Consider the following 71,721-nt stretch of genomic DNA (forward strand, 5'->3'; position numbering starts at 1 on the left):
CCAGGACTGCCCTCAACAAATCTCTTAGAAATATAGCATATATTTCAAAGAATGAAAAATCCAAAACTTCTATTTAGAAATGACCACTAACAAAGGACCAGGCACACCACTGGTTAAATGTTCCAGTGTCTAATTATGTTCCATTAAAATTGTTTGCTTAAAGCCCAACATTTATCTGGATTCAATTTCGAGACATTTCATCCTATTATAGCTTTGTTAGATCAAAGAATTCTCTATTATCAAACTACTTTTCTTCATGAAGGCAATTATAGGTAGATACTCATTTTGTAACCATGTCTGCCTTTAAAGTAAGGGCTGTGAGTATTACAAGGCATGTGCTTGATTTTTGGCACAAGAACTGGATACTGCATTTGGCACCAGTGTAAGCACTACTGGAACAAAAGTAGTATTGCCTCCCCCATACCATTTGATATTCCCTTTTTAATGCATCCAAGAATTGCATTTGGCCAAGTAGGGGCTTATGTTCAGCTGACTATCCATCATGTCTCCGAACTTTCTCTCGAAACACTGATCCTTGGGATGGGCTCCCATTCCATTTCCAGATGTATGACTTTACACTTGGTGATAGTGAAACAGGCTGTATGAGCTGGACACCAGCAAAGAAAGGCACATCAATTAACTGAAAAGCGTATAAACCTTAGCATGCCTGAAAATTTTGTGAGTTGTTAGCATTTCAGTCTCCTGTTGCTCCTCCAATAGCTATTAGGTAAAGCTTCTGGCTTCAGTTCTGAGGAACTAACAGGAAGATGTTGGTCATTCTGAAAGGGGAGAGGAGTTCACAGAAATTTTATTTCAGAACGTGTCAGCAGCTGGCAGTTATGGACAGTGAACGAGTAACAACATGTTTCCAAGAACCTGAACTTTATCATAAAACATTGACAAAGGATCTGAATTATTTTTTGTTTAGGGGTTGTCATTGTCTGCTACATTTTAAACTTAAATTGCCTCATAAATGCTCCAAAATGCATGCATTAAGTAGACTGTGCCACATTTCTAGTGCAAATTCTGACCTCAGCTATCAGATTATGAGCTGTTTCTGTAAACACCTACTATGGGACATGCTGAAAAGCAACACCAAAAATCCTGAAAGCTATCCTATTAAAGGCGACCAATTACACCAAATTACTGCCTCAAACACAGCTACACTTAAGTATTAGTTTCCACACTATGTACTAACATTTTGCAGCTGTTACCTGAAAGAGGATTTCAGAGACAGGCAAGAAAAATGAGCTGCTTAAGTACCATGAAAACCAAATTAACTTTCTCCTCACTAATGCTTTACAATGTACTCCTTTAAACAAAATCTGGGACCTATAGGGCACTCTTATCAGACAAGCAAGGTTCTACAGAACCGATTAACTTAATGAGCTAATATTTTATGCTCTCTACCTATCACACAATGTCTGTGATCCATTTGTATGGCTTTTTTATGTTCACAAAATGCTTGTCTGTTAAGATACTATAACATGTGTGAGTCAGAGGAAAATAAGTGAAAATGGTGTGGGGAAGTAGTGAACACACTTCCAACTGTAACAAATGAACAGGGATACCAAGGTCAACGACTTTCTTTGGGTACAGCCCCCCCAACATGCAAAATTCATTGCTCGTTGGTGCAATTCTAAACTGAAGTAACCCTGTACTCTTACAAAATCAATTCTATTAATCATGCAAAGTGACTATTCTAATTTTCACTGTAACATTTTTCCCCTTCATCCAGCAACTTTACAAAAATGCTTTTCTTCCTTGTAAAATAGCTTATCACTCACTTTATGAAGATGCCTAATGAAATACTTTTATGCTTTCAAACTCATTCACACATTAAACCTCTTTCAAGCATGTAGTCCTATTACTTGCACTGAATAGCTGTGAGGAAATGTTCATTTTTTCTGATTTAGTGCACTTAGCTTAAATGGACCAAGGTGTTGGTACTTTTGTATTTAGGCACAAGCAGCTGTGTTACTACATTCTGGAGCTTGGCTCAGTATAGGGGAATTTTTAGTTCTGGTTTTAGAACAATGTTGTTCAAGTAGCTGGAAACACCCAGTGACTGACACTCAGCTCTTTTGCCAATGTCCAAACACATTCACAAATAAAAGCAATCAACTATTTTTAGTTAAGCTGCCATCATAAATTTCTATGTTATTTAAAAACTAGCTTCTGAGAAACTTTAATAAACTAGAACTGTTGTTAAGTTTTATTTAAATTGAAGTGCAGAACTAGGCTCTTGCAGAAATTGTTATTAAAATCAATGACAGTGAATTTTATAAGAAGAGCCTTCACTGGCACTTTTAATACAGCTTGCCTGTACCTGATCTGAAAAAAACCCAAATATTTCAGTCAGAGTAGACACAACTTGTTGATCTGTTGCACCAAATGCCTCAGCAAGCTAAGACTCCTCCAGTAAAGTGCTTGCAAGATGAGGAATCAGTCTGAATGCCGAGTTACATGTTTTACCAGTCTCTGGCTTTCTAATCTGTTCTCTGCTACACCTACACATTTATCAGCAACTGTTCATATCCTCATGAATACTGTGCTCTTCTACTTTATAGTACCTGCAGTCTAACACTGCAAACAAATTATGTCATTAAACTGAGTGATTACATTTAATGTGGAAAAAAGTACTATTTTGTTAAGTACTTTATACTTCCTTGGCAAAAATTACCTGAAGATGTTCGAAGTTTGAATTATCCAGCTCAGAGGTTCCCAGCACTGGAAGGACATCAACTGACTGCAGAAAGTCCAGAGGAGGGTCATGAGGAAGATTAGGGGGGATGGAGCACCTCACCCATTAGGAAAGGCTAAAAGAACCAGAATTATTCAGCCTGGACAAGAGGAGATTTCAAGGTGACCTGACTGTTGCCTTCTAGTACCCGAAGGGAGCCTACAATAAGCCTTATTTACCTGGGTATGCAGGGACAGGACAAGGGGCAATGGCTTCAAATTGAGAGTAGATTTTATTAGATTTTAGGAAGAAATTATTTACTGTGAGGATGATGAGGCACTGGAATAGGTTGCTCAGAGAAGCTGTGGATGCCCCATTCCTGGAAGTGCTCAAGGCCAGGTTGGATGGAGCTCTGAACAACCTGGTTTAGTGAATGGTGTTCATGGCAGGGGCATGGAAACTAGATCTTATAGAAAATAGAACTTGAAAATCCCTTCCAACACAGGCCACTCTATGATTCTTTGATGTTAAGAACAGATTTACATTTGCTTTCTTTACATAAAAAGATTTTCACATAGCTTTCTGGTGCACTACAACTAAGCAGGAACCCTGCCCACTCAACAACAGCACACAGCTCAGTTTGTGATTTATTGTTGCAACAAAAAACCTCATCTACTACCTGCAAAATGCTTCCAAGTTTTCTTCCTCCAAATGAATGTTAAGCAGTATCTACATACTGCTAATTCAAACTATGGTTCTTTGAAACACATGACTCCAAACTGAATCTCACAAACGCTGCCACTTCAGAAGAAGATCACAAAAAGACACCAATCGAGACAACAGACTGTTTTGTGCAAGATTGTTTTATTAACAGACCAGACTTCGAAATATTGCAGCTGGGCATCTTTACCTGTAAGGCAAAGAAGAAAAAGGTATAATTAGGCACATGTAGATCTCAAACATGAAAGTGTAATACATTTTTACAGTTTGTAATTTTGGCTAAAAACACTCCTTTTGCTTCACTGGATTTAAGACTGCAGTAGTCTCACACACGGTAACTAATTTCTACATTAACATCTCTTCACTGCAAACTGAGATTTTGAGTACCAAACCTAACAGGATGAACATTTCCACCTTGAACCACTGATACCTATACTTGATATTTAAAGACATGCCAAGATATTGTGCAATTCTAACTTTTGCTGCACTCTCATTTTTGGCACATTTCAGAGACTGTTTACATGCAAAAATGAAAGCAGAAAAGCTGATTTGAGTCCAGTTCCTGTAAAGTTTGCTTGAAAAATTGATGAAATTCAGTATGTTGCCAATACTTATGTTGCTTTCAAGCAACATACAGCAAATATGCTGCTTTCAAGTACTATGCTCTTTCCTCCCAGTCTATACAAAGGAATCAGTACTGGAAGTCTATTTTTTCATTCACTTGAGAATATCACTTAAGAAGTAAGTGACAAATAGAATAAGAAATAAAGACAAACAGCAGGAAACAATCTACTTATAGGAAAGAGGAATACTCTTCTTCAGATACACAGCCCTTCATAATGACATTACCTGGAGAAAGTACTGCCTGTATGTCACCTGAACCTACTACTCTAGTTTGCCCACAGCCTCAGTAGGAACCACAACATTCTTCTTTCTACATGTAGGCTACCTGAATTTTAAACATGCACTCTATTCACAACAGCAGGAAAGGAAAGTTGAGGAGACAAGAACAAGCAGTTATCTTAGATTTAGTCTGCAGGAAAGGCATAACAACTGCTTATAAGCATAAAATAAGAAACTGCAAGGTCACTTCCTAAATTAAAGATGAAGTAAAGCTCTAATGTATGCGACTTATATGGCATTGCTGAGCAAGTCCAGTGAAAAACATGAATGAATATCCCCTGTTTCTCTGCCAAAACACCAACCCTCACAGGCACTTAGAACAACTGCAATAGTGAGCTAGAAGCTTCCCATCTCTAGGAATGCTCCTGAAAACAACACTACTAGTGTAGATCTGCCTTTCCTTTAGCAGGGAAGATAGAGCAGAAAGGATCTACACTGAAGAAAAGCTGCAGTGTTTCCATGAAAAACAGCATCATGCTCAGAAACCAGACAGGAGCACACAGTCCTCCTCAGCCTTGCTTATGCACTAACTTCAAGGACACATTTGCCAGTACTGAAGTTTCTGCCACCAGCAGCAAAATTTCTACAAGAATGGTAGTGGGAGTACCTTAACATCATCCCAGGCACCAAACATTACAGCAATTCTGCTCCTCAGAGCTACCAACATCCTCCTATAGTTGAGCTAAAAAGCTTTGCAAGAACACTGTCCCCAGTAAGGAACTATTTCCTGAAGCTGGAATTTCCACATGCCATGTAAACAGCGCTTTAAAACTCTGACTTCACAGATGGGAGATAACAGCACAACATGCAAGGAGCTTGAACTGAGGAAATCAGCAGCCTACAAAAACGCTTCAAGAATTAACGCTGTCAATCAAATGGAAAGTATTTCCTAGATCTCCTTTAGCTCTTTAGACAGAAAGCAGAGCCCAATGAGCTCAATTTGTTGGGCCTTGGTTATAAGAGTATTTTTAAAAGACTGGAGGGAAAAAAAAACCCAAAGTAGCAAAACAAAACATAAAACTTCTTTCCCCTCAGAAACTTTAATTTCCAAATTTCAAAAAATTCAATTTCTGAATCATCCAAATGGAACTGTACCTATTTTAAATTGTAAAGTCACAACACTACTCATTTTTATGTAACAATCCTCTGAAGCTATAAATTCATCTGAAAATTGTGTATCTTATCTAAAAGAAAAAACAGAATCTCACAAAAACCAGTCAAACAAAAGCCCTACACCAAACAAATCCCAACAAGCCAAACAAAAAAAAAACCATTTTGACTCTAGAGGAATTAGTTTGGGGAAAATTAGGTTTTTGTTTGACATCCTTTCCAAACACCCTAAGACAATGCCAGCATACCTGTCAAACCAAAAAGATATTTGACTGAAACCAAGATATGGGCAACACTTAAGGTCTAAAAAGCAAAGCGAAGTACAAGAACTCTGCAAAATGTGTTGGCTTTGAATGGTACAGACTTCTCACCAAAGCAGGAACAGCAGAGTGACAACAATAGATAAATAAGACATTGTTTAGAGTAGGTCCTATATTTAGGACTCAGCAGTCACTGTTAAATCACTTCAAGTGCTAGTAGACCTTCTCATTTCTAAAGGACAGACTACTCAAATGGGCAAAACAGTCTTTCAAAATTACCAACTTGGCCACTATACATGAAAGCTTTAAATGAATCATTCAGAAGCTTGAACAAGCTGAAAATTTAGACCAGTCTTAATCAGGCTTTTCTAGAAAACCTGAAAAAAAAATGGTACTTGCAATCACAAGATTTCAATCATATTAACAAGTTATTAATGAAGCTTAAAAGTTTCAGCCAAGATCTCAAGGCTTCCCAACATAAAATAAGGCTTTAAAACAAGTTATTGGTAATGTTTGTATCTCCTAAACATATCAGTGACACTGACAATTTAACTTCCCAAATGTTTAAGCTTTAGTAAGGCTTCCAAAATAAATCCAGAACACCATATTGTTCAAGTAGCTTTGTACTGTAGGTACCACCCAAGAATGAGTGAGCATCTATTAAACCTGAATGTCTGACAAATGACAGCAGCCTGCAGAGCTGAACACCAGACAGCCTTGGGCAGTATCTCACCATTAGTTCATTCTCCTTATGAGTCTGTTGATCTGGTCTTCTCTGTTACCAGCATCCCCACCTTCCACAAAGTGGATTGTTTTCTTCTTCATTCCACCCCGAGGTGAGGATAACTTGAAGGGCCAAAGGAAGTTGTTCACAACTTTGAAGTTCTTGCCAACAGTGTAAATTTCATGGATCACATCTTCCATGCAGATGATGCCAAGCTTTCCTAAAATTCAGACACAGTTTTCAGAAAGACTTCAGAGGCACTGGTCAGTAACAAACTAAAAATTATCATGTTGTTACTGTCATGCTTACTTAATTTGATAAACTTCAGGAAGTCAGAAAACCACTCACTTTGTCATGAAACTGAATGACTGACTTTTCCAATTAAAATGGATTATCTCCAGCCAAGTAAACATTTAGATGGCATACTTGGCAAGAGGCATCAGTTTCAACTGTTAAATATTTGCTGGCAGCAGTGAGGAACAACAAAAAACAACCCGCACCTACTGAATCTTAGCAAAACACTGTTCTTTGGAGAAAAGCTAGATTAAATCCACCTAAATCACTGCAATGTTTAACTCAGGGAAATTCACTAGCTATTAGGTTGCTGAATAAATGCTAAAGCATGTTTCCTTAATGCTTTTCCAGAGTCTTCAGCAATATGTTACAAGGTAACTCTTGTAAAACACAGTGCTAAAAAGAGATTACAACAGAATACATGTATCTTTTGGATGCTTATCCCCTGCACAGGAAAAGAAAGAGGCATGACACAGCCTAATCTGAAGGAAAATGCAAATTAACTGCCCAAAAAAGGGAGATACTTGAGTGGTCACTTTCACTCATTCTGGCATGACTGCAAGAGAAGGGAGCTTTCCAGAGCAGCCTGTATCCTAACTGTTCACCATGCTTTGCTTTTACAGAATACACTGATCACTATACTACCTAGTTCTTTCAACAAGTTTTAAAAAGTCTGTTTACCAGATCACAAAAGTCAAAGACAAAATGTCTAATATTAAAGTTCAAAGCTATGATGACTCCTTCATGGTACAGTGGTTTTTCTTTACTCAAAGACTTGCTGACCCCATAAAGGTCAAGGAGGCTACATTTACCATCACAAATTTAAAAGGCTAAAATTTGATTCTTTACGCCTGTTTTCAATACTTTATGATGGAAGTTACTTCCAGCTTGTTTTGCATTAAACAATTAGGACAGAAGTAGAGATCACAACTGAACAGCAGTGCACTGCAGTGACACTTGGGGACAGCTGCCCAGCCAAGCACTGATCTCCCCGTTTGCCCAGCAGAAGTTACCAAGGCGTTTCTGGATCAGGCGGTTGTCGGTCAGAGCAATGCGCTGCTTGTTGATCTTGCCGTAACCTCGCTTGTAGATCAGCTCATGCACGGACTTCAGGTTGGGGTAACTGAAACAAAACAGTCACATTCAAAAAAGGAATTTTAAGTCTTTGCAAGCCTCATTTCATGGCAGCTTTAACATCCCTGACTTGGACTTCCATACCAAATAACTAAAGATCATTTCAGCATGTCCACATGTAAACACAGAAGCAAATCTCACACCAAGTTCCCAAGAACATCAGTATGAGAGTGCAATCATACCTAGCAGTCGTTACCTTTAAAGCACTGCCTTAACCACATTTTCAATTCAAAGATGGGAAAGCACACAGAAGATTAAAAACCCCTGCAAGTCCAGCATAGCAAAATGCAAAACCCACTCAACACTTGCACCCTGATTAGGTACGACTGGGCCTCGTGCCTTTCACTGACCCCCAGGCAATGTAGGGTTCCACAATCCGCAGCATGTTGATAGAGGCTTTGTTGAGCTTCACGAAGGTGCCGTTGAAGATCTGCCGCAGGCGAAGAAGCTGCAGAACCTTGCGAACCTTCGGGCTGACACCGTTGGTACTGGAGAGCAAAGTGAAACAGCCCGAGTTATCAACATCCCAGAAACACAAGGTATCAGGTTAAAAACAACCCCAAACACAACAGCACTGCTCCCATACAAAAACACAGTTCATGAATTACACAAAGCAAGCTCAGTAAATTAATTTACTATTGCAATGTATTTCAGTAGGAAGTTAAAACATCCATTTCCACGAAAAGAACTAAGTATTATACTGAAACAATTTAGAACTAGCCTTGCACTGTCATGAATGTAATTCTTCCAATCACACTTTTGTTTTAGTTTTCTCTTGCACTTTACCAGAGTAGAACAAAACAAACACTTGAGGAACAGCTCAGCAGAATGTTTGGGAACAGAAGCATGTAATTTTATCAAGTTAAAGGTGAGAAAGAATAATTGTCTGCACGTATTTTCAGCCTTGTCTTCTTAAAAATCAGGGATTTTCAAGAACAGTAGGCAGCAAAATTACATAGCCCTTAATTAAACACACCTCAAGGGCATGTACAATATCTACCAACAACTTCTCAAGCCTCTTGTAGAAGGCTTTATCTTATGAATGTATTTAAGCCCTCAAAACAGAGAGGTAACAAGAGAGCCACCTTCAATACTCTTGAACATAAAATTGCTTATTTCTGTACCCAAGCTTACCCTCTTATCCTGATCACAAAAGCCAGTTTGGGCTCAGCTGGCACGTAGTAGTTGCCAGCTTTGCGGGCCATCCTGGCCATGCGGATCTCCTGCCTGTACATGTGCCTGTACTCCTTGTGGTAAGCCTGGGCTCTCGCATAGATCAGCTTCCTTTGTGCCTTGCGGTACTGCAACAAATGGGAAATTGCTTAAAGTCAGAAAATGCCTTTGGACACATGAAAATCACCTTCAAGTAACATGCCATACTGCAGAACTGCCCCCAGGTAACACAGCTCAGAACACCCTCAGTGATGCTGCAGAGAAGCTGGCAGGCTGCTACACAGCAAGCCATGCTATCATTCCTGACTCTCCATCAGCACAGTGGTAATGAAGAGTAATGGGTACAAATTGAAAGCTGGACAATTTAGGTTAGATATAAGGAAGAAATGCTGAATTGCAAAGACAGTGAGACACTGAAATGGGTTGCCCGGGGCAGCTGTGGATAGGCCAACCCTAACAGTGTTCAAAGCCAGGCTGGATTGGATCTTTGAGCAACCAGGTCGAGTGGAAGGTGTCCCAGTCCATGGCACAGGGGTTGGAACTAGATGATCTTAAAGGCCCCTTGTAAGCCCCTACAGCTCTAGGATTCTCTGATCACACACCAAGCTCCCCTTACAAAGGCTATAACCCCTGCCCCGTACCTTACAGACAGCCGTGCACTTCACCCTTAACTCTGCCCAGAACTTTGTCATCAGCCTCTAAAAGCCTCTTTCAGTCCAAAACTTCCAGAAATATCAACACACTGTGAATTTCTGTACTGCATCACACCAGTAGCAGCAGCAGCTGCTACTGCAGCAGATAAGCAATCTCAGTGAAAGGATCAGAGAATATTCACCTTTTTTATAGCCAAAATCTTCTTCTGACGTTTGGCCTTCATGACCGCATAGGCCTGCCGCTTCTTCAGCAGGCTCTCGGGCACCGAGGGCACCTTCTTTACTCTACATGAGAGCACAAACAAAAGCTTTTAGCTGCTGGAAAGAAACACGGTGACAGTACACGTGACAAACACCAAAACTTTTAAACAGAACATGTGTGCAGGCCTTGCTACCTTGAGCCACTTCACTGCATCTTCCTCATCCTCACTGTTCCCAGGCCTGGAACAGCATCCCAGGACAGCTCCCTGGCACTGAGCAGGGTGATGATCTGGTTCAGAACCTGCACCACCCACATTTTGTGCCAGACAAGAAACCCTGACAAACCCACCAGAGCTGCACACAACCATGAACACACAGACCTGTTCTACTTTGCTACAACTGGTAAGAAAACAAAGACCTTTCAAGGTAACTTCTCTCTGGACAATGAACGTTTTAACAGGTACTTGAGCAGCAAAAGCTTATTTGAAAGTACTGTGAAATTTATTTGACAGGACTCTCAACTTGCTCAGACTATCACAGAGTGGGTGATGCTGGAAGGGACCACAGTGGGTCACCTGGTCCAACCTCCCTGCTCAAGCAGGATCGTCCCACAGCACATGGCACAGGATTGCACCCGGATGGTTTTGAACACCCCCGGGAGGGAGACTCCACAACCTCTCTGGGCAACCTGTTCCAGTCCATGGTGACTCGTACGGAAGAGAAGCTTCTCCTTAACTTCAGGCAGAGCTTCCTGACATCACTGTGCCCCGTTCCCTCCCGTCCCGGAAATTTAAAAGTCTCAGACACGACAAAACTTGCCAGAACAGCGTTTACAGAGCCACAGCCACCCTGAGGAGCGCCGATACCAGCCCGGCGCACAATCACTCCCTGCTCCCGCCCCAGCACAGCCCTGCTCGCCCGCCCAGCCCGGAGGAACTCGCCGCCCCGGCCCCCCATTCCCGGCCGCCACGGCGCTCGGGGCCCGCTCTCCCTCCCCACCCCGCCAAGGGCCTGCGGCCGCAGCCGCCGCCCGCGGAAGGCCCGGGCCGGTGGCGGCTCCATCTCCGCCGCGCCGGTCCTTCCCTGCCACTGCTCCCAGCCCCGGCGGAGGCGCGGTGGCCCCGGGGGCGGTGTGGGCAGGGCTCGGGCGGCGCGGCGGCCGCGGATGGCGGCGGATGGCGGCGGGAGGGACGGGACTCACTCCTTGTCCGCCATGGTCAGCGCCGGAAGAGAGGGGCGTGCGCGTGCGCGGCGCGCTCTTAGCTCATTCGCCCGCGTAGACGAGGCCCTGCCCGCCGGCAGGACCCCGAGTTTGGACGTCCACTGTTGTGCCTGACCGCTGTGCGAGCGCTGGGGTGTCCCGGAAGTGCCTGAGGTAAAAGCGGCCGGGAACTGCTTCGGCCCAGCAGGGCTGGAGCCGGCGGTGTCCCGGGATCCGCAGTGTCCCGGGATCGGGCTGTGTCCGGGGATCAACTGTTTTCCGAGCACTGGCAGTGTCCCGGGCACCCGCTACTTCCAGAGTATTGGCTGTGTCCCGGGGTCGGCTGTGTCCTAAACATTGACTGTGTCCCGAGATCCGCTGTGTCCCGAGCACTGTGTCCGAGCACGGGCTGTGTCCCGGGCACCAGCTATGTCCCGAGCACGGGCTGCATCCCGGGATCGGCTGTGTCCCGAGCACGGGCTGTGTCTCAGAACTGTCTGTATCCCGGGATCGGCTATGTCCCGAGCACGGGCTGTATCCCGGGATCGGCTGTGTCCCGGGCCGGGCGGGTCCCGCTCCGCCACCAGAGCCGTCCTTCCCTGAGGAGGCTGAGAGCAGCTCTGTGTGGCGGGGCTGCCAGCGGGCTGCATGCGGCAGGATTTCCCTTATTCCAGCCCTAACCCCTGTCCTTTACGCCACCTCCCGCCCGCGCTCAGTACCGCGGCGGGAATGGAGCTGGGGGGGAATGCTGCCCGCATTCCCTGCACCGGGACGCACGAGGGAAAGGGAACCCCGGGCTGCCTTCCTGCCGGGGTGTGCTTTCATCAGGCCGGGCATCTTTTCGGTTCGCCGTACAGAATCAGTAACTGCACCGTGGAGCACGGAGGGCGGCTCGGGAAGCAGCGCTGCCCGGCACAGCAGCTTGGAAGGCTGCTCAGGGTTGTGGCTCCTAAGTCTCATCCTGTGCGCGCCTAAAATCACCCAGGGAGACACCGGCACATCCTTACACACACACGGGAAGAACAGAAATTAGTGGAACTCTGAGCAGCAAATGACTGTCCGGTGTAAAAAACCGTGTAGACATAAGGAATGCCGAGCTCTGCGTTTAGTGACTTTATTTGTTGCAAATTAAAAGCACGCAGAGGTGTCGCACAGCATTAGCGCCCGAGAACATTATTGAGAGTGCTTTGGATCGTAGTTACAGGTGTATCAGTGTTCACTTTTTTACAATAGTGTTATTTTGTGCTAATACAGACGTTTGTATCACTCGATCTCATTAGCAATATTATAAAGAGGGTGGATTAAAATCAGCAAGCCAAACCACCTGCAACATATACTTAAGAGGTTGTCTGCACTTTCTTCTGCAACTTTTTAATCGGAATTTGTGCTCAATCCGAGAGGCAGCGTTGACAAAGTTCCCACAACTTTTCTGAAAACTGGCGGCTACACAGGGGAGAAAGCGCAGCGTCGTGCACTTAAGACACAGGGCTGCAGGCGAGCAGAGGCAGTGGCATGAGTCCTGCACACTCATGTTTGGGAAATCCAAGGGCACGCTCTGGTCCTCATCCTCTGGATCTGGCGAACGGAGGAGCGGGATGCTCCGGCGCCGAGTGGCCGCAGGGTGCCCAGCTACAGGGAGCGGCCGCTGTTATCGCACCGAAGAAAATACTTTCCGTGTGCTGGCACCTGTGAGCTCCTATTTCAGTCGGTGGCGGGTGCGATATCAGTGACCTCTGTACTTGGCAGACAGACCAAGAAGCCATGAGGGTTTTCCTGAGCGGTTTCTCACAGCTCAGCAGAGGATCTCCAGGCACGCGGGCATCGTGCATCCTGCGGTGCCCCGGTGGTTCCTGTGGGCTTCCAGCTTCCCTGTGTCTCTAGCCCCGAGCACGAACCTTCGGCGCCCGTGCGCGTTCTTCTCACCCGCGCTGCGGCACCGCACCCGAGATGGCGCTCCGGCGGGGCGCGGCGCACCCCGGGACTTGTAGTCCGAGGGCGGGCTGGGGCGGGCTGGAGCCGCCGGGAACCGCCGGGACTCCCGCCCCGAGCGGCGCAAAGCACCGGCCGTCCCGTCCCCGTTCCCGTCGGGGACCTCCCCCGGCGGCGGGGCGGAGCGGGGCGGGGGCGGGGGGTCCCGGGAATGCGGGGCGGGATGGGCCGGCCCGGGGGAGGGGCTCGGCAGCCCAGTCCGCCCTATATAGAGGGGCCGAGCGAGCAAGATGTTCACTGCCAGTAGCGGGGCCGCGGGCGGGACGGGGCAGGACGGGGAGGTGGAGGGCAGGCAGGCGGGCAGCACCGTGTCCGGGCTCCGTCCTCGGCGTGTGTGACTGAGGCGGGGCTGCGGGGGTGAGCGGCACGGAGCGGGGGAGCTCGGCGGCGGGACCCCCGTGAGCGGAGCCTCCCTCGGTGCCCGTGGCGGGCGGTCCCGGGCAGCGGCGGCTCCAGGTCGGGGAGCCGGGCGGCGAGCAGGCTCCGTGCCGCCGGCCCTGCGGTCCGGCAGCATGAACATCCTGCTGGAGTTCTTCGTGGTGACTTTCCGAGTGCTGTGGGCGTTCGTGCTGGCCGCGGCCAAGTGGCTGGTGCGGCCCAAAGAGAAAAGTGTGGCGGGGCAGGTGTGCCTGATCACCGGGGCGGGCAGCGGCCTGGGCCGCCTCTTCGCCCTGGAGTTCGCCCGGCGCCGGGCGCTTCTGGTGCTGTGGGACATCAACACGCAGAGCAACGAGGAGACGGCGGGCATGGTGCGGCACATCTACCGGGAGATGGCCGAGCAGGCGGCCGCTGCCGCCCCCGGAGGTAAGCGGCGGGGCTCCCCGCGCTGTCCCCGCCGCTCACCTGCCCGGCCCGGGGCAGAGCGAGCCGGGGCTGCGCGCCCTGCGGCTCCAGCCCGGAGCAGCGCTCACCTGCGGCCGGCCCTGAGAGCGGCTCCGCGCTGCAGACCGCCGGGCGCGGGGGTATCAGACGCCCCGACGGCGCTTGTGCCAGCCAGAGCCGGCCCTGTGAGCGCAGACCTGCTTCGCGGAGCCCCGGACTCCGGCGGCTGCTTTAAAACCTGCGGCTTTTCCTAAAACACGTAGCAGCGATAGTAAATAGCTGACTCCTGGTGTACTGCAATGACACCAAAGTAAATAGAAGTTTTGGTGGTTTGAAATTGTATTTGCTGTTTCTGCTTGAGCTACTTGTTTGAATGTCAAAATATGAGCAAGAACTTTATTGCCCCCCCACCCCTTCTGTTCTCTTATCTGTGTTTTTTAGTGGCTGGAGATGGAGAGAAAGATGTGCTGCCCCATTGCAACTTGCAGGTTTACACGTACACCTGTGATGTGGGCAAAAGAGAGAATGTCTACTTGACAGCTGAGAGGGTCCGCAAGGAGGTTGGCGAGGTGTCTGTCCTGGTTAACAATGCTGGTGTGGTCTCTGGGCACCATCTTCTGGAGTGTCCAGATGAGCTTATTGAGAGGACCATGATGGTTAACTGTCACGCACACTTCTGGGTAACTATGAGCTCCTTTCTACTGTCCTTTTTGGTAATTAATTTTGGGAAATGAACTGCTGTTGCAGAACTCCTGTCTCCTTGAGGTTTGCACTTGTTCTTTTTCATTTGTAGGATCACTGCTTTGGGTATTTCTTGTTTTGAACTGACTGTTCTGTATAACAGGAATGCTGGTATTAAGATTGTTAACAAATCATTTTAAATCAGCTGCATCCTCCTAGAATCCAGAGTTCTAAGTCTTGTGGTCATTTTCTGTAGCTTTGGATATTAAATCCTTTACAAGCAATAATCTCAGAATCTCCTTAAAGGTTGTTACTGCTAATGAATGACTTCTTTCCTCACATACTCTTCTGCCAGCACATTAGCAGCTTTAATATACTGTTTTAATGATCATTACAATAGCAAACTTGCACATTTCAGGGAAAAAAATCTTTAAAACCCCTTGAAAATGTTGTTTGAATTGCCTTAGAGGCAAATTGTTCCTTTTGAAGGCTGGGAGGAAAGGCAAAAAAGATTTCTCAAGAAATCAAGCCAGGAACACTTTTTCAGGAATTCTGTGTATTTATCCTCATAGCTTTCTCTGGAGGCTGCTTGTAGAAGTAAGAAAATCTTAGCTGTGGTTTCTGGGATGGTATTGTCTCCACAACTAGCAGGTGCTAATTAAGGAGAACAAGTATGTGGTCTTACTCTTTTTGTCCATCTAAACCTTGTTTTCCCATGTGGTTTATTTTTAGACCCATAGTGGTGTGGAGTTACATAAATTGGAGTGTTGAAGGAGGGCATGATGCACACTTGGGTTAGCATTAGCTGTCAGACTGAGACCATTGTTAGTATTAAAACTGTTCTTTGATTCCTCAAATAAGGTTATGAAATACACTTGCATAACAATGAAAGGATTAGGCAATCTGAAATATACTTTGACTTAAGGTAAGATCAGTCAAACAAGGTTTTTCATAATACAATTTTATAAAGGGCCTCATCTTCAAAACTTAGAAGGCCTTCACAAGCTAACTTTTTAACATGGAAATGAAATGCTGTTTCATAACCCTAAAGGAGCCCCTTCAAATCTGCACTGTGCAACACTTAATGGCAGAGCAGTCTCTTTCCAATGTATTGTAAAGCTTGCAGAGAGTGCACAGGAGATAGTATGTTTAGAAGCTCTTTTAAAGTCTCAAAGTGTATATTTTAAAGCAGTCTGAGAGGTTCTGAGAATGCTTATGTGACTTCTTATAATTAAGAGTTCTGCGTGTTCCCCTTAATGAAAGTTAAATTGGTGCTTAAGCCAATAGAGATGTGTAGTAGATTTAATGACTGTTATTGATGTGGCTTAAATGTTGAATTGACAGTTTCCAAGAACTCTAAATTATGACATCACCATGAGTTAAAATATGGGAGGATCCTAAATTCTCCAGCTGTTCTTCCTTCAGGCCTAAGTCATACACTTATAAATAACAGTTTCAGAGGTTTCAGAGACCTTTTTAAAGCACTCTGTGTGTTCTAAGTCTCTTACAGTAATAGAAAACTAAACTTAGATTCTAGTATTGCTATGATTGGGTTTCCATAACAGTTCCATTCATCTAGCTCTAAATGTTAGTGTAAAGGGGCTTTAAAAAAAAAATATTCCAAGAAGGTATAGCTATGTCTGGACTGCGGAACTTGAGATTTTGGCTTAAGTTTTAAAGGAGTAGTCAACACCCTTTAGATTTAATTGAGGATCTGTTCATATGTAAACTTCCTGTAGATTCTGTGTCCTGCTTTGCTTTTCTTTTTTTTTTTTTTTTTTTTCTCTGTTGGCAAAACTCTTTTCCTTGTATTCCCCTTCATGGTCCCAGAAAAGATTGGCTGGACCAATAGTGGGTGGACTTCTGTTGAAAGTAATACTACTTAATTCATAAGATATCATCTGAATCAGCTGATTTGAAGCCAACTTTTTTGATGCAAGTCAATGCTGACTTAAATAGAACAATGTGTCTAGATGTGTGAAGTCTTATACAGCTAGTCTTTTCCGTGTCAGCTGAACTGGTGGTCCAAAAGCAAAGCTAATACTCTGGAGCATTATGTAGGCTTTTAAGTATTCTTGCAGGGTGTTTAGTCCAAAAAACTGTAAATGGATTTTGTAAAGACATGGATCTTGCATGTAATACTGCTTCAGTAGTTAAGTGTCTGTACTTTCTGGGGTTTTGGTGTTTGTCTTTTTTTTTTAATGTGGTTTGGGGGAAATTCTTTTTCATCCCTTGATCATTAATCAAGCCTTGATGTGTTTCTACATAAAAACTGAAAATAAGGCTCTAGTACTGTCCCTTGAAACATTTGACATCAGATTAATTGCCTGTTCTCCGTGCAGAATGCAGGTGATCTGATCTTGCTTTTATGCAAGCAGCTACCGTCGAAGGCCCAACTTCTGCAGTAGGCAGTGACATGAAAATCTGTCACTGTTTTGCTGCTGTGACTCCAACTGGGCTGTGCACCATATCACAAGCTGGCAGTCCAGAGAGCCTTAGCAGCATGCAACAGCCTAAACAGATGCTTTCCATTTTGCTGACATGCATGATTTGTGTAATCCTTCCTATGAGTGTTCTATATAAAAATGTCACCACTGCATCATGTAGCAATTTCCACAGCATAAAATCCACTGCAGTATTAAAAACCTGTTATTTCATGCTGTGATAACTTGAATGCTTCTGATATTGAAAACATAGGGACAAAATCCATTCCTGGTTTGAAATAAGCCAGCTTTGGTTTACTATAATTTGCAGATGCATAAAATTGTAGCAGGAGTGTAACACTATCTTTCCTGCCAGTCTATTGCAAGAATAATAACTTACTTGGCTGCACTTGTCAATTATTAGAGCTGAATTTCTACAGACTAGAAATTTTCTTTCTATGATGTGTCAGGATGCAAATTTCAAAAATGCTGTCACAATATAGCTTGGAGCTCTTACTAAATCAGATTTTAGTAAATATAGGAATTGGACTTTTTTCTTGTAGTTTTACAATAAAGCTTAAGTATCAAAAAATACTGTGGTTTGGAGAATGGCACCATATCAAATAAAGCTACAAACTCTTAATTTTGGGACAATTTGAGAGTTTTGTACCTACTCTAACACTTCTTCTGGAAAAATAATCTATTGCTGGATAAGTAAATATTAGTATTGGACATCACTATAATACCTGGGCAATCCTTCTAGTTTTGGTCATGGGGGAAGGGCCAGTGCAGGGTGATGAGCAGGTTCTGAAATTCTGTGACATGAAGATCCTCCTGTACAACAGGTCTTCAGTATTCAGCTCTAAGAGATCAGTGATCTGTGTTTCCCTGTCATGGGGATACTCCAAATATTTCAGCTTAAAGCTTTTTTCCTGGAGTTCTCTTCAACTTACCATAAGGGGGAAGCAAAAGCATTCTGCTCCAGCTCTCTCATATTAAAAAAAAAAAAAAAAAGAAATCCATATAGAGAGTGACTAAGGCCCAGAGTTTAAAGGCTTGTGTACTGCTTTCTTAGTCTGGATTGTTTGTGGTTTTTCATTTATTTACAGCTGCTTGATTTTTTTGAAGATATGCTGGCATCTCTGTAGGAATTGAAGTAATTTTCAGATGGTCTGACATTGGTAGGGGGAGATAAATACTGATTAGAGATGGAAACAGTAATAAGGTGTTTAGGGCATTAATGAAAACCTCTAAAATTTAAATATACCTTAGGAAGATGGTTAATGCAGAGTTAATAAATCAAATACCCATTGATGCAGCTGCTGTACTTATCAGTCTCATTAGACTCACAGGATTGCTAAAGCCTTGGAGGGGCTATAGTTATCTATAATGTATCAGTATTTATGTATTGTTGTCTTCTCTTCAAGCTCCCTGGTGTTAAATAAAGCTCACTTATGCCTATAGTTTGTTTAGTTCAAATACAGAAGTATTACACATAGTGTGGACACAATCTTCTATGGAAGAAAATGCAGCTTATGATATTTGGGTCCATACTCTGATAAGTCTTTTGGCCTCTTGGCATGATTTTTAGTTCTTGCTATCAAATTTAGGATTCTAGCACTGATGATCAAATATAGACAGAATATTCCACTAACAGGCCACCCAGCTATATTTAGTATTTCAGATGAGTGAAGTTAGCTTAAATCTTTTTTTCTTTTTAATGATGCACCCCAAGATGCTTAAGTTCACTTACAAAGTTTAATCTATGTGTTCTTGACTCATTTCTTTGAAAAATGAGCCGGATCAAGTTCAAGCAAAACATTTGTATGTGATCCAAAAAGTATCATCAAAACTAGCTCTTCCCTTGCTCAATTATTCCAACTCCATGCCACCAGTAAATTACCCTGGACAGCACATGTGTTTCATATACTGTGGTAGCATGCTGGGTAGTGAGTATGAAGGAAAAAGCAATCATACTCTTAGCTATGGAAATAGCTGTATTAGTCATACTTAAAACTTATAAGTGCTTTGGTATGGTTCTGCTGTTCATCTGTTTCTGCGTTCATTTCTCAAAAAAAGAGAGGGAATCTATCAAATGAGAAAATACTATCTTCCAGATGCAGGCCCTAGAAAACTACACTTTCCCATTTTATAAAGCAGTGTACTTAGCACAAGTTTTGGAAAATAAAGGGGTGTATATATATTTCTGGAGTTAAGATGGGCACAGTGCTATTGGTTCAGAACTTTCTTCATGGGTTTACTTTATGGTCTATGAGGACTAGCATTGTGTCAAGCACAGTTGTCAGTTACCATCATGCAGTCTTTAATTTTAGATCTTGTATCTTGCAATTTTTGTATATCTGTATCTTAGCTTTGTAATCATGTTTTAGGTATAGTGATCAGTTAAAAAGCATTAATTTTTTTTTAAAGTATTTTTTTTTTTTTATGCAGACACCAACCCAGACCCTTTAATTAGGTGCCGGTATGTTTGAGCTTTGACCATAGCACCACTCTTACACCAGTTTCAGAATAGTAATGGAAGAGGATAAAAATGAGTCTTTTGGCAATGTACTCATCTAAGAGCCAACACACATAACTGAGTGTGTAGGGATGGGGTGCTAGGTAGGTCTTAGTCTTATGCAAAACGCCTCTTCATTTGCCTTGTGTGGGAATCATGAGTTTGAGCATCTATAATTGGGATTCCACAGTGCTGCCCACCAAACTGTAGTTGTTCCACGTTTTTCTCAGCTCTATTCCCTTAGGGCTATTGAGTCTGTTCTGTCCTGGTTCTTCATTGTCTACTGTATCTTGATGATAAATAAGTAGTTACATATCTAGGAGTGTGAAGAGAATAAATTACAGCACTCTTGGTTAGTTAGCAACACTCAGGGCTGTGGGAAAATCATATTGAAGATTTTTTGAATGTGTTACAACACCAGCCTTCCTACGTATACTTTCTGTGCTGGAGCATCTTCCTTGTGTGATGGAGAATGCTGACTTTTTTTGTTCAAATGACAGCTGAATTTGTGCAGTTCCCTTCCCTTTCACCAATGATGTACAGTGTTTGATTTTCATTCCAGTCAGTTAACAGCTCTAAAATGACCTTCCATAATGTTTTCCTTGAACTGCTTCAGTTACACCTAAGCTTTTGTGACAGCTTCTCTCAGACATACTTTGGAATTTAATTTGCCGCACCATTTGAAAGGCACACAGATCTTAGAGTCTCAAGAAATAGAAAATAGAGGTTCTCAGATTGTGACCCATGGAGTATTTGTTGCCTGTAGATTGGTGTCCAAGATGGTAGCACAAGGTGTGATCAGCCATTTACTTCCATTCACTAAACTGTATAAAAATACAGTGAAAACCGTAATGCTTCATAGAAAAGCATTGTGAAAGTTCACTTAAGGAAAGGGAAAGTTGTCCTGAAGAGACCATGCCAAGACTACTTGAAACATATCTGAAGTATTAATAATTAAGTGACTTGCAATTCTACATCCATCTAATATGAAGTTGGAGTTGCAGTATAGTATAGAGGTAAGACACTTGGGAAAATCTCACTCTTTGGTGTCCAGTGACTTTTTCTGAGGCTTGGAGACTTGTCAGCCAACTGTGTGAGTGTTTTCAGGATTGCTAATCTTCTCTGAAGGCATGGTCCTGGATGAGTGATCAGTGTGATGGTTATATTCCTCCTTCTTATGGAACACAGTAGGTCAGCTGAATAAGCAAAAACCTCTGACCTGGCTTTGGTCTGCAATTATGCAGTTACTTGTGAAGGATGTGGGGAGACAGGAAAACCTTGAATGTGACAATGGTCTTTGCCAGTGTGGTGCCTAACCTTGTTACAAGTGGAGAGAGCAGCTCTTCAGTGTTTCAGTGAAATACTCATCTAAAAGGCCATGTGTATGCCTTTCTTGTCCTGTAGAGGTTAGGAGGGCAATGGAGTTTAAAGTTCCATATTTTTCCATCTGCAGGTAACATCCACCTTTATTTTATGAAAGCTGGCTAAGTTAATTTTGTGTCATTATGTTATTTACTTTCTGTAATAACCAAGTGACTGTAGCAGAATTGGAGAAGACAGCTGTGTTCGTGTGCTCAGTGGTGGGGAAAAGCAATCCCAATTATGATGCAGCCGAGTGTCCTGCTAACCCAGTGTTTGCAACACTGCCTAAGACCTTTCTTAACTGATCTGTGTGGGTAAGCAATCCTTTTTCATAGCTCTCAGTGTCATCAATTACTCTGACTAGACAGGCTGAGGAAAGATGAATGTTATGTTTTCTAGCACCATCTCTGTCATTTTAGCACGGCACTTCTTAAATCTTTTCTACTTTTATCCTTATCAGCTGTGAACTATTACTCTCTCCCAATGCTTCTCATGCTTTGATTTCGCTTCCGGGTTTTTTTCTTTGTGGGGAGGAAAGGATTTTGTTATGTACTCTAGTACTAAATCTTTCCACAATTCTCTGTATGTAAAAACCAGTGCCTCACTCACTTGATAAGCCTTGCTCCCTTTGACCTTTGAGGTTTCTGGCTATTGACACTGATGGTAAAACTGAGTTACTGATACCTCTCTGTCGTCTGTGAAAAATGGCAGATGTCCTTCTGCAAAGGCAAGCTGAAGCTGATTTGCATGTGATGCTATGTGCTTTTACCTGTGGTCTTAGACTTCTTCATCTGCTAAAAATTGGTCTTTCAGTCTTTCAAAATGCAGTTACAGTATAGGTGAGTAGGCATAGACTTTGAGATTCATAGAATCTTAGGGGTTGAGAGTTTAGTTTGAAAGCAGATATGTCACAAATGGGGGGAGATTTACATCTGTGCTTACACTTTTGAATGAACACTGTTCTTGTAAATAATTATATTAGTAAAATGATTTATATGTCAGTCAAATTAACACTTGAGTGAGTTATCACAACTGGGATGGGAGGGCATGGTAGGCCAAGATATGCTGGAACAGCTGTGGAGCTGAGGTGACTGCCTTAGTGTGAGCCTTTTGAAATTCAAGTTTGTTTGGCTGTTGAATTCTGCACCTAAATGTGCCCTGGTGCTGGTTGCTTCTGCCATCTGTTTGAACTTGTGTGACAGCTTCTCAAGCACTCCCCTTTTCAGCATTGTTTTGAAAAAGCTCACAAGTGTGTGTTTAAAAGTAACTTGTCCAAAAGTCCTGTTGATCTAAGATGAAACTACAAGACAGCTTTGTGGTGGCAGTCTGTCTTGTGGGACCATCCCTTGAATCTGTATCTTACCTTGCACTAGTTTTTATATGCTGCTGTTAGGGTAAGCTGGTTCAGCTCACTAACTTGTCTGCAGGGCAGGGAGGAAAGCTGCTAATTTTCTTGCCCAAGTTGATTCATTTTTCTGTTTGAAGGCTGGAATCACCTCATCAGCATTTCAGACTTGGAGTAGCCAATGTGTGGGAGAAACAGTGAAGAGGAATAGGATAAAACCACCTAGCTGAAAACCTGCAGCTCTGTGGTTTTATTCAATGAGCCTCTGTGATTATCCTAGTGAAACCTCATCCTTAGAATTTTTTTTTGAGTAGGATTTACATCCTCTAAATAATTAAGTAGTCATGAATGATTCCAGGCTATAACAAATCCTCCTCTGGCATAACAGTCTGAATATAATGACTTGACTTCAAAAGAGATGGCAGTATTTTAATTACAACTGTTAAAAACCCTTAGATAAAGGTAGGCTAGTTTTCTGTACACATCAGATAATGTTGTGTTAACAGCTTTAGCTTGTTTACCTTGAAACAATACTATGATTGCCGTGATCTCTGTGCCTACTGCACTGTTTGACTTCTCTGGAAATCAGTTTTACTAACACAGAATGTGGAAAAAAAGCCCAGGCTGGAGCCATGTTTCAGCTTGTGGGAAATAAGCATAGTTTCCATAGACATGCAAAGGAAGTATTTCTCTCTCTGAAGACTCACCCCCTAAGAAAGTGAGTAGCTTGCTGATGTTTGTTTAAAATGCCTGTGCAAGCAAAATCTTTGAAAATTGCATTAGTTGCTGGTTTAGTCACTGTATTAGCTGGAGTCTTTTGATCATTTTATCCTTTGTTGGCTTATGAAGCAAAAAATTTACCTGCTGAGACTATTTATTTTCTGTACACCCTTTTGTGGAAGGGTGGGGAGAAGTGGGAAACATAAACACCTGGGTTTTTAAAACCTAAAAGCTTCATGCATTTTAGAAATGTTACTTCTTGTTCAGTGAGTTACTTTGTAGGAAGTCATAGTCTTTTAGGGTCTTACTGTTTCCTGAAGAAACGCTGAAGTTAAATCTCTAGTTAAATCTCATCTTCCCTAGATTTCTGTTTCCACTAAGACTGCTATGTAGAAAGAGAAACCTTCCTTCTAGTCTTGTTCCTCTTGTGAGATATTCAGTTGTAGCATAATCACTTTCCTTGTTATGAAGGAAATTATTCAAAACAATGACTTGGGGACTGAGTTGGGCAGGATGAGTAAAGTGACTCAGCTTTCATCTGCCTGCAAGTACTCTAGGAATTGTATTGTTACAGAGGTACTGGCCTTAAGGTATCTATAAAATATGGCAGTCCCTTTCTGCTTAGCCACTTCTTAAAAAGCCTGCTACATAAATCATAAAACATGAATGATGACTTCATATTTTCCGTAAGTGGTTCTGACAGTACTGTTCTCTAGTAATGTTTTGGAAACCTGAAGACTAAAATACCAAGCTTTACTAAATAGTCCAGAAGATGACTAAGCTTATGGCAAGCTGGAGAAAAACGTGGATTTAAAAGTTGGATTCTGTTCTTGTTCACTGAACAAAATATTCTGAGCTCTTATCTAATAGCTTTTTCTAAAATGAATTTGTTATGTGGATTTTTCGCAGACTCATAGGGGCATGTTTTCATTTTTGTCAAGATTATCAAATAGCTGGCAATAAATAACTGCTCTCCAAATGGTTGGACATTTGCTGCAAGCTTGTGCTAATGAAGGTGAGGAACTAATGTGTTTGTTGCACTAATGTCAACATAGCTCTGAAACACTACAAATCCTTTGACACAGCCATTTGTCAGTATATAAACAAAGCAGAATTTCTAGTGACTTGACTTCAGCAGGGCTTAAGCCACCTTTTGTGGAGGAGAGTAGGCAAGTGTTAACTTCCTGTTTTACTTGAGTAGAAAACTCTAAAGTAATTTCAAATTTGACATTTCAATAAACCTATTTTTAGGTCATCTTTACTGATAGATCTGCCTGTGGAAGAATACAAAGTTGGTGCTGCTGCCTACTCAGACTGTAATTTAAATTCCTGAATTTGCAGGAGTATATCTGTGCTGTCACAGCCACCTTGGAGCTCTTTGTTAGTCATGGCTCTGTAGAAAGCTCAAATACTGACCTGGAAGATTTGAGCAGAAGGATTCACTTTCTAAGATGCATTTTACTTTTCAGTGGCTGCCAACTGTGTAATACTTCATTTAAATGAATAGTAATTGTGGTTGGATAGCTATGATAGTCTGAGAGTAGAATGAGATTAATATTTATGGAGAATAAATATTAGCTTGTCTAATAAAATGCCTTTGACCAGGAGGGAAGAGGCCAGCTTTTTGCAAGTGAGTACTTTGAAACCTTCGGTTCTTGTGCTCATTTATGCCCTAAATTTGTGCTGTCTAGAGAAGTCTGCAGGTATACATTTGTTCCATTTTGGTCTAGACTTGCTTGTTTTATGTGTAAGTTGGATCAAACACATAGCTGGGCCTCCAATGGCCCTCTTACTATGCCATCTTTCCTCTATTATTCAGTCTCATCTTCTAGATTACTTTACAACAAATGTCATTGGCAATTTAGGTTTTGCACTTTTACATGACTTAGGCAGAGATGCTCTTTTTCACTGTTCATTGCTAGCTGTCAAGAATCCAGTATGTTTGGATTGGTCTGACCAAGCTTTAAAACCATTAAAATTCAAAGTGCAAAAAATTGTTTGTGAGGGCTCAGAATGTCCTAAAAAAGCTGGCATGGTAGTGTAGTTACTGGAGGACTTCTGGTAGCCAGGGGGACATAATTAGTTTTTGAAAACAGTATGGAACATGTATTTGCTGAACTTGGCTGAAGTATGTTTTTTACTCAAGAAATTCAGCTGGGTGCTCTGCACTGTTTCATTGGGCCCTCCCTCCAGCAGAAGGGGCTTGTGACCAAAGGAGAAGGAGAAATTGAAGAGACACTGTTTCAGATCAAGATAATTTATTACAGGCAAGAAGTGTTGTCAGAGAGATACAGGAGAGATGTAGCAGAGGAGTTGGCATTCTTTCCAGTTGGTTAAGATTCTGAGTGGATAAACTTGCAGTTAACACAGTGATGAAGAGTGCAAGGTCTCTGCTGGCTTCTGAACTTCTTCCTCTGTGAGAGAAAGAGGGAATGGGCTGTTGAACAGGGAATTAGTGTACTTAAGTGGAGAATCACAGAATGGCTGAGGTGGGAAGTGGCCTCTGAGGGTCATCAGGTCCACCTCCCCTGCTCCAGCTGGGCCACCCAGAGCCAGTTGCCCAGGCTTGTGCCCAAACAGTTTTCTGATTCCTCTGAGGATGGAGATTTTCACCATCTCTCTTGGCAACCAGTGAGAATGTGGTTTGTTTCTCGTAGTTGTATGAAATCAAAGACTTGCAGACTCTGGAGGGAAGAAGTCCAAATATATAATCAGTGACTGAAGTGTACTGCTGCATACATTGGAAGCACTTACACATCAGCCAAGCCATATCAGCAAGGTGGATATGGACAAGTTGGTGTGCATTTATGGTTTTGTGTAGGTACAAGCATGTCCTTTAAAGGCAACTAGATGTTTGTGCAAAAATGACTGGTGACATATAGACATTAGAAAGATTGGACACTTTGCAGGACAGGCCTGGCATCTGAGGATGGAAATCATTTAAAAAAGCAGATAAATCTAAAATCTCCTAGAAAAAAAAAAATACAGAAGTTCTTGGGAGCAGAAAGGTGAAAACTGATACCAATAACATAAAGGCTCTGAATTCCATTTGCTGGTATAGTGATAACAAGAGTGGTTCAGCTTGAATACCTCAATTTCTTCATGCCCAGAAACTATATATAGCAGTGACTCCTAAACAGATGTGAAAAGTGTTCTTTAGGAGAAATTAGGGCTGCTTTTGCCTGTGTTCTATGTACCTAAACCCCTGCTCTAGGTTATGGTGCCCAAAAAAATCTAGTTTGATGCAGTGGTGGGGAATGCAGAAAAACTTTACTGAAGAGAACTTGAAGTCTGATTAGTGGCAGAGCACTATAAAGCTTACAGTGACACCTTTTCCACCTTGATGCTCAAGAGGCAAGTTTCTGAAGTCAGAATTGTCTTTCTTAGGTAGTGTTCTTGAGTACTTAACCTACACTTTAGATGAGAGGGAGAGCAAAGCTGTTTTCTGCTCCAGTATGGGGTAAGATCACAGGAAATTAAGTCCTTATAAGGAAGGAGGGGGGACAATGTAGTGATGTGACAAGGCAACAATAATAAAAGTTTCTGTTGCAATGTCCTTCCCTAAGCATTTCTCATATCCCTCTCTCTGTAGACACAGCCTGTTTCAACTAAGCCTTGCTAACAAACTATACAAAAGACAATTTAGTCAAGCAATGTTCAGTTGCCCTAGGCAGAGCATAATTAGTTCTAGTAGTAAAGAGTGGAAATCAATGATTAATGTTTGAGAGATAACTAGTGGTATTAGTTTCCTGTGTGCTTTTTTTGTTTAATAGCATTACTTATCTTATCTTTACTGTCTACCCATTGTAAACAGCTTTGTGGCACTAAGTTCTGATTAAGGAAACTATTTAATTCAGTTTCAGCTTTTGTCTGATAAACTCAACATGAGTTTGCTCCATGTAAAAAAGGAACCACTATGATAACGAAACTCTTCATAGGATAAGTGGTGACTATTGGCTTTGAAGACTGGAGAAATTCTGGAACTGAACCCTCAACAATACAAATGCTAAACAATGTAGTAATGTAAATGTGGGCTGTAGCATAGTTATTCTTCTGCAAATGGTGTGACAGATGCTTATTTCTACTAACAAACTCACTTACAAACTTCCCTAAATAGGATTTAATCTTGTTTTGTACAACTTTAATGCTTCTCAGCTGATTTGATATGTCTGTTGAGAAATGGGGGATTTTGTGTATGTGCATTGGTCATGAGGGTAGAGAAAATTGCTTCCATAAATTAATAATAAATTATAAACCAAGTGAATCAAGTAATAGCTTATGTTTTTACTAATCTAAGGCTTCATGTACTTCAATGCAGTATTTCATGCAGAGTTGGGAGAGAAGTATGCCTATTTCTCAGTAAATTAAAAAAAGTTTTAAATGAATTGATGTTTCTTTTTCATTTGTGACTTAACGTCTTGAGGGTATTTCTTTTATTACCTTCACTTCTTAAACTGAGTAGATTTATCTCTGTCTACTAATGTAGGCTATCCAAGGTATTGGGGAGTGTATGTGTGGCTTTGCTTCTGTGCAACTCGTCATTATAGACTTTTGTTTAAGTCTGTCATGTTCTTTCGTGGGCTCCCGGTTGCACAGCAATTGTAGCATTATTACTGTGCATGTATGTGAAGCATTAACTGCTGGTGCAGTTCAATATTAAAGGAATCCCCGTGGCCCCAAAACAGTGGGTTTTTATGTGAAGGACAAATAAACCTTCAGTGAGAACTTAAAGGTTGTGTTGCCTGCTAGGAGATAAATAACAAAGGGACTTGTTTTGAGATGAAATATTGGAAGGTCTAGCTTTTTTGTTCTGAATGCAGGGCCTGTGCAAGGCACACTTGAGGACTATCCGTGAATAGTTTCCTATTTTGCTTTTAACACAAAAACTCCTGATCCTTTTTGCTTCAAAAGGATCTGGGTAGTCCTATAAAAAAATTCAGAGAAATGTGACTTTATTTTTTAATTCATTACTTTAGGAAGACTGTGTAATTCTGACCTATAGTTCATTATCGTTTCTTGTGAATAGAAACCAAAGAACAAAAATCGTTCTAATTTCCACAGCTATTCAAATATTTACTTAGACAGTGGCTAATTATCCAGAAGGGGCCCAGCAGTTCTTGAAAACAGTCAGTAGAGACATCTGAGGTCCTTTAAAGTACAGCTTTGGTCCCTTGTGTTAGCAAGGTCAACAGTAGTTGTAGACTTCTGTCTGCCTGCTGTATTCAGCCTGTTACTGTCAGAGCCACATCCTTTGTATTGTGTGGTCTCTCTAGTCTTCAACTCACTACTTGGTATTTTCATGTAGTCATAGTGCAGTTACTATTCCCATTTTAAGCTAACACTTCAGAGATGCTTGTAGAAGGATAATTCAGGAAGGATGTGGAGACTATATGGGAAAAGTAATTGAGATGATCGTACAAATGAGAAGTGATTATTCTCAGTTCTCTTTGGAACCAAATAAAAAAGCTAGAAGGAAAGTAAATGGTTAAAGACAGGCTTGCAACTTCATACTTTGCTGCATGAGAATGCATTTTGGATATTACATGCCTAACTTTGATAAATCCTCCTATGAAAGAGTTCTAGGGTATATTTTCAAGGCCTTTTCTTAAACCATTTGATGATGACTTCCCCTGTAATCCTGTAAGCGAGGTTTTAGCCTGTGTTTATAAACTGTATATAAAGGGGTTGTCTTCTGAAAGGAGTTGGGCTATATGACTGTAGCTGAAAATAACTTTAGTGTGTTTACTGATAAGCTTGCCATGGGGGTTTTCTGCCTTTCAGGCACTTTCCTTTCCCTTTCAACATATATAGTGGTGCATTAGTGCAATACCACATAGTTTGGACTACCTTACAGGTAGGTCTGCAGAAAAATTAGAGGTGCTCTTTTTTTGGACCTTGGTGCACTTCTCAATTACTGGAATGGAGCAAGGAGCTGGGGCATGTGGAAATCTCAATTTGGTTCTAGGATGGAGTGGGCACATGCTGTCCTGCACAAGAGTAAGAGAACTTGCAATGCTGTGCTGTAGGCTGTGAAGAAGAATGGGAAGAAAAGACTCTATGTCCATGCTAAAGGAGAAGGAGAGTATAACATGTATTTTAGATTAAAAACTTTTCTTGTCACTGTTAAACTAACAAATTAGCAAATGTGGGGCAGCAAGCTGCTATGCTCTCTGGTACCTTAGTTCCTAGAGATATCTGAATGTGAGTCCTTGTCTAACCACACCAGTTTTGCTTCTTGGATTTGCCTGAATAGTTTTTAATATGAAGATGAAACAATACGTTTACCCAAAAGTGCACTCATTTGTGCTGTTAGGTAGTTGCTCTGGCCATCAGGAATAGCTGTGGCTTGGGAGAAAATGCTTTCTCTGTTATACCAGTACACCACTGTTGTGTATAACTAGTGATGTGAAAACTCACCTCCTTTGATATTCAAAAGAATAACCATGCTCCTTACCTGAAGGAATTGTGTGGAAAATGAGCTTTGGCATAGACTTAGGCATAAAGATACTTCAACCTTACAGTAATACAGCTTGTTTATGCCATTAAAATAGTTTAGAAAGGCTGTTGAGAGAAGGCAGAAAGTATGAAGAAATGTACTGTATTGAAAAAGAGAAACCTAAAGGACCTTATGTGTTGGTACCTGTTTGTTTCTTTCTTTGCTATAAAGGCGACTCTCTAAACATGAGGCAGCACATACTTTTCTACTTTGGTGTGCTTTCTGCATTCAGAATCCATTGTTTTGAGCTGCATACAGCTAACATTGTTTTCTGTGGATGCTTGCTTTCTTCTTTAAAAATAATTAATCCAAAATTTAATTAAAAAAATCACTTTCCCAAACACAGTATTTCTTCATATTCTCATTTGCTGTATTTAGACTAATTTGTCTTGACATTGCAGCTGTGCTGCTCTTTGTGTTTCACAATCTTTGGAGTTTTGTTTCATTAAGAATGGAACTAAAGAATTTGGGGAAGGGGAGGGAAGAAGTGCTAGACTGTTAGAAGTTAATTTGCCGTAAACCAAAATGTTGAGAACAGATTACGAAAGCTATGAAGTGACATGTAAATGCTTGTTCAGTTTCACACTTGTGAGAAATAAGTCATTTAAGCTGTGTGCACATGAAATAGAAGTTTGGTTACAGCTACTGGGAATAGTTTGGTCTTACTGGTATATTCAAAAGCATAGAGGAACATGCTCACAAGATTAGAAATTGATCTCTAGGTTCCAAAAAACTTAAAGGCTGAGCTAGTTTAAAAAATTAGCTCTACTCTGTTCACAACAGCTGTATACATTCTGTCTCTCCTACCTAGTTTCTATCTATCTAAAGTATACTGCAGGTTAGAAAATTCATTTTCCCACTATGCTTTTGGGGTTTGCTTTTTGATTTTGGCTTTTGTTGGGATTTTTTTCCCCTTAAAAAAAGAAAAAGGTAATTTTGGATGAAGAAGATGCTTAACTTGCATTTCTCAATGTTGAACACTTGCATAACTTCCCTGACTGTTCGCCCTGATGCATCACAATTCGTTTCATCCTCTATATTCTACTTACTGTTTTCTCCTCAGTGTTGAGAACTGTGGTGTGTTTGTCATGAATAAATGACCCAGCTCTGACTTTAAATACTTCTGTGTTTTGGTTAAATGTCTTCCTGTGCAGCTGTGAGAGGTAAAACTGAAGCTTTGAGGATCAAACCAGAAGGCAGATAGTTCAATTAAACCAGTTGACTTGATTTGAATTATTTTGGGGACCTGGTTCATGACCTCTAATGCCATGGACAAAACCCATCTTTTGCTTGGTGTCTTCTAATTTTTTTTTTTAAATGGAGGATTAGCATGTCCATGCATCACCTCAGAAGACTAATGTGGTCTGTGTACCTGTTCAGACAAGCTCCAGATGGGAAGGCCACCCAGGAGGCATCTTGCCCGAAACCAGTCATACTCTTAACTAGTTTGTCAGCAGCACAACAAGCACACAGAAGACTTCAGGTCTGGTAGGCAGATGTAGTTGAAGCTGAAAGAAACTAGAAACAAGAAACTAGGTTGATCTGGTTTATGTAATGGGTAGAAAAACTGGGAATCAGAGTATGGAGGAAGTTGCTTTGATCAAGGACGTGTGTGGTGCCAGAAGCTCAGTAAGAACACTGATTTATTTAGGGATTGCTTATACTACGAAAGAATAACTTCACTTTGGGATTGTTTTTCCCAGCGAGAGGAGGCTGGGAGGAGCAGTGGGCAAGCATTTACTCTGAGCCTGGAAATGCATCCCCCGGTAGGGTGTGTCTGCCTCTGACAGTGCTTGTTTTCAAGTGCTGACTCCCAGCTGCTGCAGATGGCTGGAGAATGGCAGCAATCGAGATGGCTTTCTCTAACATCCATTTACTGGAGATGCTGATAGTGGACTGCTAAGTTTTCTACGTATGATAGTTATACTATCTTTATAGACTCCCTTAACTTCAGATTTTAAGTGGATTTTTGGGATAATATGCCATGACAAAGTGTAGGGCTTGATCTGAACAGGCTGTCTCAGAACACTGAGGTCCCATGCAAAGATTTCCATGCATTTCTAATTGTCTTTAAAGCAGAGGAGTTGTGGGGTTTTTCCAATTGAGCCATAAATGGCTTTTAAGAGGTGACTTAGGGGAAGTGGCTCTAGTTCTGCTGCTGGGAGTTGTTCAAGTCTGCACTTGAGATGCTGAAGACGTCACCCAAAAGTGTCCTCAACAAGCTGTATTTTTCATGTGCCAATTTCATCTGGTTGAAAATGGATTACTCTAGCCACAAGCTCTGAAAACTCAATTTTTATAATCTTTATGCTTTGACATAGTATAGCATAGTTGAATGGGCTTTCTGAAATTTACTAGTCTGGTTATTTTGCATATTTATATATATATATATATACACACATATATGACTTTGGAAATTCTCTTCCTCAGCCAAGCTAAACATAGACACTTAAAGACACATAGTTCACCATATTAAAAACAACAGAAAAAAAGGAGAAGAAAAAGCAGCGCCATAGCAAAGATAATTGGTGCACTTGTCTGTTCATCTCTTGGAAGACAATACTGACTCATGCCTTGAAAGTAGTAGAAAAAAAATCTGTCACTACTTCTTTCCCTTCTTTCCCTACCCCAAGACAAGCTTCAAGGCCCCTTTTCTGTAGTTGCTGTGGTTTGCAGCCAGAACTTCAGTCTGCATTATCAAGCTTTCTGGCAATGTGAGGTGGCAATCAGTCATTCCAATGTGATGTGGACAGATAGCTGAGACATAAGTGGAAAGTGCTGATGAAGCTGACAAATGTTGGGGAGTGGAGTAAATGGTTTAGCAGGACTGAGCTGGGAGTGTGGATGTGGTGCAGGGATAGCACAGAGGATCAGGGCTGGCATACACACTGATGGTGTTGCAGTGTGCAAGGCAGGCTGCAAAGAAAGAGCGCTCTGTAAAACTTCAGTGCTGTGCAAGCGAAGCCTCTTTTTTGGGTGGCCATGCCCGATGATGACTCGGCTTTGTTGCCATGCAACATGGGAAGAGAGGCTGAAACTTTGTGTGCCTGGCACAGATTAGTTTAACAGCAAACTGAATTCTTGTCAGAGGCTCTCTGTAAGAGGTTTAGAGTTCCCTGCCATGAGGAAAGAAACAAACACAAGGCAGCTTGCTCTCAGATTATTTTTTTATAATTAGCTTTGTTATGTAGTTATGACAGAATCTAGGAGTTGTATGAATCAACAGTAGAAAAGGCAAGGAGTCAGGAGGTCTGTTAATCTTCTATCATCTGCCAGCTGTCCAGTGAAAACACTCTTTTGTGTGGTGTTAGGAGGTCTGGATTAGTCATTTAACACCTGCAGGCAAAAATGTTGTACAAGAACATGTGAAAATCATTAGAGCAAAACTGTCCTGACGTCTGTGATTGGAAAATGCAGACAGCATAAGAATGGAATTAGATGGATTCAGCTGTAGTTTGCATGTCTTTTTAAGAATGCAGCTGACAAGGCTCAGACCAACAATTAAGCAAGTAGGAAATACTTAAGGGGCATTTGCATTCTCTGAGTTTGGATAAAAATTACATGGGAAGAGTTGGTTTTTGGGAGTATAAAGCATTCATGGTATTGAGTGAGTTGGAATAAATTAGTAGCTCTGTCACTAATAGATTAACATATTAACTAGGCATGTTTGTGATTAAAAAGCATTGTCTGAAGTTCTTGGGCAATTTAGAAGTGATCTCGTATAGTACACTGACACCCTAAAAGCTGAAGTACATCATAACTACACTTACCATTTTACTGCTTCATTGATTTTTGTTGTAAATATGGTGCCCTGCTTAATAATTATTTTTAATGGGGAAGTGTTGAGTCAGCTTCAGAAAAGAGATGACAAAGATAGGTATTTTGGTAGGGGTGATCTTCCAGCAAGTACCTTCAATGTGTGTTGCTTAAAACTTAATTTTTTTAAGGGGTTAACTCTGACTCAGGTTTTTAAACAGAAACAAACTTTGTTATAACCAAAGTATAAAAATTGGAGGTTAAAATTAAAGTTTCATCTTGAGACTTGCTTTGAGTTTATTTCATTTTTAAACTTTTAAGGAATTAGTAACGCAAATGTATATCTTGTCTTTTTAGCTATAGCAGTGCTATAGATATTAATAAAGATGGGAAGTAATTTAAACTAGCAGATATTGGCTCTATTGTAGGTAAAAAGTAACAACAGCAAAAACTCCACCTGTAGCATTTCTTTTAATATAAAGGTCCTAAGGCAGTAAGTTACTTGGATAAAATTAGCAATATCTAACTTAAAAAACACTGTCAATAATTAGAACTGATAATTGGTACTGGTCTCAACAGAGATGTGCTGGATGGTGTAATTAAACACTTTGCATTTCATTTTCTGTCTTTTAAAAAATGTGGCTTCCATTTTAAGGTCAAATTATCTCCTTCTGATAACTAGTCTCTTCTAGTAAAATAAACACGTCTGAGCTCAGTTGATCCTTTAACCTTAGGATTTCTGCAGATATAATCCTTGCTGTCTGGATTCACAAACAAGCTGTAGGTTTTCTGTTAGCATTTTTGACAAACTCAAGTTCAAAACCTGTAAAATGATTGTATTTCTATATTCTTGATAATAAACTGAGAGTTTCTGAGAACTCATTGCTAGTGTAACTTCATGAAGTGGGGTTTTTTTCCTTATGTTGCTTATGTGTACTTTGTTTTTTGTTGTTTTCTTTTTGTAGACCACTAAAGCATTCCTTCCCAAGATGCTGGAAATGAACCATGGACACATTGTGACAGTTGCAAGTTCCTTGGGGCTATTCAGTACTGCTGGAGTGGAGGTTTGTTAGACTATAATGAACAAAAAGTTTGGCATTTTTTTCCAAAGATATTTAAATATTATCAGCTAGAGGAAGTAAGGTCAAATCTTCAAAGATACTTGGAGATTATGGTGCTGAGTACCATATCAACACATGGCTCCCTGTGAGTGGGAGCCACAGGACTTGGGCAGGCATTGCATTCATTTACTTGGATGGTGGAGTTGGTCCTGAGAGCAAAATCCTAGGATGGCTGGGGCTTTCAGAATGCCAGGTTATCTTTGAATTACCTGATGAATTTAGGAGCTTGAAAGGAACCATTTAGCCTATTCCTGTCAAGATATGCAGTGCTAAGCTTGAAGCCAAAGGCAAGGGCTTTCAAAAGTAACTTTTCTTGTTTCTGTGGGGAAATGACTGCAAAAGTTCTAGAATGTATGGCTCACCTGCTTCACTAGCAGGTGTTTGAAAACTCCAGTTTGTGAGACTTGTCTGGTGCATAAAAATAAGTTAGGACTACAGCTTGTCATTTTTTAAAGTCATTAGTACAAATGCAAGTGTGAACAAAAAGCATTCAGTTAGTGAAAATTAATTAAGGTGTCTAAAATAATAATAGTCTTATTACCCCATAAGTGTAGGCTTCTTTGCATACAGGTAAGGCTCAATCCAGGACCTTAAACTGCAGTGTTTCATAACCTAAATGAAGGAAGATGGTGTAACTTTGGGCTTTTTAGAGTGTTTACTGTCTTGAGAAAGTTACAAGTAATTTCCTAAACTGGGTGTGACCACCAACAGAGATGGACACATCCAACTGAAAACACACTAAGTTCAGCAACAATAAAAAGTTATTGCATAGACAGCAGTAGTGGTTTTGTGCATCTCATAGAAAAACTCAAATCTTGGTTGCATCTTCTGTTGAAACTAACCTTAAAAGTAACACTTTTAAGATTTTTACACCTATGCCCTGCCAACTCTTCAAGCTTTTTCAAATCTGGCCCAAGGTAGTATTAGGTATCTCAGTCCTTTGTTGCAGCATTTATTATTAAGCAAACTGGTAATTGGAGTAACTTGTCATGTGAGCCTGCCTGATTCAAAGACTTGAATCCAAGGTAATATCCTCCTACATTCAGCTTTCCTGCTTTCATGATTCTGTGCTAATTACCTCAAAAGTAAAGTGATAAATGAGTTGATGTGGCGCTCTATTCAGTGGGTGTCTTTTTGTTGTTGCTTTCAAAATCTGTGCAGAATCACCTCAGGTATGCTGGCTTTGAACATCATTCATATTTGTCCCTTTTTTTTTCCTCTGCTTCGTTCCTTGCCAACACAGGATTATTGTGCCAGCAAATTTGGAGCTGTAGGCTTCCATGAGTCTTTGAGCCATGAATTGAAGGCTGCTGAAAAGGATGGAATTAAAACTACTTTAGTCTGCCCTTATCTTGTAGATACAGGAATGTTTAGAGGGTGCAGGATCAGGTGAGTAGAATTCTCCTTCTGCTCTGTGCTTGTAGTGCCAAAAAGTATTAAAAGATAACTCAAGTGGTACCATAAAAATATTAAATATTACATCTGCTTTAGTGTATGTTAGTGTTAGACTCAAAAAGAGACTTTCTGAATTCACTGTCTTCTGTCCTTTTGTACACAGACAATGCAAGTTTTGAGCTATAGTCTTTGTAACTTAACAGTGAATATAAACAAGTTCCAATAAATTGAGTTAATGAACTGTTCACTGGGGTCTATAGTCCTTTGGGTATCATATTAATCTGTCCTAATCAAATGTTCCAGAAAAGAAATTGAGCCTTTCCTTCCACCCTTGAAACCTGAGTACTGTGTGAAACAGGCTATGAGAGCCATCCTTACAGACCAGCCAATGATCTGCACACCTCGCCTCATGTACATGGTCACCTTCATGAAAAGGTAAGAACTGAAGTGCCAGTTATTTGGCAATGCAATCACAAAATTCCTGAGCATGTCCAGTTTCATGATACAAACACCCTCCCACCCACACAAGCCATAGGTGCCATTTTGCTAGAATTCATAAGTCTCTGTTGGCTTGCAAGCTTGTAGGTTGCTTGCTTGGGAAGCTTCATTTAACCAAGGTCCTGTGTATCTATGCATCTTTGTTTTAACCTTCTTGCATCTTCCATCCTCCTTGGATTCCTATTTTCTTTTTAACAGACTATTAATTCCACTGTTTGAGTTCCTCTTTAGAAATGGGGCATGAGGCAGCTCTCAGCAGAGGAATGTCTAGCTGCTTGTTTCTAGAACAAGTGTGTGAGGAGGCCCTTCCTACCTGCAGATTCTTCAGAACTTGCACAGATATAGTAGATAAACTGAAAATTGGTACTTTCAGAACTAATTTTCAGAGTCTTAAGTTTGGCAAAAGGTCTATTTAAAGGAATTACTTCTTTCATTCTAACACACTGCAGTTTTAGAATGAAAACTGTTTTAATCTGTAACCAGGCTAACATTTCAGTGATGCCAGATAATGCAGGAGCTGCTTCAATTCCTGTGATATAACATCACTTGAATTCTAGTTTATGGAGAACAGCTTCACAGGCATCTGTGTTTTGTTTTAAATCTGTAGTGTGTGGGAGGAACATATAAAATATAGTATTGTATTATTTTATTTCTGCAAGTGATGATTGAAACTGAGCACCTTGGTGTTTTTTATTCCACTTACAAGGTGGTTATTCTCCTCTGGCTCTAGTGTCTCTTGGTGGACAGAGTCACCAAAAAATAGAGGTATATTGACTGCTCATCTCTTTCCTGGAAGAGAGATGTATGTGTCTATTGTGACACCAAATGAAGGCCACTGTCAGTATATTTAAGAACTAACTCCTTCACCCAAAAGCTCAGAGGGTGCTTCAGTGCTTCCTGCACAGGCGATGCCTTACAGCAGCAGCAGCCACATCAAAAGCCCTTTGGGTTTTCTTGGTTCAACACTTCAGCTTCCAACAGGGAGATCAAAGCTTCTGCATAATCTGTGCCCCAGGCAGCAGCCTTTAGATCAAAGGCCCTCCAGTCACTGCACAAGCAGTGCTGCTGGCACTGGAGACACCTGTACCAGTGACATCTACTTCTTGGTGCTTCAGTGGTCATCACTCCTAATGGCTGGAACTGTACTGCTTGCCACTGAACAAGTGCCTGCTGCTATTCCCAGGGCCTGAGGAATCCCATTTTATTCTTTCACTAGAGCCCCTGAGTATTACACTTGAAATAAAAACAATATTTTGTTCATGTGGGAACAAGGGGAGGATCTGTAGCCAGGTATCCATCGCATAATGACCTCTTGGAATTTTATCTGGAGGGGGGGAAGGAAATTGCTCTTTACTTTGGACCTTTCTTCTTGAGGATGGATGATTGAGTTTAGAATATAAATCAAGGTAACAACAAGACATCTGGTGATCAAAGAATGGCATTAACTAACACTAATCCCACATTAAAGAATATCTTCGATGTCTGATGACCTCTGCTGATGTGGCTTTTAGCAGATGCCTTGCTTTTACCAGGCCTTCTGTAATGCCCTTGCCCCCCTATCCCCCCTGCCCCCGTTCTTTAAAACAAGCTATCACACTTGTGAAGAAACAGAAAATCTGGTCTAAGATGGAAGCATGTGAATAAACAGCTTCTTTCTCCTTTCTACTTGCCTGTATGATTGGGACTCTAGAATTTTAGTTCTCTCTGAAAGTATCCCTGTGAAATAAAAATCCCTTAAGTCTTTTAAGAAGAATTTCCAATAGGTATTACATTGTTTTTAGGGAGACCAAGTACATAGTTCGTGTAAACACATGTACTTAAAAGTGTGGTTTTAAGTACATGCAGAGTACATACATACATACAAAAAAGCAGAGGTTTTGTCTCATGCTGTCTTCTAACAAATCTATAACCTCTTTTTTCCAGTATTCTGCCATTTGAAGCTGTGGTATGCATGTATCGATTTTTGGGAGCAGACAAGTGTATGTATCCTTTCATCGCTCAACGGAAACAGGCTACAAACAACAATGAAGCAAAAAATGGAATCTAACACTTTTGGATGGACTAACATTTATAGGTGAATGCAATAATGTTACATGACTGAATTGCAAAGTGCACTTGCATCTAACAGATGCAAATGTCAACATCTTACTGTGGCATTCTCTTGGGTCCTAAACCTGTGTATTGAACTCTAAAAATCAATGGATTTTTATATACTGTAAATAAAACTGACTAGAGTACTTGGGAAATGTGATAGGTAACTCAAATGAATTTACAATGTAGCTGCCACCATTGTCCTTTAGAATATCACTGTATGTACAGTAAACTAGTCATACTACTTGTTGTAGGGATGCACTGTGTGATATCTCCTCCTTAGTCCGCTAAGGCTTCTAAGAGCTGTCTCCAGCCAGAAGATGGAATGCTTCAGAAGTGGTTTGACTTTCCTTACGTTACTTAGGAAGGGAGGGAAGTCTTGCAATTTAAGCTACTGCTCATGATCTTATAGCAAATTCAAGGACAATTTCTGAATGCATCTCTCCACTCGTTCACCCACGTTCTCTAAAGGACACATGGCCAAATTGTGGTGTAATTCTCTTTTGTTGCAACTGTGTGTGTTCTATTTAAACAAAGATGAAAAGAAATTTGTAAATCTCTGCCGATTCAAAGGCAAATGAATGTCTTACATACTGTCAAAGCAAACTTGTACTGGGCATCTGGTTTTTTTTAGGAATGCAGTCAGTGATTTCATTTGACTTTTTTTCCAAGTTGACTTAATTTGAAATATGCTGTGTTCCATTTCCCTCTATATGTCAGAGTCCAATTTACTATTATGGACTACATGTTTCATTTCTTCTTCCTCATTCTTACTTCTGACAGAGTTCCCCCACCCCCCCAAGGAAACTGTTGTGTTGAATTCTCTAACTGGACTTGTGCCTAAAAGACAAAGCAACTCAGCTGAGATACAAACTGTTTATGTAAGTGCTGGTCATATGCCAATTATTAGCAAAGGAAAAATAGAATAATGCCTGATGCAACTCTACATTCAGAATATGAAAGGGTGTAAAGATTTTTTTTGAGTTGTACTCACATTGTAGAACAGCAAATGACATTTTTACAGTATTTTTTGTAAAGCGAACAATTTTGTGCCTTGAATTTGGTAATCTGTATTAGTGAAGCATTGTAAAAGTGAAATTCTACCTCTGTATCTTAATGTATACCATCCACTTGTAAACTACTATCAGAAAAATTGTGATTACTTTTTTTAGAATGTCTTGTCAAATAGTGACCAATGCCTGTGGTTATTAAAGTGAGCCACTTTTTCCTTAAAACAGTGATTGGAATGTTTCCTTTAAAGATTGAACTAACACAAACTACTTGTTCCACAACTCTTTGATGTCAACACAGATCAAATATTTATGGTTCAACTCCTGTATCCACTTTGTCAGCTACATGGTTTACAGTGTAATCTTCTGAAGGCTATCAGTAGGTAGTTTGAAATTGAGCTTCTGACAATTTTGTCTTCCAAACTCACTGATGAGGTAGGTGGTTCAAGAGGTTATTAAGAGTATTAATTTTGGTGTTCTATAGAGCTGCTTTCAGGTCTTGAGAAAATGATCTGGTGTGGATGCAGTTTCAGTGAGTTGAAAAGTAAATGTAGTTTCAGTACAGCTGTAGCTATTACTGTAGTTATATACATAGCACACATATAAAATAAAAAAATTGGTATCTGTGTCAAGAACAGTGTTGTTAACTAACTCTATTTAGAAACTAATTGAAAGTAGAAGAAAATGTTTACATTAACCCTTACTCCAAAATCCATGCTCCTTTTCAAAAGTCATTAGAAGATTTCCCCAGGGCCAAATTACCTCCCATGTTCTTACAGCAAAGTCACTAAAAGCAAGTACAACAAATTTATTCTATTGCATAGCATCATTGTATTGCACTTTTGTTTTCTAAGACATCTCAATCTCTGCTGGTCTGTCAGACTAAGAAGCAACTTTTAAAGTCTGATGTGTTGATACTTGACACTAACTAGCCTGACAGAAAAGGAAAAATAAGAAACTGCTTTATAGAACACCTTGGTATTGGTGGTCATTCTGCCAATTTACATTGTTTACCTAAAGAGCAAGTTTCAAGGCTTGCAGAGTTTTACTTCATTATTGGATGTACGATCATCCTGGTTTCTCTAAATTTGCTACCTTTTCTCTCTGTTCTTCAGCTGTGTGGCTGGGGGGTGGCTTGTGGCTGTTGCTTTCTGTGAGCGTGTTTCTAAAACTCATTCTCTTAACTTTTCATCTTCTATTCAAATGTCAGCGATACACATAGAGAAAGGGAATATCAGATGCCTTGTAGATCTAGTGAGAGTTGCTTGGGGGGAGAATCTTTGAGTCTCTGTAGTGCTTGTCTTGCAGAGTGGGAGACTGAGCCTAAATTTAATTCAAGCCTCCAAAAGAATTCAGCTTGTTAGTTTTTCTGATACACATGAGCTATTTTGGAAATAATTCCAAAACTCCTGTCACCTCTAGTCGTACTTTAAAAAAAATCATGTAAAGAAGTCAAGCTCAGTTCTCCATGAAGGTTTTCTGTTGACTGGGTATCACTTCCCAGTTGAATGGGTGATTCCTACAGAGCAGGAAGAGATTTGTGACAGGATGGAGTGGAAACTGGGGTATCCCTTGTTTATATTACCCTAAATTGCTGCAAATACCATGTGATGGTGAGAGCTTCCTTTAGCACTGCAATCAGAAACTATGAAAATTATGTCTCTTCTGGGCTGTGACTGATAGACTGTGCTAATTCACATAGAGCCAGCCTAGTTTAAGTAAAAGTTCTAATTTAATACTTTAGACTAGTAGCTTAATATAGGGACTTTTTCCTTCATTCTGTAAGACAATGCCATGAAAGATTACTGTTAAACCCAGATGAGCTGACGTGGGTGCACCTCTTGGTGTTTTTTGTCTTGCTGTAACAACCTGATGAGATAGCACTACTAAGATAGGAGCTTTCTGAGAAAGCTCTCATGAGGTGCCTAAGCTTATAGCTGTGTAAACAAGGTGTTTGAAGATCATTCTGTAGCAGTCTGCTTCCCAGTGAGCAGGACAGTTTGCATCACTGGTTCATCTATAGGAGGCTTCTAGGGCTTTTCCTCTAGTCTTTAAAAAGAATCTAGGGTTGCCAGGTCTCTGAATTTGGTGTACCCACTCAGCCATTGTAATGACATAGACAAGTATAGTATCCTTGGTTTTGGTGTCAGTTGTTTCCTGTATCATGTGCTCGTAGGTTATTTTATGTATTAGTGTAGTTGCAGCTTGGGGCACCTAAGCTGGATGCCCACTGTAGTATGAATTTTCTTCTTCCCCCCCATTAGGTCTGGTATTTAGAGTTGGTAACACACAATATATATATGTTTACCTTACCTCATAAGGACTTGTGCAGAAGGTCTGAGTGAGGTGAGCTAATCAGGAACAATACCCTTTAGCTTCATAATGAATAAGTAATTCAGCAGCAACCATTATTCTTAACATTCAAATGCCACCATAATCTGTCCTAACTTTTGTGTATAGACAAACCCTTATGAGTCTTATCTTCAAGAGCAACTTAGGAAAATTCAGAGGGATCAGAGCTGTGTAGTGAATGCACATAAAGGAGTAAGTTATGGGCCACTATGGTTCTGAAAGTGTGCGCCTGCTCAAGAATTGGATGCATATAAAGTCATTAACCTAACCTCTGAATTTGATTCCTAATTTTTTGTGTGTCTCTGGGTAGATAAGTCCTCTGTTCAACAAAAAGGGATAATCATAATGCAAATGGTAGTTGAGTAAGTGTTTACCCTCAGGAGTTTATTTCTTTCCATTAAAACCCAGTACAGACACTTTGGGACTCTGCTCAGCTTTCCATTGCAGCCAAATTCATAGTCCACAAATAGGAAATAAAACTATCACAGAGATGAGGTCTTCTAACAGTCCCTGAAACAGTAGATCAGGCAGAATCATTGACGAGGGCACCTATTTAAGTGTTACTTTATTCTGAGGCCCCTAAGCCTAAATTTCAGATGTTTAGTCCCGCAGCTTGCAAAAAAAGGCTGGAGAGTCTAGGGACACTACCCAACAAAGTTAGAAATGCAGAAACCCCAGCCCCCTGGTATTCTAATTAGCCTGCCATTGTTTTTCCCTCACCATTAAATGCTGATGTATATAATGACAGAAAGTGTGGCTTTATAATGGCTTCAGTGAAATGAAGAAATTCATAGTAATTTTATTTAAACATAGCTTAAGTAGACAACCCAAATATTTAAAATAACTTTAGAAATAACATTCCAGCTACATACTTATCTATCTGCTTAGTGCTGACAATACACAAACAATTAATTTCTTCCACAATTTCTTTTTTTGAGCTAAATGATGAATGTTCAGAAGTCAGGATCAAGTGTTTGTGTGTGCTCATACCTAAGTTAAATTGGCTTGGTTCCCTCTTCTTAAGGGATGTTTGGTTCCCTCTTCTTAAGCAGGCTAATTGTACCACTTAGTTAAGGAGCCACAATGTATTTGGAAAAAAATCAAACCTTTAAACACATCCCTGTCTGTAGGCTGACCAAACTGCCTTTAAAATGTTATCTATTCTGATTGAAAAATTTTGGCAAACAGTATGCCTGGGCCAGTGCTTATGGCACTGGAATGACTGGAGCTTTTCTCTCCTAATCCAATTTTCATTAAAAGCTGCTGTGGCAGTAAGATATGGGGAACAGCTAATGCTGAAGCATTTGGAAAGCTAGTAGCTGTATGCAGGGACAGGTTCTTAGTGGGAGAGGAAGAATGGGGTGCTAAGATGGCTCCAGGGATCTCTCCTTTGTGCCTGCTCTAGCAGCTCCTGCTGCAGGGTGTGTGCATGCACAGTGTCTGCTCATGCTGACATCCAGCCCTCCCTTCGCATGGCAGCTGCAGGCAGCCCCAGCCCTGAGCTCATCCACCAGGGCTCTTCTACACAGAGCCCTGCACAGGGGTTATTCTGAAATAGCTGCACTTAAGTGCGCAGAGCTCTGTGTGTGTGTGCTACCTTTGTATCTTGCAATAGGCATAAACTGTTCCAGCCCAACTTAAACAAGAAGGATACTCTGGAGCAAGAAGTTCTGCGCTCTGGGACTTGGGACTAGCCAGTGCCTTTGGAATGCCTGTCACACTGCCATTTCCATCAACCATCACATCTAAACAAGCCCTCAGAAGATAATTACAAACTTTCATTCGGATGCAAGCACTTAAGATACAGATAAGCAAAGTTAGCTTAAACTTGTTCTATTTTCTTAACAGGCAAGTGCATTTGGATCCATGTTTAGAACAAATGTTACTCAATACAAGTTAGGTCTCTACACAGATCAGTAGTTAATGGGCAAACAGAAGCATCCCACAGTGATTAAGGATGTTAGCTTATCCTGCCGTGCTGAGAGCCAGGAATATTGACCTCTGCACTGTTTTAGAAGAGCTTCTCCCTACTTAAACCTTTGGCATGTGAGGTAAGGAGTTATATGTCAACAGTAGGATTGGAGCAGCGAGTGGAATTAAGGTCTCCCAAATATCTCCAAATCTAGCTAGTGTCAGTGCTCTTCATTTTATTGGTGTCTTCAGAGGTCTCACCATCAAGTCTTGTCTCGTGGCTCCTATTAATTCACCACGGTAGCAGCAGTGGGAGCCTTCATGCAGATACAGCTCCAAGGGCCCAGTATCTCCTCAAGACCTCTGCTTTCCCAGGGCTTGCCTGTGAGCTGCAGTGCTTGAAATGCTGAGGATTGCCAGCTTCTTATCCAGCAAGTCCTCACCATGGTGGAAAACAAGCATGAGGCAGATGGGACCAAGGCTTCCATTGGAGACATCAGAAACTAGAACAGTCCAGCAAAAGTATTGACATGTGGATTTCCTCATCTTTTGTATCCACAATGCAAACAACCTGATAAAGAAATGCCAGCTTTTCTCTGCTTGCAGTGACTCTAAACAATGATAATGTAAACTGTATTTTATTTTTGAATTACAGAAGTGATCACTTGTTCAGTTCTTTAAAAATATTGACATTAAAACTAAACATCATGTAATACATCATCTGTTAGCATGTGAAAAATAAGGTACTCCATTAGTCCCAGGACTAACCTGGGAATTTTGGAGAAATACTAGAATGGTTCTGAAAATCCAGGTTATTCAAGCAGTCATTCAGTCTCTTTTACATTTTTATTTTGTGTCAGAAACTAGAAAAAGTGAAGCAATTAGAAGATGTATAGTTGTTCTTACTAGATAGGATAACAAACTAAGTAACAACAGGCCTATGAAGAGTTTATAAGCTTTGGGAGTATGTTTTAAAAATAATTTTAACTATATTTTAATATGGAATCCTTATTTATAAGCAGAGCATTTCTGAGCCACAGCTGTTGGTAGATGGTGTTTTCTCAAGGAAATAACTCATTTCTCCTTTGCTTGAAGGGAACAGTAGTAACTTTCACCGAGCCACAGTCCAGGCCAGGTTGAGGCTGGGACTGAGATGGGGACAAGGACCAGAACATAATTTGTCCCCAAGTTCTTCATACCTGGAAAAGATGCTAACTTTTAGCTGAAATTATTGCCTAGACTTGGAGGTAGTTCTTCCCAGAGTCTCCAACAAGCAGCTTTTACCTTTTTGGTATTATAAATATTTGCAGTCCCCTGTGGAGGTTCTCCTCTGAAGACCTAGAGCACCTAATAAGAGCAGTCAGGTCAGCCAAGGTAACCCCTTTTTACTGAAGGGACAAAATTGCACATGAAATTCCTCAACCCTTGAGCTTGTGGGACCCAGGTTTCTTGTTTTCTAAAAAAAACTGCAAATTTTAATTTTTTTCCTTCCCCCGATGCTTGAATGATCAGATGTGGAGATCCTGTCAGTGTTCCTGGGATTCACCTTGGGAAGTCAAGCCTTTGTTACTAAATATTTGGAAACGGACCTAAAATTATACTCTCACTGGGGACTCATAACACAATCTGCTGCCTTAAAAATTCTTACACAAAACAGCTTGTGGGACTGGGATGGCTGGGAAGCGGAGAAACTAATACGGCACTCTGGGCCAGAGGGAGCAAGGCAGAGCAAAAGCTAAAGCCCCACTGGGAAATTCATTAACCGCAGCTCCTACAGCTGCTGTAACTTCCTGCTCTGTCACTGTCTGGAGCTTTTCCTCGAGTCTCACTCCCTGAAGACAATTCCAGTGTCCTGGTCAGGATTCTGAGCTTTCTCACCTGCCGAGGTGCTGCAGCCTGGCCTCCTCTTCCTGCCGGGGCTGCCAGCTCTGGTCCCAGGGGACCGGGAACCCAATTGCATGGGCAGTGTGAGAGATCCCCATCTGTCGTGTGATTTTCATCAGGGGAAGTTTTTCACCATCATCTTTGTGATTTTGCTTCTCTCCCAGCCTACACCAGGAAGATTCAAGTGCCCTCAACAAAGCAGGAGAGAGAGCTACCACTTGCAGTCTGGTCCATGCATGGAGGTGATTTTTCAGGCCCAGCCTTCTAAGCTAGAGAAGTTGTCCCTCAGGCCTCTGTGCTGCATTGCCCACCTAGAGCCCTATGAAAGTGTCTTTAGTCCTGGAAAAGTCAAACGTGGGGACACAGGCAAGGAGCACATATCTGCAGGGAGCTCCAGTGCCCATGGGCAGTAATTTTCTGTCAAGAACATTTGACTTCTTCCGAGGCAGGAGCTTGTTGCAATGCATCACTATCAAACAGGAAGGAACCACACATGGGAGAATCTCACCTATTAAAGAGGACCAAGCAATGCATTGGTTGCTGAAACCTGGCAACAAGTCCTGCCCAGCTTCACCAGTACCCTGGTCTCTGAATGGCACATCATGCCCAGTTTTGCCATCAGCCATGTGAGGTGGCACCCTTGAGGAATGGTTCCAGATCAAATTAAGTCTTTCCATGTAAGAAATGTGATTGAAGTTCTTTCACCCATCAAGGTTGTTAGGCCAGAACTGGCATTTGAAGCCATTGAGGCAGGGTCCCATTAAAATCAGCAGGACTTGCTGTAGCTGGTCACTTTCTCTGATGAAGCAGCCATTGCTTGTGTGCCAGCAGCAGAACTAACTGGAAGGATTTCTCTTGTGCTCTATAAATATCCATCTTCAGCAGCCTGGCAGCTGTCTGGACTAGATAAATTGTTGGCTTTCCACCTGGTGTCCTGTGAAGGGTTCCTACTGCTGTAGTGTCATATAGCTTTGCCTCTCCTGTGCCAGTGCTGAATTCCCTGACTCATGGAAATCCAGCCATGAGTACTGGCTGCAACTGAGAGCTGGTGAAGGACAACTAAGATGTAGAGGGAAGAAAAGCATAAAGGTTTGTAGGAGACTCTTCTCAAACAGAGCTGTGTAGTAGCAGTACTGTGACATTAAATCATTGTCTACTGTTCGAGTGTTCCACTGGTTTGTTCCAGCTACAGATTCCTGGCAAAAATTATTTGTTCTCACACATTACTTAAAAAAACATTATTTGCATTCTATCTTAACTCCAGCATCTTTTTTTTTTTTTTTTTTTTTTTTTTTTTTTTTGTGCAAATCCTTGCTGCATGTGTACCTCTGCATTCTTCCTTAGACAGTCATGCTGTGTTAGGTCAAACCACAGATTTTCAAACCAATCTGTCACTCCATTTAACTTCTAAATCTGCTTCACATGACAGTTCTGTATATCTCTAAGCAGTGAGTGTGCTTGCAAAGATTATTAGCAAGCACACATGCAAAGCAAACTGGCATTTGAAAACCAAACTTGAGCACAGGGAAACAGAATTTTATAGCTGTCTACAATGCATGAAAAGCAGATCCAGCAAACAAATACCCCCCTAGTTCTTAAATCTGTATTTTGAACTGACTTTCAACCAGGTGTTTCCACTTTAATTTGATCCCAGGCATTCCTAGAGGTGATGTAAGATCCAGATCCACAAGGTAATAATGAAGTCAAGAGTTGAAAAATTATCAAGGCCTAATCTGGCAATTTAGTCCCTTGTAAATCATTGTGGTTAGTTATTGCAGAGCCCTTCTTACCAACCAAGTTCTCTTGAGGGTTTGCGTTAACTTCACCACCTGTTTGACTGTCAAAGAGATAAATTTCCTTGAAGGGAATCTCCCTCTCCTGACTTTATTTATGTCAGGGGTGGGGGGAAGAGGATAGATTGACTGGGAAACTTCAGCGACAAGGGTTTACATGTGCTGAATCAGGGATTGATGCAAGTCACTCACTCTGTTTGATATTACACATAAGGTCCCAAAATGAAGCCTAGAATTAAGAAGTTCAGCTGACCTCTTTGCTGGATGAAAAGCTCTAATGAAATATAGACAATTTATGCTTTTTCTTCTTTTTTCTATTTTTTAATAATCAGATGCAAAAGCCAAAAATCACATCAGTAATTCTGTAACCCAATACTTCATGTTTTTCAGAGCACTTGTGCATTCAACATCTCAGTAGCTAATACCCAAAAAGTCCATTAATGAGTTTGTAAAAGATCTACTGGGAAATAAACAAAAAAACAGAATAATAAAAATAGATCAGTGGGATGGAGCCTTCTGTTAACTTTCTGGGTTGCAGGAGCAAACCATGAGTTAACTTGTAAGCTCTGACATGTGTTAATGAACTGAGTAGCCTGTGTCTTGAATCAAAGATAAAGCAAAATACTTTCACGAGTTCAAGCTAGAGGCTGTTACACAAAGTATAAGCTCAAATTGCTGCTCAGGGTTTTTTGTTTTTTCATTCTTTTAAGAAAATCCTTTGAAATTACTGAAACTTGAGTGGACTAGAAGTAAAGAATGAAAAAGATATTTTAGGTTTTAAATCTGTTATTTTCTCACAGAGCAGTTGTTAATGGCTGCATTTTCTAGAGTTTCCTCTGTTTGAAATGGTAGAGCTTCTAGTTTGGGCTTTGTAGTGAGGGGTTTTGGGTATGGATACACATGTGCCACAGCTCTCATCTTTGCCTCCTCTCTTTCAGCCCCCCCAGTCAGCATCCAGAATCCATGGCTTATTCTGTGTAAAATCTTCCCAGTGGCAAGCAGTTTGCTACTGCTCACAACAGTTTTCCATACATGTCTCATAAGTGACACTACATTAAACCCAGTCAATCGATGCTGCCTCTGCTGAACGGCAAGGAAAGAGCTTCCAATGCTTCCCTACCCCATCAGTGCTTCCCACCACACAAAGCAACCAGTGTGAAAAAACCTTTTACCTGAATTTAGACAGTGTCACATTTCCTTGGCTCTTTAGGGGTGCTTTTTTGTTATTCTGTACTCTTGGAGACTGCTGGCAGCAGTGGAAGGGAGGCTGTACCTCCACTGGCATGAGGGTAGAGAACTCCTTGTTCCTCCAGGCTGGTTTACCTGCCAAGGCAGTGAGAGCAACCAACAAGCTGCTCTTTATCAACAGGGTTTTTCAAAGATTTATGAGAATATGTAGGGTTAGGAGGGGGTGGAGGGACATCCTTTCAGTCACAAACAAGATCTGTATTGAGAGATGTAAACTAAGGAACTACTCAATAGAGGTAAACCTGCAGAGCTCTGGAAGATGCCATGAATAAAGCTGGGAATAAAAATGCATCTGAGGAAACTGGAAAAAGTAAGTAAGATGATACAGAGTTTAGGGAATACTCAGGATATGATTCAGAGATTTTTTTTTTCAGGGTGAGAATCCTACATGTTCTTTATGATCAGCTGTATTGTGGGCAATGCCAGGGCTGGGGTCTTCAGCTCTCTTTGTCCTGCTCTCTCCAGTGTGAAATGGGGGAGAGGGACAGAACCAGAATTGAAGCTCTAAAACACAACTTTTGGGGGCACTGGAAATGTCTCCATGTAGATAAAAGCCTTTCTAGCTCACTGGGAACATAGTGTTAATTAAGCCGTCATTGAAGTTATACTCTATACCCTAAATGGCCAGTGGCATTTTTGGAAAAGACTAATAAGTTTTAGGTCCCAAATCCCAAGAGTCCACAGCCCAAAAGACCTTGGGCTGTTTACAAATCATTCACTGGGTTAAATCCATTACATTACTTTGATTATACTAATGTTACCCTTTTTTTGACCCAGACTTTAGCCAAAAATGCAGAGCTGCAGGTGTTGCATAGGAAACAGAAGATGGAATCAGCTGTCTCTCTGAGACAATCCTGTTTACTTTAAAAAAAATTCAGAAACTATCCTTTCTCTGGAGGTCTCAAGCTGCAGGTGACAGTCCTTTTGCTCCCTGTTTCACATCGCTGTCAGCCAGTGCTCAGTGTGGGATACTGCCTCTCCCCAGGCTTTTCTGAGAATCACATGTCTGGACAAATTTAGCAATGCAGGAACCACCCAGGCAACATAGGAAGTGGTATGACACTGTAGCCTGTATTTGAGGAGTCTTGGAAATGCATTTTTTAGACTGTCTTGTCACTGAGATAAAAATTAAAATATTGAATAAGCGACCAGAATTCAGCTGCTTTCCAGGCAAGTCCCAGCACATTCAGCTGTGGGGTCACAGTCCAGTCCATGCTGCCTCATTTGTTTCTGGCTCAGCTTCAGCTAAGGGAGGTTCTGAGGAGCTACATGGTGGGAAAGATCCTGTTGCAGACAGGGTTGGCACAGCTCTGGCTAATGCTTCCTTCTTCAGTCAGAACATTTCAGGTTTGTTTCCTAGAAGAAAGACCTACTCTTTGTCAGGAACCCAGTTTTCTTCTTTCTGTTTTTAGCCTAAGGGCCAAATGAACATTCAAAGCAAGCTGGGATGGGACATCTTTCTGCCCAAGGAGAAAAGTGGGTGGATAGAAGGGTTTGCAGTTTTGATTTCTTGCTCTTTGCAAAAGTCAGACTTGTAAGCCTTTTCTTTTGTGTGACTAGAGATCTTTCAATTTCCAAATGTAGAGCAGCTCAGGCAACCAGATGTGCACAGCTCCCTGACAAATTGCTGACTGCAGCAGCAGATAAACAGTCAGGTCTGTGTGGTCATACGTTGTCCTGTGTCCAGGCTGCTCAGCTCAAGCAAATGTGGGTTGGCTTTAAACTCTCATCTCCTGTCTTTAGCCCCTACATCCTTCCTTTGCCTTCATCAGCAAACTGGAATTAGCTGTATCCTCTACTGACTTGGGCAGGTGGCAGGTGAAGTGTGTGGGACATTGTTGATAGACGGTGTATTTGTGCGTGTGAAAAATGATCACCTGATCTACAGCTAATTTCTCTCCACCGTGATGTGCCAGCTTTCAGTGAGATCCACCCTTTCACAGGAGAGCTGGGAGATTGCTCTGGCTTTTGTGGGCCAAGAGCTTAGGAGACACATGGGAAAACAGGGTAAGAGGGATGAGAGGCTGGGATGTGATGATCACTTTGGATGACTGGCCTTGACTGGCCAAGGTGACAGCGACCCAGGAGGACACAGCGGGCAGAGGGATCTGATAAGGGCAAGTGCCAGAGTGAATTGTGCAATGTGAAGAGTGCATTGACCATCTCAATGTGCAAGCCATCTCCTCAGACCTAAGTGTAAGAAAAGTGAACAGACTTGTGCAAGCAATTTATTCTGGCATTTCTTAACTGTTGAGTCCTTGGATCATTTCATTACAGCATCTTTCACTGTGTTGATAAGAACATATAAAACATAAACATGCTTAAGATATATTAAAATGAAAAAAATACACTAACACTTCAAAAATAACATTGGTCTTATAGAAAACTAATTAATATTTTCCCAATCTCTCTTTCTAATTGTTATCTTTCTGAAAAATGAGCAAGAAACTCTGTAAAAGATAAAGCTGAAAAAGAAAGAGCCAATGTAATCAGAGTTGCACAGAAATTTGGGGTTAAATCCCACTGGCTATTTTTAAAATATAACCCTATAGGGAGAAGATTTTGTGTGTTCAAAGGTATGAATTAAGACCATGTGAGACCAAACTCTGAATTTCCTGGCTCATGTCAGCCTAAGCCATTATAAAAAAGTGTGTATAGAGGTGTGGGCACTTACAATTCATGCCTTTCGGCTATCTGGGATACGCTTTCGTGTTATTCATATATGAAATTTAACAAAGAACTTGGAAGAATAAAGCCTGAAGACGTAAATTTTCAATTATAATTTGAATACACACACTTAGTTATGAGAAAACAGCCAAATCAACCAGTAATTTTCCAAACATGTGAGTTTAAGATGATTTACTGGCACTTGGGTGCGCGCACATGTACACACACAGCGTTGCTTGCATCCAGCTGTACAAGAAATCTCGGAAAATATCCCAGTCTGCTTTTCAGAATTACGGTAAGAAGAATGTGACACCCTCTGCCATTATGTTTGCTGCCAGTGATTCAGGCGGGGGTGGAGGGGGAGGGGGAAAGCTTTTGGCAGAACAGCTCAGGGTCCCCCTACACTTGAACTTTGAATAAGCAGTGACTGTATCTCCAGGAGAACTGTGGGTGTTAGAGCAGGACAGTGAGATAGAGTGAGAGTAAAAATACCTCAGCAGGGGTTTTCCTTCTGCTTTATGGAAAATGATGCAAACCCATTCGTGGGTTCCTTGTAATGGGAGTGAAAAGGGACACAGGATTATTTTTTCTTTGATTAAGGCAGACAGTGGTCATCATTCTTAGTCACAGCTATCTCACAGAGGCTGAGCAGCTCTTCTGTCTTCACCTGGCTTCATTGCTCATCCAGTGTCCTGGGAGACTATTCCCAACCAGATTTGAGAGGGCTGTTTGGATGAGAGGAGCTTTTAAAAACAAAATCTGCTTCCTTGTGATTAATCCCTTTCTGATTTCTGGAGCCATCTCCAGCCAGAAGTGTGGCTGATTCTGCTTCTACTGATACTGCATCTACTGATAATGCATCTATCTATCTATCTATCTATCTATCTATCTATCTATCTATCTATCTATCTATCTATCTATCTTGCTGATTTACCTTTGCCCTCGAGGAACAGCTCAAGAAATGTCTGAGAGAGTTGCAGCCTTTCCCATCATCTTCATCTATGCAGGACTACCTGAAAGTGAGGGTTAAAGGGCAGCACTGTCCTGGTACAATTTCAGGATCCCAGCCTTGGCTGAATCTGTGGGGCTGGGTGACCCCCCTTCTGGGGCTTTGCTGGGGCAGAGCTTCTGCCCATCCCCACAGTGAGGGGCTTCACTGCAGCTGGGCTCCTCAGCAGTGTTTTCCCCCAAACAGCCTCCTGGGAGGAGCAGCAGAACCCCATCCTGCCCTGGCATCATTCTTGCACCCATCTGTGCTTGGGTCACTGGGAACACCCTGCTATTGCTGTCCCTGGAGTGTTTGAAATGAGGGTTGAGGAACCCCAGTGTGAAAGAAGAAATATTCATGTCTTAAAAATCAGAAAAAAAAAGTTGCTTCACAGATTACAGCCTGTGAGAAATGAAGGTTGCCTAGTGAAAAAACATAAATGCATTTACCTGGGCACTCCCAGGTGCACCTTGTTTAGACAATCAGCACCCACTGGGTCTTTCTGTTCTTCCTGAACTGTACTCACAATATAAACTTATTTTCCACATAGACTTTGTTGAAGATATGGGCACTTCAGGTGTGTCTATCTCATGTGTTATGACTAAAATCCACATTAGATCAGCTCATATAGCCTGCTGAAGTTTTTCCTCTGCCCTTAATGGTTGAGACCCACAGCTAGTATCTAAGAGCTTCCTGACTGTTTATAATTAAACTGTATCCCTGAAAATATTACTAAATCCTATCAAATTCTTCTCATATTTCCTTCCAAATCAACTCTACCCTTATGAGCTGAGAATTACGTATTATGCCTCATGGCAGGTTTTCAAATAACATACCAGAACTGTGTTTGCCACTTGCTAGCCCTAGTAAATTTGATATTTACTCTGTCATCAGCTAAAGTGTGTTGGGCTCCTGTTGTGTGACTTTGGGGATTTGCTGGGGTTTCTATAAAACACAGGCCAGCTGCAGCAGTGAAGGCAGTTCATTTTAATAAGCTAATAAATACATTTAATGACCCTCATTATGTCTCACAGTGATATCTGGTATTAAAGTGCAAGTGTTAGCCCGAGAAGAATGTAAAATAGAAAGTCCCCTGCTGAAATGGTGAAATCTGTGTGTGTGCATGTGTGTACACATAAACACACACACATAGCATATAAACCCACTGGAAGGTTCCTAGGGAAGATTGCTATGGCATTTATTTTTCATTAATTTTTGAGAGATTTCAGCTGTCTTTGCAGATTGAACGAAGAAAATATTTTAAGCTCTAGGAGAATAGGGTTGATTGGAGTCCTAGGAGAGACCTGCCCTAACAGGAAGGTAAGTACTTGCTGGCCAGCAGGCACACTGCAGCCAGACTGTGCCACTGGTGGGTAATTCCCCAGAATAACTCCCCACGGGGCATCTTGTGCTTTCTATTAGACTGGGGCAGGAGGGTCTGAAATCCCACAACTTTGAACTGCAGTGGTGAAATTGGTCACCAAGCCTGCACTGGGTGTGTGCCCCAAAAGGCTCCCCTTGGGGCTGACAGATTGGAAAACAAACCAGTTACCTTCATTTACACAGGCTGGAGATAACACCAGCAGTGCAGGCACCGAGTCTCCTCCACCCCGTGGAGCTGTTGGCTTTCTGGGCACTGTCCTAAAGGATGCCATAGATAATCCCGTAGGCCAACATCCTGGGGTGATCCTCCAGCCACCTGTGAGACTGTTCTGCCTTGATCTTGGGGAGGGGACACCCTAAGGAGCATGGAGAAACTGGAGGTCCATGTATCTGCTTCCCTGCTCAGTATTTGCAGCCAAAAAGCCAAGGAGGGCTATGACTGTGTAGGGCAAAAGCCTGTGTGTGCCTGCACATTGTGTGGTGAATGCCATGGAGGACACAGCATCAGCAGGTACCCCAGACAGCTGCAATGAATCTCCTCCAGGGCTGGAACTGGCCAGGGCAAAACAGCACAGCCTCAGGAGGGACAGCATTACCCCCAAGGGATGTCTCCCCTGCTCAGACTGCTGTGGACTCAAGCACAGCACCAAGACTGCTGTTAGAAGGGTAGGGAGGTTTGGCACTTCAGGCTCAGTGGAGGCTATAAGGAGTTTTAAAAAATCCATTCCCCTGATCAGGTTTCAGAGGTTGGATGGATAAATTGAAAAGGGAGATGCTATATGGGGAAAACATTTGAAGTAATTAAATCAAAAAAGAACAATTTCTCATTTCAAAACAAATCTTCTGGTAATGTATGCAGCATTGGGTTGATGAATCAAAATATGCCAATCACTAGATCATCTGTACCCAAATGTCAGTATGTGCTCTAGGCACAGACATTTCTTTTTTATGTACAGTATAGATAAACTCATGAATTAACAGGCTAGAATGAATTGGAGCACCACAGAAAGCAAAGGAAAGAGGCTTGAGTTTTTTCTATTGTCACCAGAAAAGCAAGATTATCTTAGAATTCCAAATATGTCCAATCTTTATTTTTAGTTAATATGTTAATCCGCTTAGCAAAATCTCCCTCTCATGCAATGCCCCTCTGCTTTCCTGCTTGTGGGAGAGAAAATGATCTTGATTATGAAAGAATCCACTCCGGCCTTGTTTTTGGTCATTTTTCCATAAACACAGAAACTTTTCTGTGTCAGTCAGGCAATGTACTTGCACTGTGATTTTCCAAGCCAGACCACGCTCCTGCACACTGCAATGGATGGGAGGGAGCTCTGAGTGCCCACATGAGCTCTCTGCTCTGGGCCCTTTGCAGCGGATCCAGAAATGCCAATGGGAGCTCTGTGTTCCTTCTCTCTCCATGCACAGCCAGTGTTTCCACCCCATAGGGGCCCCAGATAACTGTCTAGCCTCAGCCAAGCCCTCTTCTGGAGGCAGTGTGTGATCATCTAATCATGATTACAATTTCCCTGGCTGCTGGGAACATGGGTGCTCACATCAGATATGCCTTGTGGGATTCTCTGATAGTGGCAAGCACAACGAGCCACATTTTTGCTTTGATCAACGACTCTTATCAGGAACAAACTGATGAATGATAGCTTTTGGAAAGAGATTTTGTAGCAGGTCAGGAAGATGTAGGACAGTCTGTAAAGCACTGGACCACAGGGTTTCAGGGACAAAGGAACTGTTTGGACAACAGGCTGCAAGCAGGAAGGGCCAGAGATGAGGTTGGGACCTGCAAAACAAGCTGGTCACCCAGCAGCAGAAAGATTGTTCTCCTCAGAGTTCACTAACACTGTTAGTCACCAAGAAAACGTTGGAAAATGTAAACTATGGGTGAACTTCTCCTGGACTAGAAAGCTAAGCTGACTCCCAGAGCATCCCCTCTGAAGGGGAGATGGGAACTGTATGAACTGCTCTGAAGTCAGCCACCCGTGCTCGGTGACATGGCCAGAGTTTTTGTGTCCTCGGGCAGAGTCAGGGGTTAAAGCTGACTATCTCTAACCAGCACTGCTGTGTTTTCCTTTGCGTCACCACAGAACAGTGTGGCTACGTGTTGTGACTCATCCTAGGAGATTCCATACTCTTCTCCCTTGCAGCCTTGCAGCAGGAGAAGCTGTGAGAAGCACAAGCTGTGGAGGATTGCAGCCTCTGAAGGCACAGAGGAAGAGACCAGTCTTATGATAATAGTTTAAATCTCAGATCTGTGGGTTTGAAGTGAGATTTTGTGAGCCTCACAATGGCAGTAGGCTCACCAGCCCTGCTGCTTGCTCCCATGGTGGACTCTTCTGTAGATGGACATGGATATTACAGCTATTTTCTCATTTCCAAATGTGTGTATGCCCTTGCAGCAAGGCTAGTAGAGAGGCTGCTCTTTGGCAGGCTCTCAGATGACATGCCAGGACACAAACCTTGGAAACAAGGGCAGCCAGGGAGCCACACCTCCCTGGTAGATTTGTAGATTTTTCCTGTCACGTGTTACCAGGTAATATTCCAAAGTCTTGCAGCCTGCACAACAACACTGTCAATTCCCAGCTGCTTTAGAGAGTTCTACACCACAAATCAGGAGAGCCTTGGAGACTTCTACAGCCCCAGGGGCCACGTGCAGCAAAATGATAAAAGCTGGCCAGGTCTGCCGGATGTGGCAGGATCGATACACGGCATTTCCTTCGTGCACCACAAGAGGTTCACTTGCATTTTCCTGCAGGGAAATGCGCTCCCAGGGAGTGCCTGGGGGAATGCAACTTGTCTCCAAAGGAGAGGGCTGCATTTAAAGAGATCTGGGTGATCTGCACTGCACAAGGGCACTGGCACAGCCGGTTGCACGCTGAGAAGGAGCAGTCATGCGCTGGTGAACCCACCTGGGCCGGGGTGGCCTGCCTGTGCCTTTTGCTGGGAGACCCACAAGCAGGCCTCGGATTCCACAGAAACCTGGAGGGCTTTCCACTGTTCTGTGAGTTCGTGGGAAAGTGTCATACCTTTTATTTTTTAAATAAATTTTCTTGTTTCAGATAGTGATGATGTCAGTCCAGAAGTTTGAATCTCTGCCTGGTTCCTGCAGTCCTCATTAGCTTTGCTTTGGCAATAGCTGTACATTTGCTTTAACAAAAACAGACAACTCTTGCTGTGGCACTTCCTAGTGTTTTGGAACCAAAAGGTGCTTTTACAAGCACTTTGCAAGACAGAAGTCCTGCACCTGCCAAGGGAGTTAGAAGGGAGCTGAGCAGGCAGCTGGCTGGGCAGGCAGGCAGAACAGGAAGCAGAAATGGTGCATTTCCATTTAGCATTTCAAAATTTTCAACACAAATTGGCTTCCATATATTGTGTTTTCATCGGAAAGAGAAAAACATTTATCTAGTAAACCTTTAGCTATCTGTGGTGGCAGGGATGGTGCCACTATCTGGGCCATAGGAAAACCAAAGGGAATCTTTCCCTTGTCCTGAATCAACTCTGAAAGAAGCTCTTGTAGACCATCAGGAGGAGGCCTTGCAGCTCCATTCACAGTCCCTAAATTGCCTCTTCTGGATGTACTACATGTTGCTCCACTGGTAGTGGTTTGGCCTGAACTGTTAAGACTATGTGTCTGGTATTTCTGTTGACTAAGAACAGAAGAAGAAAAGAGCTTTTCATTTCCTCTGCTTCCAGTGCCTTTCCCAGTTTTTATTCATCTTGATAACCTCAGCCATTCTCTGCTCCCAGTTTGAAAGAGCTGGGCGAGTCTGGTTGAAAGCAGACTTTTTTCCACACAAACAAAGGGCTTCACCACATCCTTGTGGTGACAAGAACATTCAGACTGGGGGTACCTCAAGAGATGGAAGCCCATCCTTTTAATTAAAAAAAAGGGAGTTATTTAATTTATTTGTATTCCTTTTAAAATGCCTGCTGAGGTGACACGGGCTCAAAGCAGACTCAGCCTACACAACCCTGAATGACAAGTCCCCATGTGGGATAGATAGTGAAAACTTCCTGCTCAGTGAAACCCAGATTATTTCACCGAAGCACCTCCAGAAAGAAAACTGGATGTTGTGCCAGACAGGAAAATCAAGGTATATGATTTATCTGTGTCTGGCCTGCCTCTCCTGTGCTCTTACCCCACCTTCATTCTTCTTTGTATGCTTTCTGTCTTAGACTGGTAAGCTCAAGGTGTTGAGGGAGGAGAAGGCTGGCTGAACTTTCATTTCCTGCAAGGGTTTCCTGTATGATGTAACAGTGAGAGTGGGAGCAGCAAACAGCTCCTCAAGCATTAACTGTGTCAGGATGTTTGAGATTGTGTGAAGCAAACGGTACTCAGAGGCTCGAAGCAAAGTTTTTCTCCATCGGTAAGTTTAATCATTAGGGGATTACTTTTTAAAAAGTTTTCCTTCTCCTCAGCTCTCGTTGGAATTTGAAGGTTAAGAAGGGGCACAACAAGCTGAAAGGAAATGTCCCCTCTCTTCAAGTTTATTATTGAAAGTGGCCAGATGTCATTTGTTTGTGACTAGAAAAGGGAAGTTATATTACAGAATGTGACACTTCAAACCCCATGGTAAAAACAAAAGCAAAAATGGAAAAGCATTCAGCTGCTCTCATTTACATCTGTGATCCACAGCCTGAGGCCCTTTGACATGGATGTAAGAACTGAATTTTACCACTCTTATGTACACTGTGAGTGTTGTCTGTCCTCTATGATCTATTGGGAGTGTATGAGATGAATCCAGAGTCATCTGGACTGGTGGGTGGTACTCCAGTGGAGGATATGGACTACATGAACTGGCTTCAAGTAATATCACATTAAGGGCTTTTTCTTTCCCAGTCCCAGCTGGAATACCCTCTTGGACTAAGACCTGTGAGTTGTTGCCTTGTGCGGGATATGAGATCTGCTAAGAAAAGCATTGTAAAGTTCTTCAGCAATGAACTAATTATTCTGGCACTTGATTTGAAGCAATAATGGGAGTGGAGGAGGTAGAAACACCCTAGCTTGTAGCTATCCTACTAACTTTGATGAAGAGGCACCAGACAAAACATTTCTTACCATCCATTCCTGGATTCACATGAGCATTAAGGATCTCCTGCCACGGTCGCACAATGAGATGGTTTACACTACCCTGTAGCACTTACAGCAGCAAGGCTTCAACATGCCCCCTTGAAATAACTTAGGCTGCCTTTGTTTTCCAAGGAACATGAAAGAGATAAATTCACTAGTGGATTTATGGGTTACAGCAGAAATTATACAGATGGCATAACATCAGATTCAAGTTCCCTACACCCAACCAGTTATGAACTTCTCCAGTGAGACAATATGCTGGAATAAAAGACACATTCACTCTGCAAGTATGATTCATCCTACCTTCTCCATAAGACTTCACAACAGCCAGATAATTTCTATGCCATGAATAGCCAAAGAATATGAACAAGAGGTGAGACCAGGAATTCCTGTCCCACTGACTTCCAAGCATGAGCAGAATGTTTCAGCTATATCAATAAGTGCTGGACATGCCCTGAAAAACAAATAAAAATCTCTGTGCTGTCACTCAGATTGTCTGCAAAGTGCTCTCCAGGAGGATTTCTTTTACCAGCCAGGAATTATTACCCTTGAGTAATTAGATCTTGGATCTAGGAGATATTCAATTGGAAAGCATTCAAAAAGTGCTCAAGGTTTTTTTTTTTTTGAGCAATATAATGGAAAAAATAAAACAATAGTACCAAGAAATGTTCCCAGGCACCAAATTGTGTTTATGTTGCTCAATTGTTGCTAGGGTTCCTGGCATATTTCTAGCTAATGCTAAGTAAAATTCTCCCAAAATTTTCCCTGCCTATGTCAGGAGATGGCACATGAGTTAGATCCATAGGTAGAATGAATCCGCCTGTCCCATGCTTTGGTGGCAAGAAAGCTCAGGAATATGGATGTAGCTAGAACATGCCTCTAGGTCTCAGGGTTGGCAGAGTTCGAGATACCAACATAGATGCAGCTACTGGGACAGAAAAAGAGAAAATATTTTTGCTCATCCCCTCCTACTTCATTAGTGAAACCCCCAGCATGTTTTGGAAGACTACAGGAGACGTACCAGGAAACTACTGGAGACAAACTTCACACTTTTCTGGGAGAAAAAACAGCAAGAAAGGAGGCCAAAGAACATGCCCAAGTACTCAACAGAGAAAGTAGCTTGTCTGCCATGGGTAAATTTTACTCTGAGTCTGGGAGCCCTCAGGCTTTTTCAGGTGCCATCACAAAGAAGCTGCTAGCTGTGGTCCAGGCCATGTGGAAGCAGAAGCACTCAGTTTGTGTTTGTGTATCACCTGAAGATGCAAACATCTTTTGATTATTGCTAGTGACACCTGTGCCATAGGATAAGACCACTCCTGCTGAAATTTAACTTTACATAAGGAAAACTACCTGAAAGAAGAAGAAAGGAGGGCTTAGAAAGTCACTTAATGGCTACCTTTCTGGTCATACTGTTACCAAGAGATCTTGTCAGGATCTTATGAGGATATCTGTCAAATCATCCTGGGTAACAAGAAGAGAAAAGGTTGATAAGCCACTGGCAAAGTGATATACATCTGTATTTGCAAACTGAATAATGGGGTGTCCTTTCAGAAAGAATCAATTGCTCAATGACATCTGCAAAAAAGAGGTGAAAGAACTGGGTGCTTATCTCAGGATCAGGTGAAAATGCTGCCTGGGCTAAAGCAGCAAGACACACTCCTTACCATATCCATTTGTGATTTTCCAGACACTGCAATGAGGATGCAGAGTCACTCAAAGAGCTGCACAAACTGATTACCTGTGTAATCAATGCTTACCTACTCACAGAAATCAGAGATCAATATGGATGCCAACTATGCTGTTTTTCATTAGACTCAAACTAGGGTGGAATCATGCAAAGCCTCTGGAACAACACACCACCTGTTAGTTACCCTGAGGACTGCTACAGCCTCTGTGAGATACAACTATTGGCTCAGTCTCGTGTGTGTCAGCATTATCCAACCCAGCTGGTTGAAATATTCTGGATTGCTTCACAGATCTGGTACAGATAGCCTGTCTCTGAGTCAGTGAACTGCCAGGTCACAGTGAAAACACGCTTTTCCTCTGTGCTGTCTTTCTTCAGTAGTAATAGCCTAATTTCCTAGGAATTTGACATATACAGATTATGAGTGATTTTGTACATTTTAATCTGATTAGTTGCTCACAGTATCTCATCATTCCTCAAACTGAAGAAATGAAGGTATTTCACAAGGGAAGTCAATCTCTTAAGTCTTCCCTTTAGGCTGCACAAGGTATAGGAACTAAACTCTTGCTTAAATGTGCAATCACAAAACAAATATGAGTGGTGACCCTGACACAAATCCGAGCAGACTTGATTTAGTCAGAGCACTGAAAGAGTTTGTAGGATTTTTCCATTTGCCATACAGCCTCAGGTCAGAGTGTCCCAGCTGCAGATAATGCAGAACTCTACTATAAGTGAGGGGTAAGGTGTCAATAAGCTCATTTGGTTTATTTTTCTCTAATAGCTGTACCAAACGAGTGGCTGACACAGGACTCCACAGGGCATCATGCAGCAGGAGGAAATCTGTAGGACCAGGTCCAGTTGCAGTCCAGTTCAATGCCCCTTCCAAGGGTGATTTGTGCCTAGATGGAGCAAATCTTTGATATGCTCTGTCGAGCAGTCATTAGTCTTAGCTGGCCAGAATAAAGCTGAAAGGTGAATGGAGTGAGTGAGAGGAAGCCATTTCACTAGAAAAGAGGATCTCAGAGATTTGTGTTCCTGGCATATTCCTATGCTCAGCGGGGCTTTCCAGCACAAATTAACAATGGACCAATTTATATGTGCTCAGTGGATTTGGGCTCACAGACCAAGCTCAGCCAGAGGATTCCAAGAACATTCCTTGCGGAGCAGTGTTTGCCCTGGAACTGGATGCTGTCCGTCCAGAAATATACCAGATGAAGAAGCAGCTGCTAGAAAGGAGGCAGAAAGCTGACTTCCATGAACCCTGTACATACTGCTCTGTGCTAATATCCATGAGGAAAAGGGGGATTCTCATCTGGATCGTGGATTTAGTAAACAGTAAGGACACATAATGAGTTTATGCTGCAAAGTAAGGAAGACTGACGTAAAATGGGTGAAATGTCAACCCTGGGGAAAACACAGTGATAAAAAAGAGTGCTATGAGTACAAGGCTGGACATGGCAAAAGCAGCATCATTGGTGTCTTCTATCACACTACATGAAAATGGAAATGAGAACCAAGTCTATCAGTTAAGAGCATTTGAGATTGAATCACAGGAGACAGGAAAGGCATATGTCTGTGCTGATCCAGGTCAAGCATAAGTAATGGTAAGATTGTGGAACAGAAGCTCCAAACCTAGAGCAGCCTGTGAGCCTCATCTAGCAGAACGAGTGATGAGGGAGTGTGGGCTCATCCACGCAGCAGTTTTGAAAATGGGACAAAGTGGCATCGTAGTGCAGTCAGTGCTTGGCTATTTGTGTAACAGGGCTGTGGGAGAGGAGCAGCACAAAGTGGATTCAGAAGGACTCCTGCAGTGATGCTTTGAGGGGTGCACTGAGCCAGCCCAACTCCTGTGCTGGTGTCAATTGGGCCAGGGCCCACCTGTGTGTCTGTGCTGGGGTCTCCATGCTGTCACCTCCTTTAGCCTGGGGACACTTGGCCTAGCCCAGGAGGCAGCCGGCTCAGGCTCAGCAGTATGCATCTGCTCAGGATCCTTACTACCCAAAACCAGCTAAGCCATTTTCCAGCCCAGGCTGACTGTGGCATCCATGGTGGCCTCCTGCTGTCAGTAATTTCCAATTGTCCATCAAATATGGAGAAGACCCGAGTGAAGTGGTTCTTAGTACAGATTGATGATTATGAGTAATAGCGACTGAATGTGATTTATATCTGTTTATGTTTATTTATATATGTTTATGCCCCAAAAGGTGATTGCACAAGAATAAGGCTGATTATTGCTTGGAGACCTCTACATGCCAGTTGTAAACTCAGTTGGGATTTAGAGCAGGTCTCATTCATGTTTAATTTCTTAAAAAGCACACAGCTATTAAGTTCAAGATACTGAAGCATCAGCCATGAACACACATATACCTGAGGAAGCTGTGGTGTAGCTGTGACAAGGGTGTATTCTGATGAACTTAAATGTGTGTCATGTAGCTGCCAATCACAGCTGAGTCAGACAGGTCCTGACTGCTGGAAGTGGCACTTCAGGCTTGTCGTGTCCCCTTTTCTGAAGCATAATGCAAGCTGCTTCACTCAGTGGGGGATTAGTCTTGAAGACCTCCATTACCTCTAGGTTTTAGAAAAAGGTTCTAGAGTTCTACGAATCCTTATTCTCCTTAGCACATCTACAGCACATCAAACTATTCTATTAAACATTTGCTATGATAATCAGTTCATGGGAAACTGCTTCTAGTATTTGAACTTGTCATTCTCTAAATGTAAAATCACTTAGAGTGATGGCCAAGAAGAAATTATTGTTTCACAATGATCAGAGCATGAAAAGGTACAAGATGGGTTTGCTTAAATAATTTCTAAATAAACATTCAGATGAGAAAAGGCTGTGGAAACATGAGCCATGATGATAAATTACATGTACAATTTATAATGCAAATATGTTGCCTCTGACTTAAAAAGCTGGGTACAGTGCTGATGAATACTGAAGTTCAGTTTGTTAATGCTGAATGAGGTGGGGCTCCAACTTCTCTGAAGTGTTTTGGAAATCCCTACCCCTTCTTTTCATGATCTTCAGTGCAGCTTGTCTGTGGACTTGAAACACTTCCTAACACAGCCTTTCTGGCCTGTAGCTTAACTGAAGAGATTTGACCATGCTGCTGCCCTGGCTGGTTCAAAAAGCCAAGACATTGCTAAATTCTGACACTGTCAAACAACACGTTGAATTTTCTTCAGTGGTCTTGAATCTCTGCGATTACATCTTTAACACATCAATAACTTAGCCTCTGGTTAGCAAGGATTGCTGAAGCATGACTAATCAGCAGATGAAAGTGTCTTTGTGGGGATTAGCTTTAATGAAAAGAAAAGGGATAGTTATTTTGGTAGTTTGAAATCTTCCATAAATCAAAGCGAATACTGACAAAGCAGGTTCATATGGTAAGAATGAAGCTATTGTGAATAAAATTAAGGGAACAGCTACTTTTATATAAATCACAGGCCAGGACAGCATTTGTAAGAGAGTTCATGGGAACAAGATCATTTAACTTCTTCAGGTGTAAATAAGTGATATTTAGCTAATGTTAAAGCATCCCTAAAGAAAAACAGATGGATGAGGGTCCTTAGTAGGGAGTTTCTTTTTTGGTTTTAATTTTCTTTGCATGCAATTAAGACCCAGCTACTTTATCTTGACCACTTTATTCTGTGCAGGGACAAACATCCAACATATAACTTGGTCTTGGCCACTGCCAGAGAGGAAGACACAGGAAGAGAATCTTCAGCCTTGATCTCTGATAGGACTTGTTTCTGTCTGGTGTAAATTAGAAAGTTTCTTCATCTTCTATAACATGGCTTGGAGGAGCTCACAGGCACCATGGGGATAGCGGCAAATAGAAAGAAATGCAAACTCCACACCTTCTGGGGAGTATTCATGTTCAGATCCTGAACTTTAGACCTCCTATATAGTCCTGTGTGGTTAATGTGCTGTATAAATAATCACCTCTTGAGCTCCTCCAGGCAGTGACTCAGAGCACCCACGCTGAAAGCTTAACCCTCTCCGATGACTGTATGGGAAGGCTGGAGTTAGACTGTACATGTTGAGGTACCTTACAGCTCCCTTCCCTTTATGTTCCTCTCTTGGTTTGTGCTGTGCCTTCTCCATTGCTTTATTGTGACTATTGAATTGATCACAGATAAATTATTGCAGATGTGTGACTGAACCCCAAACTCATAATGTTCCAGAGGGTCTCTCTGCCTCTGAGCTAACGGAACATACTTTCAGCTAGCCTGAGGCAAATTTTAAAACTGCTCAGATCCAGGTTCCCTTGCTTTCACCTGTGCTTTTGTACTGCTATCATATGCACTGTTTAAAAAAAAAAAAAGCTTATAAAACATTTGGTCTGCATGCTGCAGACACTGATGTAAATGGCTCACTGGAAATCACAAATGCTTGCTGGTCTCTCTAAAGAAATGTGGCATTAAAGGTAAGACTCTACACAGAAATAGTGGCTTAAAGTACTGCTCAGTTACAATTTTGGAGAGCTTTCCATACTCTGGAATCCTTCAGTTTGAGTGCTTTTTGTTGATTTTTTTTCTTTTATGCTGTCTTTTTCTTGTGCTCTTACAGTACAAGCTTTCGTGAGTCTCCTGATCGAGTGACAGAGCTCTACTGAAGAGTTTGTGAACCAGGGCCTTACTCTAAGCTACTCAGAGCTCAGCTTGTTTTCATACTTCTAGGCAATTTCCACATAGCTGAGGCTAATAATTTTATATTTAATATGCATCTCTTTTCTAACCAGTGCCAATTTTTCTTTCTCGTGATGTCAACATGCTCTGTATTCAGAGTCAGTGGAAATGTGTGTGGTGTATGTGTGTGTGTCTGGGTTCTAAAATCAGTTTGATTATTTCAAGTCTTCTAGGGAAATTACAGCAAATGACTGTGTTGTTACGTAGTGACAAGAGTAGAATTAAAAAATAATTTTCATGGCAGAATTTACCATACTGCCTATTATAATTGCTCTTCTATTTAGTAGTTTTTAGGGTCATGGGGAAAAAAGAAAAACCCCAGACCAACCAAAAACTCTGTAATTCATGATGTTTACATGATTCATAATTTATAATGGGAAGGAAAAGGAACATTATGTGAAAAAATGCTATGCACATTTTTGCACAACATTCTACTGGTATATGAATCATGCTTGTCTTGGTTAACTCAAGGGAAATAATCCCAGTAATGTATGTAAGGCAGTCATGCCCACATGTCTGGGGTTTTTTATATCCAGATTTCAGTGGAAAGAGAGATACTTTTTAAACAGATGGCAAACAAGCCCCTTTCCCCCCAACTACTTAGCAAATTTAATAACATAGCTAATTATAGGACTGTGTATGTTAATCCATTCATGTGCTTGCTCCATATATTTAATGTCACAAGTCAAAGAGATCTATGGAATGGCTGGGCAATGGCAGCTAAATTACATCCAGACCATATTCCCTCTTTAGGCTTACTTTTGAGACTGAATCTCTTGGGATTTCTGTTGGTCATTCAGTGCAAAAGCTAACATAAAATTCTATAGCTGTAGCCTGGAAGGAGAAGCAGAAATGCACTCAGAGGCTTTATTTGCCTGGTCTAAGGTGATGTCCCATGTCACATTTATTCCCAAGGGTCAGAAGGGAGAAGGTGAGGACAGTTCTTCCTGGTGAATTTTCCCCCTTGGCTGTTGCTGTGTCTTGGGGCTGAGATGCTCCCAGGGCTGGTGGCAGGAGCACCACAGCCTTCTGATGAGTTTGAAGGACCATTCCCTTCCTCACTCAGAGCCACTGCATGTTCTTTCATCTATCTGGACCCTCCACTCCACTGTGGAGGACACAGGTCACAACTCATGGAATACCAGAGCAGGCCACCACCAATTCCAGCCCATCAGGCACCTGCCAAGGCCTGCCTGTTGAGGGGCAGTGAGCACCAGGAACCACCTCCAAGTCTGTGGAGCATCAGCCCCGCCTTTGACTGCAAGCAGGAGAGAGCTCCTTGGTGCTGCATCTCGTGCTATTCTGCATGTGTTACAGCGGAAGCATGTGTGGCACCACTCATGCTTTGAAAACATGCCTTTGTGAGGGGAGAGGTGTGCTGATCACCTCGGAGGACAATGGCTCACTAGGCTGTGACTGATAGCCCAGAGTACCTTGTACCAATAAAAGCCTGATCTCAAGTGTCAGATGCTCTGAGTAAATATATATGGGGTTCTTACATCAAAAGCTGTCTGTACAGTATGGAAAATGAGCTCAAAGCCAGAACCATCTCCTGGCTAGTTTTGTGTTTGTCATATGTAAAAGATTTTTCAGGCAGGAAGATCTGGCTGTTTATGTCACGAGTTCTTTTTATGTAGAATTCAAAGCATATTACTAAGAAAGTATAAAAATTTAGGTTAAAAAATGTGAAACTTGTAAGAGAAAACAGTAATACTGTCTGGAACAGGTTAAATACTAAAAAGGGCAGACAAAATTAAGAGTATCTGAGTTCCATAATCTGTGGATCTGCCTACACATATCTGTTTGCTTGAAGTGCCCTTTGTGATCTGTCAGAATTATTTAAAAACTTTAAAAAATGTATGGAAATGAATTTAGTCACGTATCACAGACTAACTCAGGAAAGAGAAGAGTCTCACAAATCACAGAGGGATTAAGGTGGGGGGTGGGGATTCAGAAAAGTGAGGGTTGGTGACGTCTGTTTCTGTGCAAGTGCCATCCTCACCCTCCAAATGTAGGGGCGAGGTGTCTCTCAGTTCATTTAACCATTGTGACACCCATTTGGTTCCCACAAAATGCAGAAAATTAAAAAAATTCATGCTGCAGAAAGTGACTGGAAGCTAATCTCCTGTTTGAATTTCCCTGTTAACTCCTGTTATTTTGTTAGTTTCATAATAATTGTTTTTTTCTCCCAGATTTTAACTCTTGGAGCTGTCAGAAAAGCCAACCTACAGTGAATTTACAGGTTCTTACACTACCCCTCAGAAATCCTGGGTTTTTCCCCAGCCACTTGGCCTGTCCCTAAAACTCTTGGTGATATGGGGGTGCTGATGTTCAACCTGTTTCTGCTGCAGGCTTGTGCCTGAGAGCAACAGTCTCATACCTCTGTGCAAAAGTCTTCACCTGAAAAAGCCTTCCAGGAAAGATTTCCACTGAGACCAGCCCAGCAACTCAGCCTTCTCTGCCACTGCTGGCTTTCTCTGGAGCCACATCTCCACTGTGTTTTCACTTGTAAGGCAGCATCCCTTCAATATTTATCTGAAATGTCTTGAAATCCTAGAACAACCCCCTCCCCTGACCCCCATATCCCATATTCTTCCCAAAGTCTGTAGGCTCCTTTTAAAAACAGAGCATGCCCTGCCTGCCTGTCTCACTGGGCAGAGAGCCTAGTGCCTGTCGCCCTTGATGTCTTTCTTACTACTTGTTTCAGCTGGTTGTTTTCTTGGTATTTAAAGGCTTTGTTGTGTTCCACACTTTCAATTAAGGAGGAAAAATGCTCTCTGTGTTGTAAGAGTGAAACTGGCAGTTGTATACTTTGGTTTGTAGCATAAACAGTTGCACAAGGATTCATTGGCAACCTTCCCTTCGCTAAGGAGGCTATCAGCTAAATGTCACAGATGTGCCTGGGATTTGCCAAGAGCTGGAAATGTACTGGGAAACTTCTGAAAATGCCCTCAATTAAAGGGAAAAAAAAAGATCTAGTGGACACATGTTAGCTGCAGCAGAGGTTGGAGACACTCTGAGTGTATGGTCAGCATCTCTTCTTGTGCATCCCTCCTTAACTCTGGAGTCTTCTTCCTCATGTGACAGGCTCCATCTCTCCCTCTGCTCAAAGCCAGTCTTCTTCCTCTCATTGAGGAAGACGTGAGCAGCTCATTTCTTCCGTGTGGCCTGTAAAGCTGAGCCTTTCCTTCTCAGCAACAGGATCACAAATAACATAAAGCATTAAAAATGCCCTGGCCCCTTGACACCTTCGTTATAACTAAAGCAACAGCGTGATCTCGTTGCTGGAATGCTTGCCCTCCCTTCCCTCATCACCCATCATCACTTCATGGTTTAACTACAGCCTAATCCTGCAAACACTTCCTACCCAGCAGAGCACTTACCAGCACCTAAGTAGCCTACTGACAGTGGTGGATTATTCCAGGTAGGATGTCCTAGGAAAGCTAAAGAAGTGTTTGTACCACTGGGCCGTTCCTTTGCAGGCTCTTGGGGGATATTTCCTTCTGTCTATAAAGAGGCCTGCACACGCACAGTGCTGTATAAATAATTAATAATAACAGAACTCACACTGAACTAGCACATAGGGGAATTTGTACCCCCGGCTTTCCTGGCTGCTAGGAGGAAAATCACAGAATTACGGAGTTTACAGAAAGCCTCCTGATAGCATATCTGCGTTTGTGGTGTTCCTCGCACTTTGAGAAAGTGTTATCTCTTCCTCTGCACCAGAGGAAACATTGAAGGACCTTCACCTGGCAAGGAGTGCACAGGAAACATATTTTAAGTTAATCCAAAATCTGATTAATATCTCCCAAAGGTAAATTAAAGCTCTTATCACCCTGTCTAACCTTTAATTGCACAACACAGGAGGTCTGGGTTTCATCAAACTATTGACTCTTTTTGTTTAAAGATTTCTTGGGCTTTCAGCAATTTTGCACAAATTATTCCTTGGTGAAGGCCTTAAGCAATAAAATAAGCTGCTAATTTTATTTCCAATGGACTCACCCTTTTTGTTCTCAAATTTTGTTGAATTTTTTTCTCTCAGAAATATGATGGAATGCATTTGAATAGATCCGAATTATCAAACAAAAATAAAAGATTAAACCAGGAAAAGCAAATAGAGAAGCAAAAACAGAGCTGAGAGGTCACAGAACTTTGAAGGTCTGTGTGATGTTACAACACAACTTCTGGATTAAGGAGAAAAGCAAAATACTCCCTTTATGATTAAGAAGGAAATCAAACTGAAGTTCTTTGTTGGAACATAGTCTCCTCCTGACTGAATTGATGGGAATGAGCCTTTCTGTAAAGGCTCTATGTCATGGTCATACATTTTTCAGGCTTACATCATCTGTTGCTCAGAGAGAAGTTTATCACTCAAGTGCAGTAGTCATGAAGGAAGGTAGTTTCCTCCTCAGGAAGAAGACATTTCCTTGTGGGGAGGGTGATACACCTACCTCACATTCAGCTGCTCTGCTTTCCACGTGCTTTTGTAAACCAGACTGAGCTGTAAAGAACTGCACAGGGTAAGATTAGTATGAATTTTTGTTGCATTGACAATGTCCCTTAAGAGCAGGCAGAATATAACTTTACACCTTCAAAAAGTGCTTTAGCCACCAAAACATGGAAGTCACTGGGCTATGTTTCATTTCCACAGAAAATATTCCATTTTTTACAGAATAATTTAATATTAGTGGTTCAGAAAGTACAAAAGTGAACATGAGTGACTGCCTCATAATCAGCTGATACTGATATTTCACTATTTTATGGAAATAACTTGAAACACTAGACTTTTTCTATCCTAGCTGGCAAGTACTCTAAGCACCAGCTAACAAGAATCATATTCCTGTCTCACTAATTTAGTAAATGTAGAATAGATCTATTCAAAGTGAGGAGGATGAGTTGGAGAGGTGTATGATGCCCTGTTTCAGCAGCGACTGCTACTGGTGGACCAGGCTGTATCAAGAAAGCAAGAAAGGAAGAAAACAAGAAAGCATCTTGCTTTCTCTGAAGCAAGTTACTCTTCAGTCTTAGCTATTGAGTAAAAAGCAGATTTTTGTTGGCAGGAGTTCCTCCTTCACCAGTATGTTGTATCTTGCTCAAAGCAGTAAAAATCCCTGAACATCTACAGGATAGGGTATCCTCTCCTTGGGAGAAAGGGAGCATCAGAGTCCCAAAGTAAGTGAAGGAGGAAATAATTCATGTAGCTAAGATCAAAGTGCTTCAGAACATTCTCAGAAATGGAGATTTACATGGGCAGTCCTCTGCTTTGAGAAGTTGTCTGTCTGTGCACTTTAAGATGTTTTGTGTTAGATCTGGGATATGCAGAGATTTTTCTGTACTTAGTTTGTCACCAAGTTAGGTGACCTAGTTTGGCACTTAAACATTTGTGTATTTAGATTATAGGTGCTTCTGTTTTCAGTTTGGCAGACAGATCATTTGTGTACATATATTCACATGTACATATATATATGTATACATATATATATGTATATATATACACACAAATATATATATATGTGTATATATATACACAAATATATATGTATGTATATATATGTGTATATATATATACACACATGTATATATATATATAAAAAAAAGTTTGGGTCCATTTTAAAAAGCCACTACTGGTCCCTTTTTACAGATCTTGCAAAACCACCAATTTTTCTTAGTTCTTCAACTGGAAAAAATATGAAGGACTTCTATTTGTAGAAAAAAAGGGTTTTCTGGCTAGCCAATATTTAAAAGAAAATAGCAAAAAAAAAATCCTGAAAGCTATTAAGTCTCTAATTTCTCACAAACTTGTTCACAAAAAATGTTTTCACAGTATTTTTGAAATATGTGTGGAAACTTTTTCTTCAGCTGTTGTGCAAACACAGCAGTTGGGAGTACAACTGATGCTAACAGAAGAGACAGAAATCCTTACTGCATTGAAGCCTTACACTTACCCTTTGGGTGTCTGCAAACTCTGCTGCAAAATTTTGTACATAAGGTTGTGAAGGCCTTGACAGTGCCCTTCCTCCTTAACAAGCAGCTTACTTTTGTAAGTATTCACAAATAGATCTGCTGGTATTTCAAAAGCAGTTTCCAAATGACTCCAAAGGTGATATTCAAGATAATTGTGACCAGCTGGGATCACATTTTCAGAAGACATCAGAAAAACCTCATCCTTTCTGGTGTATTTTAACTAAGTCAGTGCTATTAACATTCTGGCCCTGGGTTGTTTTGTCTATGAGTTAGAAGAAACATTGAAATAGTAGCAACATATTTCTCAGAGCTGTGTTGATCACATGCAACAAGTATTTCACAATAATAAGAGTATTTATGTTGAAGTGAGCTGCATAAATTGACTGCCCAGCCTTGGGCTGGGTGACTTTTCTTTTGCAAGGAACTATTGCATTTCTGTGCTCATTTAATTGTTTACTACCACCATGTATTGGACATGGGAGCTGTAGTCCCTACTTGCCAGATATTTAACTACAATATTTCTAGTGCATCTTGTAAACAGTTCCCAGTTTTACAAATTATCAGTGGGATTGAACTGTCATTCATATGGTTAAAGTGTAGTTGCTGTGCTGCGCTGGATGGGAACTTCTTCCTTGACAAGAAAAAGGCTCTGCACCTTTTTTACTTTATATTTTCTTTCCATATAGGAGCAGGTCAAGTTTGGTTTGCAATAAATTGTCATTTTATAAAAATAGAAGGCAAAAAAGTTCAGGTGAAGCAATTGGGTTACCACAGACAGATGTCACATTTTGATTT

The 71,721-nt window shown here is 41.7% G+C and overlaps 2 protein-coding genes across 2 annotated transcripts; one reads left to right on the top strand and one right to left on the bottom strand.

Moving 5' to 3' along the window:
• Window positions 1-3,528: 3,528 nt before the first annotated feature.
• Window positions 3,529-11,199, bottom strand: RPL7 (ribosomal protein L7). The gene is made up of 7 exons (XM_064706225.1): window positions 11,057-11,199; window positions 9,837-9,939; window positions 8,963-9,129; window positions 8,179-8,316; window positions 7,708-7,817; window positions 6,410-6,620; window positions 3,529-3,593 (listed from the first exon to the last, which is right to left on the bottom strand). The coding sequence occupies exons 1-6, from the start codon at window positions 11,068-11,070 to the stop codon at window positions 6,412-6,414; spliced, it is 741 nt and encodes a 246-aa protein (XP_064562295.1). The 5' UTR covers window positions 11,071-11,199; the 3' UTR covers window positions 3,529-3,593; window positions 6,410-6,411.
• Window positions 11,200-13,398: 2,199 nt separating this feature from the next.
• Window positions 13,399-39,507, top strand: RDH10 (retinol dehydrogenase 10). Its single transcript, XM_064706226.1, has 6 exons — window positions 13,399-13,849; window positions 14,309-14,547; window positions 34,134-34,232; window positions 35,533-35,678; window positions 35,988-36,119; window positions 38,106-39,507. The coding sequence occupies exons 1-6, from the start codon at window positions 13,558-13,560 to the stop codon at window positions 38,227-38,229; spliced, it is 1,032 nt and encodes a 343-aa protein (XP_064562296.1). The 5' UTR covers window positions 13,399-13,557; the 3' UTR covers window positions 38,230-39,507.
• The last annotated feature ends 32,214 nt before the right edge of the window (window positions 39,508-71,721 follow it).

Source organism: Zonotrichia leucophrys, chromosome 2 (assembly GCF_028769735.1).
Source record: "Zonotrichia leucophrys gambelii isolate GWCS_2022_RI chromosome 2, RI_Zleu_2.0, whole genome shotgun sequence".
NCBI lineage: Eukaryota > Metazoa > Chordata > Aves > Passeriformes > Passerellidae > Zonotrichia > Zonotrichia leucophrys.

What these genes read in the sequence shown, in the direction of transcription:
- RDH10 (XM_064706226.1), top strand. Translation starts at nt 13,558, where the DNA reads ATGAACATCCTGCTGGAGTTCTTCGTGGTGACTTTCCGAGTGCTGTGG. An exon ending in ACTGTCACGCACACTTCTGG is followed by an intron (nt 14,548 to 34,133) that starts GTAACTATGAGC and finishes TTCTTTTTGTAG; the next exon opens with ACCACTAAAGCATTCCTTCC. An exon ending in TCAGTACTGCTGGAGTGGAG is followed by an intron (nt 34,233 to 35,532) that starts GTTTGTTAGACT and finishes TTGCCAACACAG; the next exon opens with GATTATTGTGCCAGCAAATT.
- RPL7 (XM_064706225.1), bottom strand. An exon ending in AGATTTTGGCTATAAAAAAG is followed by an intron (nt 9,130 to 9,836) that starts GTGAATATTCTC and finishes CATTTGTTGCAG; the next exon opens with TACCGCAAGGCACAAAGGAA. An exon ending in TTTGTGATCAGGATAAGAGG is followed by an intron (nt 8,317 to 8,962) that starts GTAAGCTTGGGT and finishes TTTGCTCTCCAG; the next exon opens with TACCAACGGTGTCAGCCCGA.